Source organism: Mustela erminea, chromosome X (genome assembly GCF_009829155.1).
Source record: "Mustela erminea isolate mMusErm1 chromosome X, mMusErm1.Pri, whole genome shotgun sequence".
Lineage (NCBI taxonomy): Eukaryota > Metazoa > Chordata > Mammalia > Carnivora > Mustelidae > Mustela > Mustela erminea.
Window position 1 is genome coordinate 63,941,180 of NC_045635.1, and position 72,089 is coordinate 64,013,268.

Genomic DNA, 72,089 nt, shown 5'->3' on the forward strand with positions numbered 1-72,089 from the left:
AGCATCCGTTCCTGATGAAAACGCTTCAAGGTATAGGGATAGAGGGAACATTCCTGAACTTCATCAAATATATCTATGAAAGACCCACAGCAAATATCAACCTCAATGGGAAAAAGCTTGCAGCCTTCCCGTTGAAATCAGGAACACGACAAGGATGCCCACTCTCACCACTCTTGTTCAACATAGTATTAGAAGTCCTAGCAACAGCAATCAGACAACAAAGGGAAATAAAAGGTATCCAAATTGGTAATGAAGAAGTCAAACTCTCTCTCTTCACAGATGACATGATTCTTTATATGGAAAACCCAAAAGACTCCACCCCCAAACTACTAGAACTCATACAGCAATTCATCAATGTGGAAGGATACAAAGTCAATGTACAGAAATCAGTGGCTTTCTTATACACTAACAATGAAAATACAGAAAGGGAAATTAGAGAATCGATCCCATTCACTATAGCACCAAGAACCATAAGATACCTGGGAATAAACCTAATCAAAGAGGTAAAGGATCTGTACTCAAGGAACTACAGAACACTTATGAAAAAAATTGAAGAAGACACAAAAAGATGGAAGAGCATTCCATGCTCTTGGATCAGAAGAATTAACATTGTTAAAATGTCTATATTGCCTAGAGCAATATATACTTTTAATGCTATTCCGATCAAAATTCCACTGGTATTCTTCAAAGAGCTGGAGCAAATAATCCTAAAATTTGTATGGAATCAGAAGAGACCCTGAATTGCTAAGGAAATGTTGAAAAACAAAAATAAAACGGGGGGCATCACGTTACCTGATTTCAAGCTTTACTACAAAGCTGTGATCACCAAGACAGCATGGTACTGGCATAAAAACAGACACGTAGACGAGTGGAACAGAGTAGAGAATCCACATATGGACCCTCAACTCTATGGTCAAATAATCTTCGACAAACAGGAAAAAATATACAGTGGAAAAAAGACAGTCTCTTCAATAAATGGTGCTGGGGAAACTGGGCAGCTATATGTAGAAGAATGAAACTCGACCATTCTCTTACACCGTACACAAAGATAAACTCAAAATGGATAAAAGACCTCAATGTGAGTCAGGAATCCATCAGAACCCTAGAGGAGAACACAGGCAGTAATCTCCTCGATATCAGCCACAGCAACTTCTTTCAAGATATGTCTCCAAAGGCAAAGGAAACAAAAGCGAAAATGAACTTTTGGGACTTCATCAAAATCAAAAGCTTTTGCACAGCAAAGTAAACAGTCAAGAAAACAAAGAGGCAACCCACGGAATGGGAGAAGATATTTGCAAATGACAGTACAGACAAAAGGTTGATATCCAGGATCTATAATGAACTCCTCAAACTCAACACACACAAAACAGACAATCATATCAAAAAATGGGCAGAAGATATGGACAGACACTTCTCCAATGAAGACATACAAATGGCTATCAGACACATGAAAAAATGTTCATCATCACTAGCCATCAGAGAGATTCAAATTAAAATCTTACACCAGTTAGAATGGCCAAAATTAGCAAGACAGGAAACAACATGTGTTGGAGGGGATGTGGAGAAAGGGGAACCCTCTTCCACTGTTGGTGTGAATGCAAGTTGGTGCAGTCTCTTTGGAGAACAGTGTGGAGATTCCTCAAGAAATTAAAAATAGAGCTTCCCTATGACCCTGCCATTGCATCCCCTCACTTTCAATATGCAGATGTCTATGGCTCTAAATTGAGCCTCACGTAGGCAGCATATAGATAAGTTGTGTTTTTTAATCCCTCCTGACACCCTATGTCTTTTGATTGGAGCATATTGTCCATTTACATTCAGAGTAATTATTGATAGATATTAATTTAGTGCCATTTTATTACTTGTTTTGTTTTTGTTTCCTGAGATTTTCTCTGTTCCTTTCCAGTCTTTGTTGCTTTTGGTCTTTCTTTCCCATTCAAGGAGCCCCTTTTAATATTTCTTGCAAGGCTGGTTTAGTGGTCAGGAACTCCTTTACATTTTGTTTCTCTGGGAAACTCTGTATCTCTCCTTCTATTCTTAGTGATAACCTTGATGGATAGAGCATTTTTGGTTGCATATTTTCCCCATTCACCATGTTGGGCTTATCACGCCATTTCTTTCTGGCCTGCCATGTTTCTGTGTAGAGATCTGCTGCTTACCTTATTTGTCTTCCCTTGTAAATAAGGACTTCTCTCATCTTCTTCTTTTTAGGAGCTTTTCTTTATATCTGTATTTTGCCAATTTAACTATGATTTGTCTTGTTCTTTGCCTGCCTTTGTTGATTTGAAGGGGGTTCTCTGTGCCTCCTGGATTTGGATGTCTGTTTCCTTCCCCAGATTAGGGAACTTTTCAGCTACAATTTCCTCAAATAAACCTTCTGTTCCCTTTTCCCTCTTCTTCTTCTGGTACTTCTATGCTATGAATATTATTACACTTTATGGAGTCGCTGAGTTCCCTACCTCTACATTTGTGATCTAAAAATTTTTCTTTCCCTCTTCTTTTGGACTTCATTATTTTTCCCAATTTTGTCTTCTACATCACTTCTTTCCTCTGCTTCTTTATCTCTGTGGTCATTACATCCACTTGATTTTGAATCTTGGCTAATACATATTTCATTTTAGTCTGACTAGTTTTTTAGGTCTTTTATCTCTGGGGTAAGGGACTCCCTGGTGTCTTCTATGCTTTTCTCAGGGCCAGGTTTTTTGTTTTTTTTTTTTTTTTACGTGACTGTTGCTTTGAATTCCGAATCAGCCATATTACTTTTATCTCTTTTGATGAGATCCCTGGCCTTGACCTCTTCCTGTTCTTTATTTTGGGATCAATTCCTCCGTCTTAGCATATTGTGCACATCTTGGTCTTCTGTGTGTTAGGAGAACCTGTTATACTTCCTGCTCCTCAGAATAATGACTTTATAAAGAAGAGGACATACACTGTCCAGGGCCTGGCACTTCAGTAAGTATCTCTGGTGTATGCTGTGTGCATTCTGCCACTGTGTTTTGGCTGCTCTTTCACCCAGGTCAGTCTTCTGCAGAGTTTCTGCTTGCCTCCAGTGAGGAGTGCTTTGACCCTGGCCAGACTGCAGTGAGTTTTAACTAGGTGTGCTCTGGTCCCCTTGTTAAAGGAGACCTGGTGTTATTTCCACTAGATGCTATTTGCAGAACTCTATAATCAGTAGATGTGCTGCATGTGGGGGTTTTGTGTTGGTTTTCTGGGGTAAGGGCCTGCTGCTCTGGTTCTTAGGCACACTTGCCTGAGAAAAGCAAGTCCTGCAGAATGCAGCAGAGTGGGACTTGGTTTAAGCAGTTTAGGCCACCCATGTTGGCACTGTACTGTTTACTGAAGTTATTTTATTTTGAGGTATGGAAGAGGGAAATGGTATCAGCCAGCTCCCTTTTCCCTGGAGAAGGGATGCACTCTGCTATCTGGGAAGCCTTCGCAGAAGAGTGGACCAACTCCTCTCATGTGTTCCAGGAATTCTTCAGGTCACTGCTTTCACACTGCTTGTGTCTGGGTTGCGTGCCTGCCCGGGCAGTGCAGGGCACTATCTTGGCACCCTGGGCCCTATCTCAGGCAGGTCCTTTGAGTTTTAAAACTCCAAACGTTAGGGACCTGGCATGACCAGAACCCATGCTGGTCTTCTTGGGGAGGGTCTCATTACACTGGCACTGATGTAGGTTTGATCGAGAAGGGCAGTCACACCAAAGCACAGGAGCATGGGATTTGGAGTAAAGTTCAGCAAAGAGCCTGTGTCCCAGTTACCCTACCTCAACAAGTGTTTTTGCACCTATGCAAAAAACGGGTGGGGGAAGGAAAGTTCTGCCCACCAGTTCCTTTGTCCCTGGAAAGGCAATGTCATTTCTCCCAGATGTGCTCAAAGAAAGGGGAAAGGGTCTCTCCCAGTGTGTCCCAGGGTATCCTCAAATTGCACTGTCTGTTCCCAGGTTGTCTGTCCCCCTTCTCCACAGGAGCACTGTGATGACTTTAAGGCCTCACACTGGCCATGCTGTAGACCTCTAGAGCTCCAGTCTTTGAGCCCCATTGGCTGTAAAAACTCAGAAAATTCAGCCTCTCTTGTTTTCCCAGTCAGTGGCTTTGGGGAAATGTTTTTCTTGTGCAGTCCTCTGTGCACTTCCCTCCTCTCTCTGTGTGTCATCAGGGCTTCCTCCCCTCTACAGCACCTACAGTCTGTTTCTCCTCCAAATTGCATCTCTGTACCTCCTGCCTTCCATGATGCAGCCTCTTCTCTCTTCTATTTGTGCAGTTTGTTCTGTCAGTCCTCAGATTGATTTCTTGGATATTCAGAATGATTTGATATTTATCTAGATGTGTTTGAAGGATGAGGCAGGCCTAGGGTCCTCCTACTACTCTGACATCTTAGCTACTCCCTTGGACTTCAGTAGTGTTGATGAGAGATGGTGGAGGGCATAACCAGCACAGTCAGTCTAAGGATGGAAAAAAGTGGAAAAATAACCTGAGGGGTAGATTTCTATGCAGAGGGCATGGTATGTTTGAATGCCCAGTGGTGTGAGTGACCATGGCAACTTCATGAAACTGAAGGAGTTTTAGTGTGGTGGAAATACTGAATGTGAAGGGCAAGAGGCAAAAGATGAATCCTTGTAGGCCACGGTAGGGAGCATGAAGTTGATTCTGTAAGTGGTGGAAAGCCATTAGGGTGTCTCAAGCATGGAATGCTGTGATCAGAGTATGTTTTAGTAATATTACTCTGGCTGTGGCAGCAACTAGGAAGTCCAGTTGAGAGGCTGGTACAGAAACCTGTGCCACAAACAAAAATAGGACTTTAAGTCAGGAGGGTCTTCTTGGTACCACTATAAAATGTCAGAAGGACAGATTCTACTCCATTGCTTTGCCTCTCCTCTTGGTAGAGGTAGGAAGTATCTTTCCTGGCCCCTAGAATTAATAACACTAATCTCAAAAACTAGCCACTCCTCCCCCAGACTCTCTATATCTGTGAGCCAGGAATGTAAAGGCTTCTGGGGATGAAGGCAGAGAGGATAGAGAAATAGGGCTTGTGTGCCTTTTGTCTTATCTTAGAAATGTTACTTCTGCTACCCATTAATGTTTGGGGCTACCCAGACAACAGAACTGGAGAGCTGGAGCTCTGGCAGCCTTGGCAGCTGTGATAGATTCCAACAGGAGTGGAGGGAGGCAAAGCCATCCAGACTTGAGGATTTAGAGAGGGAAGGGAAGGAGGAGACTCAAAGGGAAGGTCTCTGAGAATATGAGTGACACAATGACAGCTCCCATGCTGTCTTTACTTGTACCTCACAGAGGCCTTCAGAACTAGCACCCTTGTTTTCCTTTCTTGTTCCTTTCATCTCTTCACTCCTTCCTTGAGAACACTATCTTTGTTATAAATTGTCAGTCAGTGCAATGCAGCCTTGGCCATTGTTTCTCTTCTATTCTTTCCCTTTCACAGAACCAGACAATCTCAGGACAAAAAGGTCATCACACACATAGGTCCAACTTCTCCACCTGATGTGCCAGAATCTCCCCTATAAACTGTGCCTGACAAAAAGTTATCCAGAAGGTGTTTTAAGACCTCTTATGATGGTGAACTCCGTGTAACCCCTTCTGTCTCTGCCTATTTCTGGCCAATCTTATTTGTAAGATTCATTACTTGTAATTCATTCTTCTGTAACTTTTATTTCTTAGTTGTACTACTTGGGGCTGCACAGGATAATGTTTCATTTATAGAATTTTTTTTTTATAATTTGTTAAGTATGGCCATTCCATGTAATGGGTTAAGGTATTTTTGATCCTGATTCTACCTTTTCCCTCTTTTTTCCTTCTCCTTTCTTTTTCTTTCCTTTTTTAGACCAGGCAGTCTCACTTAGAGAGGCACCTAAGAATTGTATCAGCTTATAGAAAGGAGAGTTCATTAGGATTATCAGGGAGGGCTTCTGGGAGGAGAGATATGACCTAATTTGTGAAGAAATATTTGTTCAGTAGGTAACGAAATGGGAAGCTATTCTAGACAGGGATAACAACTTGAGCTTCCATTGACATGGTAATGAAGAGGTCAGGGATGACCCATGGGATAACCATTTTAGTTGAGTATTTGGGGCAAAAGCCAGACTCAAACAAAAAACACAAAACCCAACATATATTTGGGACGGGCTCATTGACTCTCAGGCTCTGTGCTAGGTGTTGAAGATGCCAAGATGAATAAGAAAGTATGAGTTCTCAAAGAGTCTAGTTTGTAGAAACAAAGAAGCAAGCAAATAATTAGAATTTAGGGTTATTGTAGAGATAAGAACAAAATGATATGGATTCCTTGTGGGCAAAATGATTAATTCCTACCTTGGGGAGAGGGAGGGAGACTCTAACTTTTATAGAGGGCCCATTATGTGTCCGGCACTATGCCAATCAACTTAAGTATATTATCTCATCTAACTTTCACAACAACCCTATGAGGTAGATATTATTATCTCCATTGTAGAGATGAGGAAATTGAAGTTCATGGTGGTTAATAACTTGCTCAAGTTCACACAGCTAGGGAATGGTAGTCAGGATATGTACCCTGGTCATGATTTTTTCAATTACACTATGTTGCTCATAGTGATCTTCTTTGGAGGTGACAGTTGATTTGAGATATGAAGGGCAACTTCCCCCAGGAAAGCGAGCAAAGGGTATTGCAGGAAACTGAAGGGGTATATACAAAGGCATAGAGTTGGTAGTGAGAATGGTTGGTATGTTTGGGGGAATGGTGAGTTTTTGGGTGTGATTAGAGTGAGGAATGTTTGGTGAGGAGTGAACAAAGATGATACTGAAAAGGGAAACAAGGTCCAGGGCATGCTGAATCTTACAACTCTTTAAAAGCGTTTCTATTTGGGGGTGCCTTGGTGGTTCAGTCATTAAGCACTGGATTGTTGGTTTCGCTCAGGTCCTGATCTCAGGGTTGTGAGATTGATCTTCACATTGGGCTCTGAGCTTAGGGGCGAGTCTGCTTGGGATTCTCAATCTCTCTCTTCCACTGCCCCTCCCCCGTTCATGTGCTATCTCTCTCTCTCAAAATAAATGGATAAAACCTTTTTAAATTAGCATATAATGTATTATTTGTTTCAGAGGTACAGGTCTGTGATTCATCAATCTTACGCAATCCACAGCACTCACTATAGCACATACCCTCCCCAATGTCCATCAACCAGTCACCCTATCCCTCCCACCCTCATCCCTTCCAGCAACCTTCAGTTTGTTTCCCGAGATTAAGAGTATCTTATGGTTTATCTCCCTCCCCGGTCCCATCTTGTTTCATTTTTCCCTCCCTTCCTCTATGATCCTCTGTCTTGTTTCTCAAATTCCTCATATCAGTGAGATAATATGATAATTGTCTTTCTCCGATTGACTTATGTTGCTTACCATAATACCCTCTAGTTCCACCCATGTTGTTGCAAATGGCAAGAATTCCTTTTTTGATGAATGCATAGTATTCCTCTGTGTGTGTGTGTGTGTGTGTGTGTGTGTGTGTGTGTACCATGTTCTTTATCTATTCATCTGTTGATGGACATCTGGGCTCTTCCCATAGTTTGTCTACTGTGGACATTGGTGCTCTAAACATTGGGGTGCACATGCCCCTTCAGATCACTACATTTGTATCTTTAGGGTAGATACCCAGTAGTGCAATTTCTTGATCAAAGGGTGGCTTTGCTTTCAACTTTTTGGGGAACCTCCATACAGTTTTCCAGAGTGGCTGCAGCAGCTTGCATTCCCACCTACAGCGCAGGAGGGTTTGCCTTCCTCCACATCCTCGCCAACATCTGTCATTTCCTGCCGTGTTAATTTTAGCCATTCTGACTGGTGTGAGGTGGTATCTCACTGTGCTTTTGGTTTGAGTTTCCCTGGTGCTGAGTGATGTTCAGCACTTTTTCATGTGCCCGTTGGCCATTTGGATGTCTTCTTTGCAGAAATGTTTGTTCATTTCTTCTTCCCATTTCTTGATTGGATTATTTGTTCTTTGGGTGTTGAGTTTGGTACGTTTTTTATAGATTTTGGATACAGGCCCTTTATCTCATATGTCATTTGCAAATATCTTTTCCCATTCTGTCAGTTGTCTTTTGGTTTACTTGACTGTTTCCTTTGCTGTGCTAAAGCCTTTTATCTTGATGAAGTCCCCAAAGTTCATTTTTGCCCTTGCTTCCCTTGCCCTTGGCAATGTTTCTAGGAAGAAGTTGCTGTGGCTGAGGTAGAAGAGGTTGCTGTCTGTGTTCTCCTCAAGGATTTTGATGGATTCTTGTCTCATATGGAGGTCTTTCATCCATTTTGAGCCTATTTTTGTGTGTGGTATAAGGAAATGGTACAGTTTCATTCTTCTGCATGTAGTTGTCCAATTTTCCCAAAACAATTTGTTGAAGAGACTCTCTTTTTTCCATTGAACATTCTTGCCTGGTTTTGTCGAAGATCAGTTGACCATAGAGTTGAGGGTCCATTTCTGGGATCTCTATTCTGTTCCATGGATCTATGTGTCTGTTTTTGTGCCAGTAGCATACTGTCTTGATGATGACAACTTTGTAATAGAGCCTGAAGTCTGGAATTGTGATGTAGCCAACATGGGTTTTCTTTTTCAACATACCTCTGGCTATTTGGGGTGTTTTCTGGTTCCATATAAATTTCAGGATTATTTGTTCCATTACTTTGAAAAAAAATGATGGTATTTTGATAGGGATTGCATTAAATGTGTAGATTGCTCTAGGCAGCATAGACATTTTCACAATATTTGTTCTTCCAATCCAGGAGCATGGAACATTTTTCCATTTCTTTGTGTCTTCCTCAATTTCTTTCATGAGTATGTAGTAGTTTTCTGAGTACAGATTCTTTGCCTCTTTGGTTAGGTTTATTCCCAGGTATCACGGTTTTGGGTGCAATTGTAAATGGGATTGACTCCTTAATTTCTCTTTCTTCTGTCTTGCTGTTGGTGTATAGAAATGCAACAGACTTCTGTGCATTGATTTTATATCCTGACACTTTACTGAATTCCTGTGTGAGCTCTAGCAGTTTTGGAGTGGAATCTTTTGGATTTTCTACGTAAAGTATCATATCACCTGCAAAGAGTGAGAGTTTGACTTCTTCTTTGCTGATTTGGATGCATGTTATTTCTTTTTGTTGTCCAATTGCTGAGGCTAAGACTTCTAGTACTATGTTGAATAGCAGTGGTGAGAGTGGACATCCCTGCTGTGTTCCTGACCTTAGGGGAAAAGCTCTTAGTTTTTTCCCCATTGAGAATGATATTCACTGTTAGTATTTCATAGATGCCTTTGATGATATTGAGGTGTGTACCCCCCATCCCTACGCTTTGAAGAGTTTTGATCAAGAAAGGATGCTGTACTTTGTCAAATGCTTTTTTCAGCATCTATTGAGATTATTATATGGTTCTTGTTCTTTTATTAATGCATCACTTTGATTGATCTGCAGATGTCGAACCAACCTTGCAGCCCCAGAATAAATCCCACTTGGTCGTGGTGAATAACCCTCTGTTCCATTCTGGTCTGTTACTTTTAGGCTCTCTCTCTGCTTAGAGGATCCCTTTCAATATTTCCTGTAGGGCTGGTTTGGTGTTTGCAAATTATTTTAATTTTTATTTGTCCTGGAAGCTTTCATATCTCCTTCTATTTTCAATACCAACCTAGCTGGATATAGTATTCTTGTCTGCATATTTTCTCCTTTAGTTCTCTGAATATGTCATACCAGTTCTTTCTGGCCTGATGGGTCTCTGCAGATAAGTCTGCCATTGTATATTATGGACTTCTTGTCCTGGGCTGCTTTCTGGATTTTCTCTTTGTCACTAAGACTTGTAAGTTTTACTATTAGATGACAGGCTGTGGACCTATTTTTATTGATTTTGGGATGGGTTTTCTGTGTCGTCTGGATTTTGATGCTTGTTCCCTTTGTCATATTAGGGAAATTCTCTACTATAATTTGTTCCAATACACCTTCTGCCCCCCTCTCTCTTTCTTCTTCTGGAATCCCAATTTTTCTAATATTGTTCTGTCTTATGGTATCACTTTTCTCTCAAATTCTCCCCTTGTTGTCCCGTAGTTGTTTGTGTCTCTAGTGCTCAGCTACTTTACTCTCCATCATTTGGTCTTCTATATCACAAATTCTCTCTTCTGCCTCATTTATCCCAGAAGTAAGAGCCTCCCTTTTTTTTTTTAAGATTTATTTATTTATTTGACCGAGAGAGATCACAAGTAGACAGAGAGGCAGGCAGAGAGAGAGAGAGAGAGGGAGGGAGGGAGAGAAGCAGGTTCCCTGCTGAGCAGAGAGCCCGATGCAGGACTCGATCCCAGGACCCTGAGATCATGACCTGAGCCGAAGGCAGTGGCTTAACCCACTGAGCCACCCAGGCGCCCCAAGCCTTCCTTTTTTTTTTTTTATTGCACCTCATTAATAGCTCTTTTTTATTTCAACTGGGTTAGATTTTAGTTCTTTTATTTCTCCAGAAAAGGTTTCTCTAATGTCTTCCGTGCCTTTTTGAGCCCAACTAGCACCTTGAGAACTGTCATTCTGAACTCTAGATCTGACATATTACCAATATCCATATTGATTAGGTCCCTAGCCATCGGTATTGTCTCTGGTTTTTGTTTGTTTGTTTGTTTCTTATTGTTGTTTTTGCTTTTTTTTTTTTGTTTTTGTTTTGTGGTGAGTTTTTCTACCTTGTCATTTTATCTAGATAAGAATATATGAATGAGAGAATAAAATACTGAAAGGGTGGCAAAGACCCCGGAAAAGCATATGCTAACCAAATCAGAAGAGATCCAAAACCAAGGGGAGAAGAAAGGGGTAAAAAGTAAATAAAAATTAAAAAACTAAAAATAAAAATTATATATATGGTGGAGAGATCAAAGTGACCCACCTGATTTTGGATGTGTTTTGGACTCTTAGAAGAAACTCTCTCCCAAAATTTTAAAGAAGGAAAAATTCATATGTATACAAAAATAAGGGTAAACATGATGAAGGGATGGAATATGACTGTAAAGATGAAAATTTTTAAAAATTCTAAAAAAAGAATTGATAGGACAAGTTGGTTGGAATAAAAAAGAAAATGCAGGGTATGTGTTCAGGCTAGAGACTAGAACAAAGCCATGTGCCAGATTAGAGTATATTTTGATCTATTAGAAGAAATTGTATCCCAATTTTTTTTTTTTAGGAAAAAAAGACTCTATATGTATACAAAAAATAAGATTAAATATAATGAAGGGATAAAATATGACTATAACAGTGAAGGTTTAAAAAGAATTTTTAAGAAAGGTTTTGTTGAGATAAAGTAGTTAAAAACGTTAAAAGAGGAAAAGTTTAAAAAACAGAATAAGAAAAAAATAAAATTAAAAAAATTTAACTTTGCAAGACTAAAGGATCACGGGGGGAAAGAGCCATGAATTCTATGTGTTGCTTTCCCTTCGTCTTGGCTGGATGTTCTTGCTGATCTTCTGTGGGAGGGACCTGTTGCAGTGATTCTCAAATGTCTTTGCCCGAGGCAGAATTGCACCACCCTTACTATCCACCAAGATGATCTAACAATTGTAAACATCTATGCTCCCAATATGGGAGCAGCCAATTACTTAAGAAAACTGTTAATCAAGATAAAGAGTCATATTGATATGAATACACTAATCGTAGGAGATCTTAACATGCCTCTCTCAGAATTAGACAGATCATCGAAGCAGAAAATCAATAAAGAAACAAGAGCATTGAATGACACAGATGGACCTCATAGATATATACAGAACATTCCACCCTAAAACAACAGAACACTCATTCTTCTCAAGTGAACATGGAACTGTCTCCAGAATAGACCACATACTGGGTCACAAATCAGGACTCAACCAATACCAAAAGACTGAGATTATTCCCTGCATATTCTCAGATCACAATGCTTTGAAACTGGAGCTCAATCACAAGGAAAAGTTCAGAAGGAACTCAAACACCTGGAAGCTAAAGACCACCTTGCTTAAGAATGCTTGGATCAACCAGGAGATCAAAGAAGAACTGAAACAATTCATGGAAACCAATGAGAATGAAGACACTTCGGTCCAAAACCTATGGAATACAGCAAAGGCGGCCCTAAGCAGAAAATACATAGCCATCCAAGCCTCCCTCAAAAATTTGAAAAATCCAGAACACACCAGCTGTCTCTACACCTTAAAGAACTGGAGAATCAACAACAAATCAAACCAACTCCACACATAAGAAGGGAAATCATCAAGATTAGAGCTGAGATCAATGAGGTAGAAACCAGAGATACAGTAGAACGTATCAATGAAACTAGAAGCTGGTTTTTAGAAAGAATCAATAAGATCGATAAACCATTGGCCACACTAATCCAAAAGAAAAGAGAGAAAGCCCAGATTCATAAAATTATGAATGAAAAGGGAGAGATCACAACGAACACCAAGGAAGTAGAAACAATCATCAGAAGTTATTATCAACAGTTATATGCCAATGAGCTTAGCAACCTAGGTGAAATGGATGCATTCCTGGAAAAATGTAAACTACCAGAATTGAACCAGGGAGAAATCGACGACCTGAATAGACCAATATCTAATAACGAGATTGAAGCAGTGATCAAAAACCTCCCAAAAAACAAGAGCGCAGGACCTGACGGATTCCCTCGGGAATTCTACCAAACCTTCAAAGAAGAAATAACACCTATTCTCCTGAAGCTGTTTCAAAAAACTGAAGCAGAAGGAAAACTTCCAGACTCTTTCTATGAAGCCAGCATTACCCTGATCCCCAAACCAGGCAAAGACCCTACCAAAAAGGAGAATTTCAGACCAATATCACTGATGAATATGGATGCTAAGATTCTCAACAAGATCCTAGCCAACAGGATCCAACAGCACATTAAAAAGATCATCCACCATGATCAGGTGGGATTCATCCCTGGGCTACAAGGATGGTTCAACATTTGCAAATCAATCAATGTGATAGAACAAATTAATAAGAGAAGAGAGAAGAACCACATGGTCCTCTCAATTGATGCAGAAAAAGCACTTGACAAAATCCAGCATCCGTTCGTGATGAAAACGCGGGATACAGGGAACATTCCTGAACCTCATCAAATCTATCTATGAAAGACCGACAGCAAATATCATCCTCAATAGGAGAAAGCTTGTAGCCTTCCTGTTGAGATCAGGAACAAGACAAGGATGCCCACTTTCACCACTCTTGTTCAACATAGTATTAGAAATCCTAGCAACAGCAGTCAGACAACAAAGGGAAATAAAAGGTATCCAAATTGGTGAGGGAGGAGTCAAGATGTCAGAGAAGTAGCAGGCTGAGACTACTTCAGCTAGCAGGAGATCAGCTAGATAGCTTATCTCAAGATTGCAAACACCTACAAATCCATCGGCAGATCGAAGAGAAGAAGAACAGCAATTCTGAAAACAGAAAAACAACCACTTTCTGAAAGGTAGGACCAGCGGAGAAATGAATCCAAAGCGACGGGAAGATAGACCCCGGGGGAGGGGCCGGCTCCCGGCAAGCGGCGGAGCAACGGAGCACAAAATCGGGACTTTTAAAAGTCTGTTCCGCTGAGGGACATTGCTCCAGAGGCTAAACCGGGGCGAAGCCCTCGCAGGGTCAGCGTGGCCTCAGGTCCCGCAGGGTCACAGAAGGATCGGGGGTGTCTGAGTGTCACAGAGCTTGCGGGTATTGGAACGGGAAAGCCGGCTACAGAGACAGAGCCAACAGTAAGCTCCCAGCTCGGGGGTTACCTTGAACCGGTCCCAGGCTCGGTGAGCTCGGAGCGGGGCCGGAGGTCAGGCAGACGGGAGTAACTGGGCGCTGTTCTCTGAGGGCGCTCTGAGGAGTGGGGCCCGGGCTCTCGGCTCCTCCAGGCTGGAGACCAGAAGGCCCCCATTTGTATTCCTGTCCTCCGGAACTCTATGGAAATCGCTCAGGGAACAAAAGCTCCTGAAAGCAAACCCGAGCTGATTACCCAGGCCGGACCCTGGTAAGGGCGGTACAATTCCGCCTGGGCAAAGACACTTGAGAATCACTACACCAGGCCCCTCCCCCAGAAGATCAACAAGAAATCCAGCCAAGACCAAGTTCACCTACCAAGGAGTGCGGTTTCAATACCAAGGAGAGCAGCAGAATTCCAGAGGAGGAGAAAGCAAAGCACGGAACTCATGGCTTTCTCCCTGTAATTTTTTTAGTCTTGCAGTTAATTTAATTTTTTTCTTTTTCATTTTTTTCTCTTCTTCTGCTAAAATTTTTTTTAACTTTTACCCTTTTCTTTTTTAACGTTTTTAACTAGTTTATCTAATATATATATTTTTTCTTTTTTATACATTTCTTTATTCATTTTCTTTTTTTAATTCTTTTCTTTTTTTTTTCTTTCTTTCTTTTTGAACCTCTTTTTATCCCCTTTCTCCCCCCTCACGATTTGGGATCTCTTCTGATTTGGTTAAAGCATATTTTCCTGGGGTTGTTGCCACCCTTTTAGTATTTTACTTGCTCCTTCATATACTCTTATCTGGACAAAATGACAAGGTGGAAAAATTCACCACAAAAAAAAGAACAAGAGGCAGTACCGAAGGCTAGGGACCTAATCAATACAGACAATGGTAATATGTCAGATCTAGAGTTCAGAATGACAATTCTCAAGGTTCTAGCCGGGCTCGAAAAGGGCATGGAAGATATTAGAGAAAGCCTCTCGCGAGATATAAAAGCCCTTTCTGGAGAAATAAAAGAACTAAAATCTAACCATGTTGAAATAAAAAAAGCTATTAATGAGGTGCAATCAAAAATGGAGGCTCTCACTGCTAGGATAAATGAGGCAGAAGAAAGAATTCGTGATATGGAAGACCAAATGACAGAGAATAAAGAAGCTGAGCAAAAGAGGGACAAACAGCTACTGGACCAGGAGGGGAGAATTCGAGAGATAAGTGACACCATAAGACGAAACAACATTAGAATAATTGGGATTCCAGAAGAAGAAGAAAGAGAGAGGGGAGCAGAAGGTATACTGGAGAGAATTATTGGGGAGAATTTCCCCAATATGGCAAAGGGAACGAGCATCAAAATTCAGGAGGTTCAGAGAACGCCCCTCAAAGTCAATAAGAATAGGCCCACACCCCGTCACCTAATAGTAAAATTTTCAAGTCTTAGGGACAAAGAGAAAATCCTGAAAGCAGCCCGGGAAAAGAAGTCTGTAACATACAATGGTAAAAATATTAGATTGGCAGCTGACTTATCCACAGAGACCTGGCAGGCCAGAAAGAGCTGGCATGATATTTTCAAAGCACTAAACGAGAAAAACATGCAGCCAAGAATACTATATCCAGCTAGGCTATCATTGAAAATAGAAGGAGAGATTAAAAGCTTCCAGGACAAACAAAAACTGAAAGAATTTGCAAACACCAAACCAGCTCTACAGGAAATATTGAAAGGGTCCTCTAAGCAAAGAGAGAGCCTACAAGTGGTAGATCAGAAAGGAACAGAGACCATATACAGTAACAGTCACCTTACAGGCAATACAATGGCACTAAATTCAAATCTCTCAATAGTTACCCTGAATGTTAATGGGCTAAATGCCCCAGTCAAAAGACACAGGGTATCAGAATGGATAAAAAAACAAAACCCATCTCTATGTTGCCTCCAAGAAACACATTTTAAGCCAGAAGACACCTCCAGATTTAAAGTGAGGGGGTGGAAATGAATTTACCATGCTAATGGACATCAGAAGAAAGCAGGAGTGGCAATCATTATATCAGATCAATTAGATTTTAAGCCAAAGACTATAATAAGAGATGAGGAAGGACACCATATTATACTCAAAGGGTCTGTCCAACAAGAAGATTTAACAATTTTAAATATCTATGCCCCCAACGTGGGAGCAGACAACTATATAAACCAATTAATAACAAAATCAAAGAAACACATCAACAATAATACAATAATAGTAGGGGGCTTTAACACTCCCCTCACTGAAATGGACGGATCATCCAAGCAAAAGATCAGCAAGGAAATAAAGGCCTTAAACGACACACTGGACCAGATGGACATCACAGATATATTCAGAACATTTCATCCCAAAGCAACAGAATACACATTCTTCTCTAGTGCACATGGAGCATTCTCCAGAATAGATCACATCCTCGGTCCTAAATCAGGACTCAACAGGTATCAAAAGATTAGGATCATTCCCTGCATATTTTCAGACCACAATGCTCTGAAGCTAGAACTCAACCACAAGAGGAAGTTTGGAAAGAACCCAAATACATGGAGACTAAACAGCATCCTTCTAAAGAATGAATGGGTCAACCGGGAAATTAAAGAAGAATTGAAAAAAATCATGGAAACAAATGATAAGGAAAATACAACGGTTCAAAATCTGTGGGACACAACAAAGGCAGTCCTGAGAGGAAAATATATAGCGGTACAAGCCTTTCTCAAGAAACAAGAAAGGTCTCAGGTACACAACCTAACCCTACACCTAAAGGAACTGCAGAAAGAACAAAAAAGAAACCCTAAGGCCAGCAGGAGAAGAGAAATCATAAAGATCAGAGCATAAATCAATGAAATAGAAACCAAAAAAACAATAGAGCAAATCAACAAAACTAGGAGCTGGTTCTTTGAAAGAATTAAAAAAATTGATAAGCCCCTGGCCAGACTTATCAAAAAGAAAAGAGAAAGGACCCAAATAAATAAAATCATGAATGAAAGAGGAGAGATCACAACTAACACCAAAGAAATACAAACTATTATAAGAACATACTATGAGCAACTCTACGCCAACAAATTTGACAATCTGGAAGAAACGGATGCATTCCTAGAAACATATAAACGACCTCAACTGAACCAGGAAGAAATAGAAAGCCTGAACAGACCCATAACCAGTAAGGAGATTGAAACAGTCATTAAAAATCTCCAAACAAACAAAAGCCCAGGGCCAGACGGCTTCCCGGGGGAATTCTACCAAACATTTAAAGAAGAACTAATTCCTATTCTCCTGAAACTGTTCCAAAAAATAGAAATGGAAGGAAAACCTCCTAACTCATTTTATGAGGCCAGCATCACCTTGATCCCCAAACCAGACAAGGATCCCATCAAAAAAGAGAGCTATAGACCAATATCCTTGATGAACACAGATGCGAAAATTCTCACCAAAATACTAGCCAATAGGATTCAACAGTACATTACAAGGATTATTCACCACGACCAAGTGGGATTTATCCCAGGGCTGCAAGGTTGGTTCAACATCTGCAAATCAGTCAATGTGATACAACACATCAATAAAAGAAAGAACAAGAACCATATGATACTCTCCATAGATGCTGAAAAAGCATTGACAAAGTACAGCATCCCTTCCTGATCAAAACTCTTCAAAGTGTAGGGATAGAGGGCACATACCTCAATATCATCAAAGCCATCTATGAAAAGCCCACCACAAATATCATTCTCAATGGAGAAAAACTGAAAGCTTCTTCGCTAAGGTCAGGAACACGGCATGGATGTCCATTATCACCACTGCTATTAAACATAGTACTAGAGGTCCTAGCCTCAGCAATCAGACAACAAAAGGAAATTAAAGGCATCCAAATCGGCAAAGAAGAAGTCAAATTATCACTCTTCGCAGATGATATGATACTATATGTGGAAAACCCAAAAGACTCCACTCCAAAACTGCTAGAACTTGTCCAGGAATTCAGTAAAGTGTCAGGATATAAAATAAATGCACAGAAATCAGTTGCATTTCTCTACACCAACAACAAGACAGAAGAAAGAGAAATTAACGAGTCAATCCCATTTACAATTGCATCCCAAACCATAAGATACCTAGGAATAAAGCTAACCAAAGAGGCTAAGAATCTATACTCAGAAAACTATAAAGTACTCATGAAAGAAATTGAGGAAGACCCAAAGAAATGGAAAAATGTTCCATGCTCCTGGATTGGAAGAATAAATATTGTGAAAATGTCTATGCTACCTAAAGCAATCTACACATTTAATGCAATTCCTATCAAAGTACCATCCATCATTTTCAAAGAAATGGAACAAATAATTCTAAAATTTATATGGAACCAGAAAAGACCTCGAATCGCCAAAGGGATATTGAAAAAGAAAGCCAATGTTGGTGGCATCACAATTCCGGACTTCAAGCTCTATTACAAAGCTGTCATCATCAAGACAGCATGGTACTGGCACAAAAACAGACACATAGATCAATGGAACAGAATAGAGAGCCCAGAAATAGACCCTCAACTCTACAGTCAACTAATCTTCGACAAAGCAGGAAAGAATGTCCAATGGAAAAAAGACAGCCTCTTCAATAAATGGTGCTGTGAAAACTGGACAGCCACATGCAGAAAAATGAAATTGGACCATTTCCTTACACCACACACAAAAATAGACTCAAAATGGATGAAGGACCTCAATGTGCGAAAGGATCCATCAAAATCCTTGAGGAGAACACAGGCAGCAACCTCTTCGACCTCAGCCGCAGCAACATCTTCCTAGGAACAACGCCAAAGGCAAGGGAAGCAAGGGCAAAAATGAACTATTGGGATTTCATCAAGATCAAAAGCTTTTGCACAGCAAAGGAAACAGTTAACAAAATCAAAAGACAACTGACAGAATGGGAGAAGATATTTGCAAACGACATATCAGATAAAGGACTAGTGTCCAGAATCTATAAAGAACTTAGCAAACTCAACACCCAAAGAACAAATAATCCAATCAAGAAATGGGCAGAGGACATGAACAGACATTTCTGCAAAGAAGACATCCAGATGGCCAACAGACACATGAAAAAGTGCTCCATATCACTCGGCATCAGGGAGATACAAATGAAAACCACAATGGGATATCACCCCACACCAGTCAGACTGGATAAAATCAACAAGTCAGGAAATGACAGATGCTGGCGAGGATGCGGAGAAAGGGGAACCCTCCTACACTGTTGGTGGGAATGCAAGCTGGTGCAACCACTCTGGAAAACAGCATGGAGGTTCCTCAAAATGTTGAAAATAGAACTGCCCTATGACCCAGCAATTGCACTATTGGGTATTTACCCTAAAGATACAAACGTAGTGATCCAAAGGGGCACGTGCACCCGAATGTTTATAGCAGCAATGTCCACAATAGCCAAACTATGGAAAGAACCTAGATGTCCATCAACAGATGAATGGATCAAGAAGATGTGGTATATATACTCAATGGAATACTATGCATCCATCAAAAGAAATGAAATCTTGCCATTTGCAACAACATGGATGGAACTAGAGCGTATCATGCTTAGCGAAATAAGTCAAGCGGAGAAAGGCAATTATCATATGATCTCCCTGATATGAGGAAGTGGTGTTGCAACATGGGGGCTTAAGTGGGTAGGAGAAGAATCAATGAAACAGGAAGGGATTGGGAGGGAGACAAACCATAAGTGACTCTTAATCTCACAAAACAAACTGAGGGTTGCTGGGGGGAGGGGGGTTGGGAGAAGGGTGGTGGGGTTATGGACATTGGGGAGGGTATGTGTTTTGGTGAGTGCTGTGAAGTGTGTACACCTGGCGATTCACAGATCTGTACTCCTGGGGATAAAAATATATGTTTATAAAAAAGAAAAAATTAAAAAAAAATTAATGAATGTTTGGAAAAAAAGAAAAAACAAAGGTATCCAAATTGGTAATGAAGAAGTCAAACTCTCTTCGCAAATGACATGATTCTTTATATGGAAAACCCAAAAGACTCCACCCCCACACTACTAGAACTCATACAACAATTCAGCAACGTGGCAGGATACAAAGTCAATGTGCAGAAATCAGTGGCTTTCTTACACACTAATAATGAACATACAGAAAATACAGGAAATTAGAGAATCGATTCCATTTACTATAGCACCAAGAACCATAAGATACCTGGGAATAAACCTAACCAAAGCGGTAAAGGATCTGTACTCGAGGAACTACAGAACACTCATGAAAGAAATTGAAGAAGACACAAATAGATGGAAGACCATTCCATGCTCTTGGATTGGAAGAATAAACATTGTTAAAATGTCTATATTGCCTAGAGCAATATATACTTTTAATGCCATTCCGATCAAAATTCCACCGGTATTCTTCAAAGAGCTGGAGCAAATAATCCTAAAATTTGTATGGAATCAGAAGAGACCCCGAATCGCTAAGGAAATGTTGAAAAACAAAAATAAAGCTGGGGGCATCATGTTACCTGATTTCAAGCTTTATTACAAAGCTGTGATCACCACGACAGCATGGTACTGGCATAAAAACAGACACATAGACCAGTGGAACAGAGTAGAGAGCCCAGATATGGACCCTCAACCCTATGGTCAATTAATCCTCGACAAAACAGGAGAAAATATGCAGTGGAAGAAAAAAGACAGTCTCTTCAATAAATGGTGCCGGGAAAACTGGGCAGCTATATGTAGAAGAATGAAACTCGACCATTCTCTTACACCGTACACAAAGATAAACTCAAAATGGATAAAAGACCTCAACGTGAGACAGGAATCCATCAGAATCCTAGAGGAGAACATAGGCAGTAATCTCTTCGATATCAGCCACAGCAACTTTTTTCAAGATATGTCTCCAAAGGCAAAGGAAACAAAAGTGAACATGAACTTTTGGGACTTCATCAAAATCAAAAGCTTCTGCACAGCAAAGGAAACAGTCAAAAAAAACAAAGAGGCAACCCACGGAATGGGAGAAGATATTTGCAAATGACAACACAGACAAAAGGTTGATATCCAGGATCTATAATGAACTCCTCAAACTCAACACACACGAAACAGGCAAACATATAAAAAAAAATGGGCAGAAGATATGAACAGACACTTCTCCAATGAAGACATACGAATGGCTATGAGACACATGAAAAAATGTTCATCATCATTAGCCCTCAGGGAGATTCAAATTAAAACCACATTGAGATATCACCTTACACCAGTTAGAATGGCCAAAATTAACAAAACAGGAAACAACATGTGTTGGAGGGGATGTGGAGAAAGGGGAACCCTCTTCCACTGTTGGTGGGAATGCAAGTTGGTGCAGCCTCTTTGGAGAACAGTGTGGAGATTCCTCAAGAAATTAAAAATAAAGCTTCCCTATGACCCAACAATTGCACTCCTGGGTATTTACCCCAAGGATACAGATGTCGTGAAAAGATGGGCCATCTGAACCCCAATGTTTATAGCAGCAATGGCCACGATCGCCAAACTATGGAAAGAACCAAGATGCCCTTCAACGGACGAATGGGTAAGGAAGATGTGGTCCATATACACTATGGAGTATGATGCCTTCATCAGAAAGGATGAATACCCAACTTTTGTAGCAACATGGACAGGACTGGAAGAGATTATGCTGACTGAAATAAGTCAAGCTGAGAGAGTCAATTATCATATGGTTTCACTTATTTGTGGAGCATAACAAATACCATGGAGGACAAGGGGTGTTAGGGAAGAGAAGGGAGTTGGGGTAAATTGGAAGGGGAGGTGAATCAGGAGAGACTATGGACTCTGAAAAACAATCTGAGGCTTTTGAAGTGGCGGGGGTTGGGATGTTGGGGTACCAGGTGGTGGGTATTATAGAGGGCACGGATTGCATGGAGCACTGGGTGTGGTGAAAATATAACGAATACTGTTTTCTGAAAATAAATAAATTGAAAAAATTTAAAAAAAAAAAAGATTTGCACCACCCTTGCCAGGGACCTGGCTAAGTAATCTGCTCTGGTTGGCTCTCGGAGCTTTTGTTCCCTGAACACTTTCCACAGAGATTTGGAGGATGGGAATGAAAGTAACAGCCTCCCAATCTCTGGTCTGGAGGAGCCGGGATCTTGGGGCCCCACTCCTCAGTGTGTGCTCAGAGAAAAGCAGTCAATCCCTCCCGTCTCCCTGGTCTCCGGCCACGCTCCAAGCTCCTCCAGCCTGTGACCGACCATTTCTATCTCTGGCACATGGCCCTGTTTGGAGTCTCCAAACCCAGCAGATTCCTGCCATGAACTCCTGTGCTGCTCCTCCCAGAGGAGGAAGGAAGGGGTCTTTCCAGATCTGCCACTTGTGGGGTCTCTGCTTGAAGAGCAGTGGCCCAGCTATGCCTTGGATCATGGTTTAAGGTCCCCCCAAGCTGAGAGCTCAGTCTTTGGCTCCGTCTCTGTAGCTGGCTTCCCCACTCCGATACAGGGAATCTCTGCCACACTCAGATACCTGCGGTCTTTCTGTGGCCCTGTGGGTCCTGAGACCACATTGTCCCTACGAGGGCTCCACCCCCACTTAGCCTCTGGAGCGAAGTCCCTCAGTGGAGCAGACTTCTAAAAGTTCTGTTTTTGTGCTCTGCTGCTCCACTGCTTGCTGGGAGCTGGCCCTTCCCACTGTGATCTATCATCCCATCGCTTTGGATTCACTTCTCTGCATGTCCTACTTTTCAGAAAGTGGTCGATTTTCTGTTCTTAGAGTTGCTGCTCATCTTCTCTTCTACCTCCTGTTGAGTTTGTTGTTGTTCAGAATGGCTTGATAACTAGCAGAACTCCTGGGACCTAATGGTATTTCCGTCTCCTACTCACCCATCATCTTGCTTCTTGCTAGTTGCTTTTTTAAATCGTGGCTTTCTCCCTGTGTCCAAGGACAGAGGAATTTGTTTATGGCCCCTCAATACTATCTGTCCCTCTTACACTTTGCAGCACCAGGAGTGGGGGTTCCCTTTGTTACCATGTCTTCGTCTTTTGCAGTTCTGTTTATTCTTTTGCAGTTCTATCTGGTTTTGTGCAGAGTCAGCCCTCAGTTCTTCAGGAGAAATTGTTCTATAAATTGGAGTAATTTGGTGGGTTTTGGGGAGGGGGTGAGTTCAGGGTCTTCCTAATTGCCATCTTAGATCAGAACCTCTCTTTTTTTCTTAATGTAGGCATTTATCACTATAAACTTCCCTCTTAGAACTGCATCTCATTAATTTTGATTCATTGCGTTTTTATATTCCTTTGCTTCAAGGTATATTTGATTTCCCTTTCAATTTCTTCTTTGAAGAAATTGGACCCATTGGTTGTCCAGGAGTATGTTGTTTAACCTCCACATATTTGTGAATTTCCCTTTTTCTTCTTGTAACTGATTTCTAATTTCTTACCATTGTGGTTAGAAAAGATGCTTGATATTTACAAATGACACCACAGATAAAGGGCTGATATCCAAGATCAATAAAGAATTTCTCAAACTCAACACCCAAAAAACAAATAATCAAGTCAAAAAAGTGGGCAGAAGACACGAATGGACACTTCTCCAAAGAAGACATACAAATGGCTAACAGATACATGAAAAAACGTTCCACGTCATTTGGCATCAGGGAAATTGAATCAAAACAACAATGACATACAACCTTACACTAGTCAGAATGGCAAAAATTACCAAGGCAAGAAACAAGAAATGTTGGAGAGGGTGCAGAGAAAGGGGAACCCTCTTATACTGTTGGTGGGAATGCCAAGTTGGTGCAGCCACTTTGGAAAACAGTGTGGAGGTTCCTCAAAAAATTAAAAATAGTGCTACCCTATGACCCAGCAATTGCACTGCTGGGTATGTATTCCAAAGAAACAGATGCAGTGAAGAGAATATGCACCCCAGTGTTCACAGCAGCAATGTCCACAATAGCCAAACTGTGGAAAGAGCTGAGATGCCCTTCAATAGATGAATGAATAAAGAAGATGTGGTCCATATATACAATGGAATATTACTCAACCATCAGAAAGGATCACTACCCAACTTTTGTATCAACATGGGCAGGACTCATGGAGATTATGCTGAGTCAAATAAGCCAAGCAGAGAACGTCAATTATCATATGGTTTCACTTACTTGTGGAACACAAGGAATAGCATGGAGGACATTAAGAAAGGGAAGGAAAAATGAAGGGATGGATCAGAATCGTGAGACACTGTGGAATCTGAGAAACAAACTGAGGGTTTAGAGGGGAGGGGTGTGTGGGGATGGGTTGGCCCGGTGATGGGTATTAAGGAAGGCATGTATTGCATGGAGCAGTGGGTGTTATATGTAAACAACGAATCGTGGAACACTACATCAAAAACTAATGACATACTGTATGGTGACTAAAATAATAATAACAATAATAATAATAATAATAATAATAATAAAAGAAAAGATCCTTGATGTCATTTCAGTCTCCTTATATTTATTAAGTCTTGTGTTATGGGCTAACTTATGACCTTGGAGAATATTCCATGTGCATTTGGGAAGAATGTGCATTCTGCTGCTATTTAATGGAATGTTATGTACATGTCTGTTGGATCCATCTGGTCTAATAGTAGTTTACGTCCAACATTTTCTTATTAATTTTCTGTCTGTATTATCTACCCATTGTTGAAGGTGAGGTTTGAAGTTCCCCAATGTTAGTGTACTGCTGTCTATTTCTCCCTTCAGGTTTGTTAATATTTTCTTTATCTATCTAGGTGCTCCTATGTGGATGCATAAATATTTACAATTGTTCTATCTTCTTGGTGTATGATCCTTTTGTCATTTTTTAAATTTAAATTCAATTAGCCAACTGATAGTACATCATTAGTTTCAGGTTTAGTGTTCAATAAAGTATTAGTTGTGTATAACACCCAGTGTTTATCACGTCACGTCACCTGCCCTCCTTAACACCCATCACTCAGTTACTCCATCCCTCCACCCACCTCCTCTCAGTTTGTTTCCTATAGTTAAGTCTCTCTTGTTTCTTTTTCCCCTCTCTGATGACTTTCCATGCTGTTTTTCCTCCCATCTCCTATGGTCCTCTGCCCTGATTCTTATATTCTACATATGAGCGAAACCATAGGATAATTGTCTTTCTCTGTTTGACTTATTTTGATCAGCATAATACCTTCCAGTTCTATACACATCAATGTAAATGGTAATTATTCATCCTTTTGGATGGCTGAGTAATATTCTATTGTGTATATATATATACCACATCTTCTTTATCCATTCATCTGTCAATGGTCATCTGGACCCCTCTTTCCACAGTTTGGCTTTTGTGGACATTGCTGCTATGAACATTGGGGTGCAGGTGTCCCTTCAGATCATTACATTTGTATCTTTTGTGTAAATACCTAAGAGTGCAATTGCTGGGTTGTAGGGTAGCCCTATCTCTAACTTCTTGAGGAACCTCCATACTGTTTTCCAGAATGGCTGTTCCACCTTGGATTCCCACCACCAGTGTAAGATGCCACACCCTTGCCAACATTTGTTGTTTCCTGTCTTGTTAATTTTAGCCATTCTCACTGGTGTGAGGTCGTATCTCATTGTGGTTTTGATTTCTATTTCCCTGATGCCAAGTGACGTGGAGCATTTTTTCTTGTCCCTGTTGGCCATTTGTTTATATTCTGGGGATAAATGTCTGTTCATGTCTTCTGCCCATTTTGTTATTAGATTTTTAGTTTTTGGGGTGTTGAATTTGATAAGTTCTTTATAGATTTTAGATGATAGCCCTTTACCTGATAAGACATTTGCAAATACCTTCTCCCATTCTGTATGTTGCCTTTTAATTTTGTTGACTATTTCCTCTGCTGTGCAAAGGCTTTTTGTCTTGATGAAGTCCAAATAGTTCATTTTTGCTTTTGTTTCCCTTGCCTGTGGAGACATATCTAGCAAGACATTGCTGTGGCCATGGTCAAAGAGATTGCTACCTATGCTCTCTCTAGGGCTTTTATGGAATCCTGTCTCACATTTAGGTCTTTCATTCATTTTGAGTTTGTTTTTGTGTATGGTGTGAGAGAATGGTCCAGTTTCATTCTTCTGGTTGTGGCTGTCCAATTTTCCTGATACCATTTATTGAAGAGACTGTCTTTTTTTCCATTGGATATTCTTTCTTGCTTTGTCAAAGATTAGTTGACCATACAGTTTAGAGTCCATTTCTGGGTTCCATAGCCCCTTTATCATGATGTAATCACCTTCTTTGTGTCTTGCTACAGTCTTTTCCTAAAGTCTATTTTGTCATATATAACTATAGCTACCCTTATGTTCTTTTGGCTTCCATTTGCATGAAATATCTTTTTCCATCCCTTCACTTTTAGTTTCCATATTTCCCTAAAGCTGAAGGGAGTCGCTTGTAGGCTTGATTTTTTTAAAGACTTTATTTTTATTTGAGGGAGAGAGAGAGAGAGACAGTATGAATGGGGTGGGGGATGGATAGAGGGAGGAGAAGCAGACTCACTGCTGAGCAGGGAACATGACAACCTGTGCTTGATCCCAGAACCCTGGGATCATGACCTGAGCCTAAGACAGCCACTTAAACAATTAAGCCACACAGGTGCTCCTGGGTTTGTTTGTGTGTGTGTGTTGTTGTTGTTGTTTTAATCTATCCAATTAATTACTCTATGTCTTTTGAGTGCAGAATTTAGTTTTTTTACATTTAAAGTCATTATTGATAGGTATGGACTTACTATTGACATTGCATAAATTGTCTTTTGGTTATCTTATAATTCTTTTCTTTAAAAACACTTTTGCACTATTCCTTTTGATTTGATGATTTTCTGCAGTGGTAGGCCTTGATTTTTTTCTCTTTATTTTTTGTGTATCTACTGTAGGCTTTTCCTTTGTGGTTCCATGTGAGTTATAGAATACATCATACATTTATAACAATCTATTGTAAACTATAAGAATTTAACCATGAACGCATACAAAAGTGCCCCCTCCCAGTTTATATTTTTGATGTCACAGTTAACATTTTATTATATTGTATATTCATTAGAAATTATTATATTTATAGTTATTTTTAATATTTTGTTTTTAACCTTTATATTTGAGTTAAAAATGATTTACCCTCTACCATTACAGCATTTAATTATTCTGAATTTAACTATATATTTACCTTGCCTAGTAATTTTTGTATTTTCATATGTTTTTTGTTTCGAATTAGCACCCTTTCATTTCAGTTCATGAATGCAAGCTCTGTTAGCTATCAGAGCTGTGTGATCTAGGGACTTAACCCTCAAGTGGAAGTTGGAGAATGTGAGGCACTAGATGTGTGTACAAGATCTTTCCAGGGAGAGATATAGAAAGATATAGATATATGGTCCAAACCTTTGCTCCTCAACAAGAAGTTGGGAATTGGGGGGTTATCTCCTTATTGTATGGCATTGTGATGGGAGTGGGGATTATGAGAATGTAGCTCAGCTTCTGTTACACATTTTAGTGTAGGTATTTTCTCAGAGTCATTCTGCTGGTTTCTGGATCTTTTTCAGTGGAAATTGTTCTATGTATCAGTACATTTGGAGTGACTGTGGGGAGAGGGTACCCCAGAAACATCCTATGTCATCATTGGTTGACCTTCCTCCAAAATTACTTTCTTAATTAATTTCTTTCATGATTTTTCAAAAATACTTGAAAAATATTAGCACATTAAATAGACATTATTTACCTACAGCTTCATAACAATATATACCAAATTTTAGTGGCTTAAACAACAATAAACATTTGTTATCTCATACAGTTTCTTCTGGTCAGGAATTTAGGAGTGACTTAGACAAATGATTCTGTTTTGGAGTTTCTCATGATGTTGTAATTAAGATGTTGGCTAGGGCTACAGTCATTTAGCTTTTTTCCATGCCAGTTCAATTAAGATACAATTGACACCTCACATTATATAAGTTTAAGTTGCACAGTGTGATGATTTTATACACATATATATTTTAATAGATTTACCAAAATAAGATTAGTTAATACACTCTTTCTCTTACATAATTATAATTTTCTTACTGTTGTTATGGTGATAAAATTAAAACTGTACTTTCTAATCACTTTCAAATATATAATATGATATTTGTTTTATTTTATTTAAATTTAATTAACCAACATGTACATCATTGGCTTTTTATATAATGTTCAGTGATTCATTAATTGCAAAAACACCTAATATTCACCACATCATGTGCTGTCTTTAATGGTCATCACCCAGTTATCCCATCCCCCCACCCACCTCCCTTTCTGCAACTCTAGGTTGGTTTGTTTGCTTCTGTAGTCAAGAGTCTTATTATAGTTTGTCTTCCTCCCTGATTTTTCCCCTTCAGTTTTCTCTCCCTTCCTCCATGATCCTCAGTGCTATTTTTTATGTTCCACATATGAGTGAAACTATATGATAATTGTCTTCCTCTGCTCGATTTATTTCACTTAGCATAGTCTGCTCCAATTCCAACCATGTCTATGCAAACAGTTGGTATTCATCCTTTCTGATGGCTTAGTAATATTCCATTGTATATATATGGACCATATCTTCTCTATCCATTCATCTGTTGAAGGACATCTCAGCTCCTTCCAATTAGTTTGGCTATTGTGGACATTGTTGCTATGAACACTGGGGTGCAGGTACCCTTTCTTTTGTTAACTGTAGTCATCATACTGTGCATTACATTACTGGAACTTATTCATGTCATAACTGAAAGTTTGACCCTTTAACCAACATCTTTTTATTTCCCACACCAAGATCCCTTGGCAACTACCATTCTACTTTCTGTGTCTATGAATAGGATGATTTTAAACTCCACATATAAGTGAACTCATACAATATTTATTTTTTTCTGTATGACTTATTTTACTTAGCATAATGCCCTCAAAGTCCATTCATCTTCTCAGAAATTGCAGTATTTCCTTATTTTTTTAATAATTTAAAAAAAGATTTTATTAATTTATTTGACAGAGAGATCATGAGTAGGCAGAGAGGCAGGTAGAGAGAGAGGGGGAAGCAGGCTCCCCACTGAGCAGAGAGCCTGATGCAGGGCTCGATCCCAGGATGCTGAGATCATGACCTGAGATGAAGGCAAAGGCTTAGCCCACTAAGCCATCCAGGTGCCCAGTATTTCCTTATTTTTATGACTGAGTAATATCCCACTGTATAAATATCTACCACATTTTCTTTATTCACCCATCTGTCATTGGTCACTTAGGTTATTTCTATGTCTTTATTACTGTGAATAATGTTGCAATGAACATGGGAGTGCAAACTTATTTTTAAATAATTAGAGACTTACAAGAAGCTGTAAAGATAATAAAGGAGTCCAATGTACTGTTCACTCAGTTTCCTATAATGGTTATATCTTAATGCTAGTACAATATCAAAATCAGGAAAATGCCATTTGTACACAATGTATATGTATTTTTCTATGTCATTTTATCACATGTATAGATGTGTGCAGCAACTGCTATAATCAAGATACAAAATAGTTCAATCACAAATATCCCTCATATCACCTTTCCAATAGCCATAGCTTTGTCTCATTTTCCCCATCTCTAACATCTGGGAACTACTAACCTGTTCTGTATCTCTATAGTTTTGTTATTTCATACAGTATGTGATGTTTGCGATTGGCGCTTTTTTTTCACTCAGCATAATGTCCTTGAGATCTAAGTTTTTATGGGTATCAATAGTTTGTTCCTTTTTTACTGTTGAGAAGTATTCCATGATATGTTTGCACCACAGTTGAACAACTTACCCATTGAAGGGCATTTTGGTTGTTTCTGATTTTCTGGCTATTACAAATAAAGTGGCTATGATGTATCATATTAGGTATTTATGTAGATATAAATTTCTATTTCTCTGGGATGAATGCTCAGGAGTGACCCTCCCTTGTTTATATCCTCTACACACTGAGAAACATCAGATTCAACCATTCAGCCATCAAACTTAAATTTGAAAACTCCTGAAGAAGAATATTTATTTTCTTGATTTTTGTTTCTTCCCAATGCTCTAAACTTTCTGTATTTCTTCAAAATTCTGTTTAGAGAACTTCCTTTCACCATTCTTTTAGAGAAGGTGTGCTACTGACAGATTCTTAGTTTTTGTTCATCTGAGAATACTTTCATTTCCACTTCATTCATGAAGATTATTTTTACTAGATAGAGAATTCAACCCTCCTGAGGCTAGGTTATAAATTTCCATAGCATCCTTCCTTTCTCAAAACACTTATTTCACTCTCAATCACTTGATTCATGCCTATTTTTACCATAAGACCAGCAATTCACAGCTTAACCTGAACATTAAAAATTCTACTGCCATGCTGTATATTAGATAAACTAAGTCATAGTCTTTGGGCTGGGAGACCAAGACATCAGTATTTTTAAAAAATTTCCCCAAGTGATTCTATCCTGAAGCCAAGATTGAGAACCAGTGCCCACATCAGACTTAGGGTTTTTTGTGTATTTTATTCTGTCATTTTTTTTTCTTGAAATTAATTGAACTAATTGGAACTGACATAATGAACTTTTATAACTCCACATTTGTTTAATAAGTTTCCAACTTACTGAAGAGATATTTGATTTCACAGTCCAATTCTCTAAAGCCTGTTGAGACTTACTGCATACTAAGTGTTGGGCATATTAAATTTAATAAGATACAATCCTTAACCTTGACTACCCCATAGTCTAGTGGGAGAGACAAAATATAAGTGGCTAGTGGAAGCCATAGTATTTTATATAAGGTACAAAGAGATGGTAAAAATGAACTTTGTCTGGGAGATGAGGCAGAAGAAGTATAAGCACATGTTCACAGATAAACTTTTCAAAAATTTCATTTTATTAAAAAACACTATTTTGGGGTATGATTAGCATAGAAAACTGTATATATTTAATATAAAATTAATAATTTAATGTAAATATTAATATACTTAGTATATATTTAATAATCTGATGAGTTTGGAGATAAATATGCATCTGTGAAACCATCACTACAATCTAGGCCATATTACTTCTAAAAGTTTTCTTTTGCCCTTTTTATTTATTATTATTACTTTTGTAATAATAACACTTAACATAAGGTCTACCCTATTAGCAAATTTTCAAGTATAGAATACAGAATTGTTAACTATAGACACTAAACTATACAATAGACCACTAGAACTTATTCATCTTGATAATTAAAGTTTCATATTCTTTGACTAATACCTTCCCATTTTCCACCCTCCCCTCAGTCTCTGGCAACCACCATTATGCTTTCTGCTTCTATGAGTTTGCGTATTTTGGATTCCTTATATAGTGGTGTCATATAGTGTTTGTCCTTCTGGGTCTGGTATATTTCACTTAATGTAATGTCCTTCAGGCTCATCCATGTTACAATTGGCAGATTTTCCTCTTTTTAAAGGCTGAATAACATTTCTTTATATGTGTATTTCCTTTTGCTTTTTCCCTTTTCTTTCCACTTTGCCATTGATAGACACTTAGGTGTATTTTCCTTTTCTTTTTCCTTTCCAATTGTCCATTGATAGAAACTTAGGTTGCTTTCTTATTTTGGCTATTGGGACTAATGTTGCAGTAAGCATGGGAGTGAAGATATCTTTTCAAGATACTGTTTCAACTCCTTTGCATATCTACCCAGAAATAGAATTTCTGGGTCATATGGTAGTTCTATTTTACATTTTTGAGGCACCTTCATACTGTTTCATACAGTGGTTACACCAATTTACATTCCCACCAAGAATGTACAAGGGTTCTTGTAGAACATCTTTAGTGAAGATTCAGAGAGGCTCAAATGATAAAATGATTGGTTCCAGATTGATTTGTTCTTTCTTTTTCTTTTCTTTTCTTTTTTGTTTTGGTGTCTATGTGTGTACTAAAACCCACAATTTAATGAATTCTCTCTTAAGTAGAAAAGATTTGAGATTGATAACCCTCAAGTATGAAAATGCTATAGTCCTGTATGGCAGACATGGTCCTTGAAACCTGTTGGGACTTCCTAGGTGCTTTTGTATCTGTTGCACTCCTCACAAAAAGCCCATGATGTCATTGGCATGGGGATTATTTTCCTTATTTGACAGAGGAAGAAACTAAGGCTCAGAGAGATTAAGTTATTTTCTTCTCAAAGCTGCATAGCCAGTTAATAGGAATGTGGAGATTTGAACCTAGGTCTCCTGACTGCCAGTCCAATGTCATTTTTGAAGGGGCCATAAATAGATTCATCTTATATCATGGATCAGGATCACAGTCATGGAGAAAGTTGGAAAGCAGGTTTGGGCCAGCTTACTGAGGGCCGTACATTCAACACAAAGAAGTTTGGACTTTTCCTGGTTAATAGTGGGAAGCCATAGAAAGATTTTGAACACTAAGAGTGACTATGCCTGTTGACTGGTCTTCCTTGTCACTTCAGTACTCACTGTTTGGCGCTTAAAACCAAGCTGACAAATTAGTTTTACACCCCTATCAGCAAGTAAGAATGTAGTAGTTTGTGGTAAAACTTTATGTACTTTCTTTTAACAGTTTTTCTCTCAGTGGCTTTCTGCTTTATTTAAGGGCATTCCCATCATTTCCATCTGTCCTCTATTAGTGGCCAACCTTAAAGGAGACCTTGTCTGTCCTTCCACCCCCAACTTCATCCTGCCTTAATGAGAAATCTGGTTTCTTTAATTCTGAAATCAGATCTAGCCATATTAGTAGACACAATCACTTTGGACATGGAACTCTGAAATATGGTGATTAATCTTCTTCCTGAACATTCTTGTCAAATGCTAACTTCACCTCACGCTTTCTTAATTTCTCAAAAAACATCTGGCATGCAGCTTTTTTCCCTCCTCCTTTCTACATATTGCCTAATCCTCTCCCCCTTTGCCTTCTATTTTTGCTACTTGGTGAAGAAAATGCTAAAAGCAAAATGAGGGTGTTAATGAGCCAGAAACCTAATGTTGCTACCCTAGATCCCCTCTACAGCTTTGTGGAAGGCAAGTTAGAGATTATCTCCATTTTATTAAAAGAGGAAGAAATATTTCAAAAACTACCTAGAAATTAATGGGAGTAAATAATTTGAGGCAGGGATCAGGGTTCTTGATGCCCTTGACAGTGCTCTGCACTGTATTCCATGCTTATTAAAAGATGTAGACACTGAGGCTCAGAAAGCTTAGGTACACTGGTGAAGGTTGCAGAGCTAGTAAGCTGTGAAGCCAAGATCTAACCTGTTTTGTTTGCCCTGTGGTACGGAAAGAGTCAAGATAAGAACTCCTGCACACTGCAGGACTTCATAGAATACTGTTTTTTTCATGTTTTTTAAACTTTTCATTTTGAAATAATTTTAAACTCATAAAATATTGCAAATATAATATAGAGTTCTTGTGTATTCTTCACCCAGCTTCCCCCAATGATGTCATCTTACATCACCATGGTACATTTTCAAAACCAAAATCAGTATTGGTACAATTCTATGACCTAAATTATATACCTTTGTTATGGGTTGAATTGTGTTCCCCCACCCCAATTCGTACGTTGAAGCCTTAACTCCCAAAGGGGTTATATTTGGAGATAGAGCTTTTAGGGAAATAATGAAAATTAAATGAGGTTTTAAGGGTGGGGCCCTAATCTGATAGACCTGGTGTCCTTATAAGAAGAGGAAGAAACATCAGAGATCTCACTCCATGTGTATGCAGAGGAAAGGCCACATGAGGAAAGAGAGAGAAGGTGGCCATCTACAAGCCAGGAAGAATTCTCAGAAGAAACCAAAAGTGTCCTGACATTTTGATCTTGGACTTTCAGCCTTCAGAAATGGGAGAAGATTATGGCACACCAAACAGGGTAATATAACCATATTCTGTTCCACCAGTTTTTATAAGCATTAATTTCATTTTTGGTATATGGTGCTGTATTAGTTTGCTAGGGTGGCCATAATGAAAATACCACAGACTGGGAGGCTTGAATCACAATTCATTTCTCACAGTTCTGGAGGCCATCCATATAAAATCAAGGTGTTTGTAGGGTTGATTTAAATATGAGGTCTCTTTCGTTGGCTTTCAGATAGCTACCCTCTTGCTGACTGTTAGCATGTTCAGCCCTCTGTGCATATGTGCTCCTAGTATTATTCAGTATGTTCTAATCTCATCTTCTTATAGAAACACCAGTCAGATTGGATTGGGGTACACCTCAAATGTCTCATTTAACTTAATCACCTCTTTAAAGTCCCTACTTACAAATATAGTCACATTCTGTGGTACTGAGGGTTAGGACTTCAATATGAGATTTGAGGGGGCATAATTAAGCCCATAACAAGTGAATGACATTTTATCATATGCATAAATTTGTTAAGAAATACCCTAAGATAAAGAACTATTCTGCCAGCACAAAGAAATTTTTCAGTGCTACCACTTTATGGTTACACCCTCCTTTGTCCCTAATCCTTAATACCACTGATGTCATCATGATCACGGTAATTTTGATATTTTAAGAATGTTATACAGGGGCGCTGGGTGGCTCAGTTGGTTAATTGTCTGCCTTCAGCTCAGGTCATGATCCCAGGGTCCTGGGATTGAGCCCTGCATTGGGCTCCCTGCTCAGCTGGGAGCCTGCTTCTCCCTCTCCCTCTGCCTGCTGCTCTACCTACTTGTGATCTCTCTCTGTCAAATAAATAAATAAAATTTTTAAAAAGGCCATGCAAATACAATCATACATTATGTGACCTCTTGGGTTTTTTTCCCCACTCAGCATAGTGCCCTTGAGATCCATGCAAGTTATTGCACATGTTAATAGTTCGTTATTTTTTACTGCTAAATTGTATTCTGTAATATCTGGTGTATCATGGTTTGTTTATCTATTTATCCATTTAACAATATTGGAGTTGTTTCTAGGTTTTGGTTATTACAAATAAAGCTGTTATGAACAATCATATACAGATTTTTGTGTAAGTATAGCTTTATTAATCTCCAGAATAAATACCCATAAGTGTGATTGTTGTATGGTAGTTGCATTTTTAGTTTTTAAGAAGGTGCCAAAATATTTTCCAGGGCAACTACACAATTTTACATGTGTAAACTGATGTATGAGAAGCCTAGTTTCCCCACACCTTCAACAAGATTTGATGCTGTCACAGTTTTGTATTTTATCCACTCTGACAGGTGTGAAGTGATACCTCATTGTGGTTTTAACTTGTATTTTCTTACTAGCTAGTGATATTGACCAAGTATCTTTTCATGTTTTTTATCCACTTTCTAATCAAAAATTTTGGTGTATATTTTATTGTTGGGTTTGAGAGTTCTTTATTTATTCTATATACAATCCCTTTCTCAGATATGTGGCTTGCAAATATTGTCTCTTGTGTGTGCTCTGTATTCATTTTCTTAAGAGGTGAAAAATTTTTGTTTTTTGAAGTAGTTTATCAAAGTTTTTATAGCTCATGCTTTGAGCGTCATATCTAACACCAAACCTTAGGTCTTGAATATTTTCTCTTATGTTATCTTCTAAAAGTTGTATAGTTTTGTGTTTTATAGTTAAGGTTATGATACATTTAAGTTGATTTTCATGTAAGATATGAAGTTTAAGTTGAGGTTCATCCTATACTCAAAAACTCAAGAAAAAAAAAGTAATATGCCTGTTTCAGCTTCTGGGGAATATGGCAAAGTAGAAGGACCCTAGGCTCACTTCAATCCATGGATACAACTAGATAATACTTTCATCAAAGTAAACAATACAGAAAATGACCCTAAAATGACATAATAAACTCCATAACTAAATGCACAGAAGAAGCCACATTGAAGCAGGCAGGAAGGGTGGAGACATAGTTGGAAAGTAAACAGACTTGCAGGACTATTTGCAGTAGGGAGGGATGCCTTGGGCATGGAGAGAGGAGAGAAAGAGACACCACACCAGGAAGCCCAAATGGGGAAGAGTAATCTCCAATAATAATGTTTGGTTTTGAAAACCAGAGAGGCCAACTTCCATGAGCTCTAACAACCAATGGGAATTAAGACCTGGACTTGAAAGAAAATCAGCAGACTTGGCTCCAGGACAGCTAGTGGGTGAGAGGCAACTGAGTCTCTGCCCTTAAAGAGACAACACAGCAAGCAGCCTGGGGAGATACAGCATAGAAACAGCAGTTTTAAAGCCACGTGTCGCGTATGTGAGGGAGAATCATTTACTAGTCTCAAAGCACATCAAGAAAGGATAGAAATCTCTGGGGAACCCCTCTAGGAACAAAGGAACTGGCAGGCACAATTTCCCTGTCCTATCCCCCACTGTAAACACATGGCCACCTGAGAGACTTGCTATATAAATTGCTAGCATTCCTGCCCTGCCCCACCATGTTCTGCTTCCACCAACTGACCCCTCCTGACAACCTGGCTCAATCCAGCTGCTTCAGGACATCTCCCACAGAGGAACTGCTGTGTGAAAAGTTTGATAACATTGTCTTCTGTCCTCTGCAGACACAGGGCCTGGCCTGCAGAAGAGAATGGGGTGCAAAGCTTCCTAGCACCACTGTATTGATGCCCTGCACCCCAATGGAATGTGCTTCAACAGATCTTCTCTCTCAAACATGCTCTTGGTCAGATCCCATACAGGGAAGTGCTACATGTTTGGTAGTTTGCATTCAGTCCCTACAATGGCCAGCACAACTCCAAAGTGACTCCTGCCCAGAGAGAGTGAAACATAACCACACACAAGAGTCAGATGGGTGCCCCAGCAGTGGTTTGGAGGAAAACAACTGGTCTGACTGCAGGCACTGCCTAATAACAAAGGATATTCAAAGGACAATACAGGGAAAGTGTCCTGTATTATTAGCACCCAGTTTGGTGCACTGCATCTATGGTAAACACCTGGTCTGATTAAACTCAAGCCCAAGATATCCCCAGACTGGCCCACAAGCACCGCAGGGACCAAACAATCCACACAAGAAGCAAAGGAAGCCATTGCAGATGACAAGACTGAAGGAAAAATTAGCTCAGCCACAATAACAAGGTGGATGCATCACACACAGGAGACACACATAAAGTGCCAGGTTCTGGTGAACAGGGAGCTGCATCACAGGGCACTATAGGACCTCTTCTTCATAAGACCATTACTTTCAAATGCAGGATATGTAGCTGCCTTTCCTAACACAGAGTAACAGACATATATCATTAGACAAAATGAGGAGAAAGAGGATTATGTTCCAGATGAAAGAACAGGATAAAATCACAGCAAGAGACATAAGAAAAACAGAGACAAGTAATATGCCTAATAGATAATTAAAGTAATGATCATAAAGATACTCACTGGACTTGAGAGGAGAGTGGAGGACATCAGTGAGAGCCTTACAAATGAGATTTTAAAGAAATTGAATGAATATTCAGTCATTAACTTATTCATTAATTTTTCAATAGCATTTTAAGCAGGAGGAATTTTTGTGTTCAAAGGAATCCTGTGATGATTTTCCTCTAATCTGTGAATCATTTTATATAAAGTGAAATCCTTGTCACCTTTTCTTAAAATGAGAGTATAACTGATATTTTTATGAATGATGTGCTAATTGAACATAAAATCTGTATGAAGTTGAGGCATTTTTTCAGTGCCAAAAATAAATTATAGAACCAAATCCTAATTCATTAAAAAAATCAGCCATTTATTTATTACTTATTATTTATTATATTTATAATTTATTATTATGAAGAACATAATAAATTTAATTAAAAATGCACTAGATGCTATAGATGGAGGAGAAAAGCAGAAGACGGAATCAGTGACCTGGAGGACAGAATAATGGAAAGAAACCAAGTGGAGCAGGTGAGAGAAAAAAAATGGAAAATGAGAATAGACTTAGGGAAATCAAGAACACCATCAAGTGTAATAACATAAACATGATAGGTATCCCAGAAGAAAAAGAGAAAAAAATGGGGCAGATAATTTATCTGAAGAAATAATAGCTGAAAACTTCCTGAGCCTGGGAGAGGAAACAGAATTCCAGATCCAGGAGACGCAGAAATCCCCTAACAAAACTAACCCAAGGAAGTCTGGACTAGGAGACATAGTAATTAGGATGATAAAAAGTAGAGATAAAGAGAAAATTTTAAAAGCAGCAAGAGAAAAGAAATAGCTGTATACAAGGGAAACCCCATTGTATTATGAGCTGATTTTTCAACATAGTCTGTGGACCAAAATGTAGTGACGTATACTCAAAGTGATGAAAAGGAAAAGTCTGTAGCCTAGAATACTCTGTCCAGCAAGGTTGTCATTCAGAATAGGAGAGATAAAGAGTTTCCCAGAAAAATAAATGTTAAAAGAATTCATGGCCACTAAATAATTACTACAAAATATCTTACAAGGGACACTGAGTGGGAAAGAAAGACCATAAGAAAGACTAATCAAAGCACAAACCCAGTAAAAATAGGTATATCAGAAAAATCTGTCAAGGGACTCCCAAAATAAAAGAATGTAAGTATGACACCATATACCTGGAATATGGGGAGAAGAAGAGTAAAGAATGGTTCAAATTTAAGCAACCATTAACTTAATATAAACTACTATATAGAGAAGATGTCACATACAAATTGAATGGTAGCCAAGAGGCATGCAAAAAATAAATTGAAAAGATTATTTTGAATAATCTTTTATTCAAATAGAATAAAGAATCCAAGTATATCACTAAGAAAAGCCAACTATTTTTTAAAATTAAATTTAATTTTTTCAGTGTTCCAAGATTCATTGTTTATGTACCACACCCAGTGCTCCATGTAATACATGCCCTCCTTAATACCCACCACCAGGCTCACCTAACCCTCAGCCCCGCTACCCTCTCAAACCCTCAGTCTGCTTCTCAGAGTACACAGTCTCTCATGCACAGTCTATCATGCTTTTTCTCCCCCTCCGATTTCCCCCAATTCACTTCTCCTCTCCGTCTCCCAATGTCCTCCATGTTATTCCTTATGCTCCACAAGTAAGTGAAACCATATGATAATTGACTCTTTATGCTTGACTTATTTCACTTAGCATAATCTCCTCCAGTCCCATCCATGTTGATACAAAAGTTGGGTATTCATCCTTTCTGGTGGAGGCATAATATTCCATTGAATATTTGGACCATATCTTCTTTATCCATTTGTCCGTTGAAGGGCACTTTGGCTCTTTCCCCAGATTGGCAACTGTGGCCCTTGCTGCTATGAACATTGAGGTACATATGGCCCTTCTTTTCATTAAATCTGTATCTTTGGGGTAAATAGTAGTGCAATTGTAGGGTCAGAGTAGAGGTAGAGGAAACCCACAGAACAGGAGAAGATATTTGCAAATGACATTACAGACAAAGGGCTGATATCCAAGATCTATGAAGATCTCCTCAAACTCAACACTCAAAAAACAGATAATCACATTAAAAAATGGACAGAAGACATGAACAGACACTTCTCCAATGAAGACATAAAAATGGCTAACAGACACAAGAAAAAATGTTCATCATCATTAGTCATCAGGGAGATTCAAATCAAAACCCCATTGAGATACCACCTTACACCAGTTAGAATGGCCAAAATTAACAAGACAGCAAACAACAAGTGTTGGAGAGGATGTGGAGAAAGGGGAATCCTCTTACACTGTTGGTGGGAATGAAAGTTGGTATAGTCACTTTGGAAAACAGTGTGGAGATTCCTTAAGAAATTTTAAAAAGCCAACTAGTTCCATGAGAAGAAAAAAAAAAAAAACTACAGAAGCAACCATAAAACAAGTACCAAAATGGCAATAAATACATACCTATCAATAATTACCATGAATTTAAATAGATTAAACATTCTGATCAAAAGATATAGGGTGATGTTATGAATAAAAAAACCCACAAGAGCCATCTGTATGCTGGCTACAAAAGACTCATTTCAGACCTAACGTCAGATGCAGATCAAAAATGAAGGGATGGAGGAACATTTCTTATGCAAATAGATTTGAAAAGAAAGCCAAAATAGTAACATTTATATCAGACAAAATAGCTTTATTTTTTTCTGTTTTACTTTATATTTTTTAAAAATTTTTATTCAAATTCCAGTTACTTAAATTATAGTGTTATTATTGGTTTCAGGTGTACAATATAGTAATTTAACACTTCCATACAATACCCAGTGCTCATCATGACAAGTACACTCCTTAATCCCCATCACCTATTTAACCCATCCCTCCCCCCACCTCCCTTCTGGTAAATGCCGGTTTGTTCTTTAGAGTTAAGAGTCTGTTCCTTGTTTTGCTTCCCTCTCTCTGTTTTCTTCCCTTGGCTTCTTTGTTTTGTTTCTTAAATTCCACATATGAGTGATATCATATATAATTTGTCTTTCTAACTGAATAGTCTTTATTTTTTTAATTTTTAATTTTTATTTTTATTTTACTTGTTTTGATTTTGAACAAAATAGACTTTAAAAAAAGACTGTAACAAGAGACAAAGAAAAACACTATATAATCCTTAAGGGGAAAATCCAACAAAAAGACATAACAATTATAAATATTTATGTACCTAGCATGGGAGGACCCAAATATATCAAGTAGTAGTAACAAACGAAAGGAAGTAATTGATTATAAAACAGTAATAGTAGGAGACTGTAACATCCCTCTTACATCAATGGACATATCATCAAAACAGAAAATAAACAAGGAAAGAGTGGCTATGAATGACACAGGACCAGACAAATTTAACAAATATGGTAAGAACAGTCCATCCAGAAACAGCAGAATTCACATAATTTTCAAGTGTAAATGGGACATTCCACAGAATAGATCACATATTAGGCCACAAAACAAATAACAACAAATTCAAAAAAGGGAAGTCATTCCATGCATCTTTTATGACAATAATACTAGGAAACTAGAAAAAAAAACCACAAGGAAAAATATGGAGTGAGTACCAATACATGGAAGTTAAATAACATGCTGTCAAACAATGAGGGTGTCAAACAACAAATCAAAGAAGAAATAAAAATATACATGGAGACAAATGAAAATAAAAATCAACAGCCCAAAGTCTTTGAGATACAGCAACTAATTCTAATCCCACAAAGAGTGAAATCATGCTGAGGGAGGGTCACAGTGGGGTTGTGCTGCACTGAGGAGCTGGGTGAGAGAGCTCCATGGCACATTCAAATAGAGATCAGTGACAAGTGAGTGTGGAATTTGATGTGGACATTCTGGCTTTAGCATTGTCTGTAATTACCAGCACATCTACAGTGGCTGCAGGGAGGAGTGTCATCCTTCGGCATCAGAAAACTCTGTAGTGAGAAATTCTTCACACAAGTACACAGCATATTCTAGTTGGCAGGCCCTCCCCTGCGGTTGCAACAGATGTGGGATTCCCCAAGCAGGCCAGGCCAGGCTGAAGTTCAATCACTCACACAGAATCAGAGTTTGTCCATTTAATCAATATTATTGCGCAGCAAAGACCAAATTTTTACTTAAGAACTAAGCATCCCTTTCCATGGCTGCTTTTTTTTTTCTTTTTTGGTGTTGAGAGGGTTTTAAGAGGGAAGTTTCTAGCCATGTTGGCCTACCTCAAGAAGCAAGACAAATATCAAATAAACAACATAACCTTACATATAAAGGAACTAGAAAAAATAAGGACATAACCTTATTTCCAAAACCAGGAAAAGTAAGAAAATAATGAAAATTAGGGCAGAAATAAATGAAATTGAATCAATGTGTCTTTGTTCTCATTGATTTCCATGAATTTATTGAGTTCTTTGACTTCCTGATTGACCCAAACATTCTTAGGCAGGATGGTCTTTAGCTTCCAAGGGTTTGAATTTCTTCCAAAATTTTTCTTGTGACTGAGTTCCAGGTTCAAACCATTGTGGCCTGAGAATATGCAGGGAATAATCTCAGTCTTTTAGTATTGGTTGAGGCTTGATTTGTGACCCAGTATGTGGTCTATTCTGGAGAAAGTTCCATGTGTGCTTGAGAAGAATGAGTATTGTGTTGTTTTAGGGTGGAATGCTCTCTATATATCTATGTGGTCCATCTTGTCCAGTGTGTCATTCAAAGCTCTTGTTTGTTTATTGATTTTCTGCTTAGTTGGTCTGTCTGTTGCTCAGAGTGGAGTGTTAAGGTCTCCCACAACTAATGTATTTTTATCAATATGTCTCTTTATTTGGTTAAGAGTTGGCTTCTGTAGTGGGCTCTTCCCATGTTGGGGGCATAGATATTTACAATTGTTAGATCTTCTTGTTGGATAGACCCATTAAGAATAATATAGTGTTTTTCTGTATCTCTAACTACAGTCTTTAACTTAAAATCTAATTTATCTGATGTGAGAATTGCTGCCCCAGGTTTCTTTTGTGGCCCATAGTATGAAAGACAGTTCTCCATCCCTTCACTTTCAGTCTGGATGTATATTTAGGTTCAATATGCATCTATTGTAGACAGCATATGGATGAGTCCTGTCTTTTTATCCAATCTGTAACCCTGTGCCATTTTATGGGAGCATTTAGGCCATTCACGTTGAGAGTGATTATTGACAGATAAGATTTTATTGTAATCATGTTGCCTATGAGGTCCTTGTTTCTATAGATTGTCTCTGTATATTTCTGTTCTATATCACTCTTGGGGTCTTTCTGCTTTTATAGACCCCCCCCCTTAATATTTCTTGCAGGGCTGGCTTAGTAGTCACATATTCTTTCAGTCTCTGCTGGTACTGGAAACTCTTTATCTCTCCATCCATTCTGAATGACAGCCTTGCCAGATAAAGAAATCTTGGTTGCCTATGGTTCTGACTTAGTACCCTGAATATGTCTTGCCAGTCCTTTCTGGCATGCCAGGTCTCTGTGGACAGGTCTAACATTATCCTGATGTTCTTCCATTTGTACACAAGAAATCTCTTACCTTAACTTCTCTTAAAATGGTATCCTTGGTTCTAAGATTTGCAAGTTTTAATATTACATGCCTGGGCATTGGTTTGCTCTCATTGGTCTTGAGGGGTGGGTGTCCTCTCTGCCTCTAGGACATGATTGTTTCATTCCCCAGATTAGCGACATTCTTGGCTATGATTTGGTCAAATATATCTTCTGGTCCTCTCTCTCTGCCCCCTCAGAGATCCCAGTAATTCTGACATTGGAACATTTCATGGCATCATTTATTTCTCTAATACTGTTTCCATGGATTCTAAGCTGTTTGTTCCAGGCATCCTCCTTTTCCTTCCTTTCTATCAGTTTGTCTTCAAGATCATTAGTTTGATCTTCTGTCTCATTTATCCTAACTGATTGAGTATCTAGATTATATTGTATCTCATTGATAGCATTTTTAAATTGTGCCAGATTATGTCTCACTTCTGCCCTTAGAGAAACTATGTTGCCATTAATAGTTTCCTCCAACCTGACTATTGTCTTCATAACTGGTACCTTACAGTCTATTTGTGACATCTTTCTTAGATCCGTATCCATTAGATATGTGGGAGAGGCCACTGTCTCTTTGTCTTTTCTTTGTTGGGAGTTCCTCCTCCTACTCATTCTGCTGAGTTGTGATTGAGGGGATGCACAGTTGAAAATAGCAGCCACAATCCAGGTAAGGTGCACCTAAGAAGGTTCAGAGCTGCAGGAAGTCACCACAAAAAAGAAAATAATCCAGCCAAAATTAGCCTTAAGAGAAAGATTTATAAAGTACAAAAACAACAAGACCAACAACAACAAAAAAGGAGGTGACGGGAAGGTGGTTATAATCCCTCAATGTGGGTGGGGAAGTGGATTTTGCTTCTTCATGGATATATTTTACCTTTATTAGGGAGCTCTACTTCCCAGAGATACAGGGATAATAAAACTGGTATATATATATATATATATATATATATATATATATATATATATATATATAAAGGTAGTATCAAATAGGGAAAAAAGGACAACATTGAAGCTTATATATATATATATATATATATATATATACAGAAAAAAGTATATATATGAAAAATATCAAGTTAAAAAGTTATTATGGGGAGGAGTGAGGCAAGAAGGCAGAGGAGTAGCAGACTGAAATGACATCAGATCCCAGGAATTCAGTGAGATAGGTATCAAACCATGCTGAACACCTACAAACTAAACAGGAAATAGAAGAGAAGAAGAGCACCAATTCAAGTAAAAGAAAAACAACTACTTTCTGAAAGGTAGGATGTGCGAAGTAAATCTGAAGTGACAGGATGATAGACCATTGGGGGAGGGGCTGGCTTCCAGCAAGCTGCGGACCACTGGAGCACAAAATCAGAATTTTAGCAGTCTTCTCCACTAAAGGACATTGCTCCAGACATTGTGCAACTTAAACTTATATAATGTGAGGTGTCAATTGTATCTTAATTGAACTGGCATGGAAAAAAGCTTAATGACTGTAGCCCTAGCCAACATCTTAATTACAACATCATGAGAAACTCCAAAACAGAATCATTTGTCTAAGTCACTCCTAAATTCCTGACCAGAAGAAACTGTATGAGATAACAAATGTTTATTGTTGTTTAAGCCACTAAAATTTGGTATATATTGTTATGAAGCTGTAGGTAAATAATGTCTATTTAATGTGCTAATATTTTTCAAGTATTTTTGAAAAATCATGAAAGAAATTAATTAAGAAAGTAATTTTGGAGGAAGGTCAACCAATGATGACATAGGATGTTTCTGGGGTACCCTCTCCCCACAGTCACTCCAAATGTACTGATACCTAGAACAATTTCCACTGAAAAAGATCCAGAAACCAGCAGAATGACTCTGAGAAAATACCTACACTAAAATGTGTAACAGAAGCTGAGCTACATTCTCATAATCCCCACTCCCATCACAATGCCATACAATAAGGAGATAACCCCCCAATTCCCAACTTCTTGTTGAGGAGCAAAGGTTTGGACCATATATCTATATCTTTCTATATCTCTCCCTGGAAAGATCTTGTACACACATCTAGTGCCTCACATTCTCCAACTTCCACTTGAGGGTTAAGTCCCTAGATCACACAGCTCTGATAGCTAACAGAGCTTGCATTCATGAACTGAAATGAAGGGGTGCTAATTCGAAACAAAAAACATATGAAAATACAAAAATTACTAGGCAAGGTAAATATATAGTTAAATTCAGAATAATTAAATGCTGTAATGGTAGAGGGTAAATCATTTTTAACTCAAATATAAAGGTTAAAAACAAAATATTAAAAATAACTATAAATATAATAATTTCTAATGAATATACAATATAATAAAATGTTAACTGTGACATCAAAAATATAAACTGGGAGGGGGCACTTTTGTATGCGTTCATGGTTAAATTCTTATAGTTTACAATAGATTGTTATAAATGTATGATGTATTCTATAACTCACATGGAACCACAAAGGAAAAGCCTACAGTAGATACACAAAAAATAAAGAGAAAAAAATCAAGGCCTACCACTGCAGAAAATCATCAAATCAAAAGGAATAGTGCAAAAGTGTTTTTAAAGAAAAGAATTATAAGATAACCAAAAGACAATTTATGCAATGTCAATAGTAAGTCCATACCTATCAATAATGACTTTAAATGTAAAAAAACTAAATTCTGCACTCAAAAGACATAGAGTAATTAATTGGATAGATTAAAACAACAACAACAACACACACACACAAACAAACCCAGGAGCACCTGTGTGGCTTAATTGTTTAAGTGGCTGTCTTAGGCTCAGGTCATGATCCCAGGGTTCTGGGATCAAGCACAGGTTGTCATGTTCCCTGCTCAGCAGTGAGTCTGCTTCTCCTCCCTCTATCCATCCCCCACCCCATTCATACTGTCTCTCTCTCTCTCTCCCTCAAATAAAAATAAAGTCTTTAAAAAAATCAAGCCTACAAGCGACTCCCTTCAGCTTTAGGGAAATATGGAAACTAAAAGTGAAGGGATGGAAAAAGATATTTCATGCAAATGGAAGCCAAAAGAACATAAGGGTAGCTATAGTTATATATGACAAAATAGACTTTAGGAAAAGACTGTAGCAAGACACAAAGAAGGTGATTACATCATGATAAAGGGGCTATGGAACCCAGAAATGGACTCTAAACTGTATGGTCAACTAATCTTTGACAAAGCAAGAAAGAATATCCAATGGAAAAAAAGACAGTCTCTTCAATAAATGGTATCAGGAAAATTGGACAGCCACAACCAGAAGAATGAAACTGGACCATTCTCTCACACCATACACAAAAACAAACTCAAAATGAATGAAAGACCTAAATGTGAGACAGGATTCCATAAAAGCCCTAGAGAGAGCATAGGTAGCAATCTCTTTGACCATGGCCACAGCAATGTCTTGCTAGATATGTCTCCACAGGCAAGGGAAACAAAAGCAAAAATGAACTATTTGGACTTCATCAAGACAAAAAGCCTTTGCACAGCAGAGGAAATAGTCAACAAAATTAAAAGGCAACATACAGAATGGGAGAAGGTATTTGCAAATGTCTTATCAGGTAAAGGGCTATCATCTAAAATCTATAAAGAACTTATCAAATTCAACACCCCAAAAACTAAAAATCTAATAACAAAATGGGCAGAAGACATGAACAGACATTTATCCCCAGAATATAAACAAATGGCCAACAGGGACAAGAAAAAATGCTCCACGTCACTTGGCATCAGGGAAATAGAAATCAAAACCACAATGAGATACGACCTCACACCAGTGAGAATGGCTAAAATTAACAAGACAGGAAACAACAAATGTTGGCAAGGGTGTGGCATCTTACACTGGTGGTGGGAATCCAAGGTGGAACAGCCATTCTGGAAAACAGTATGGAGGTTCCTCAAGAAGTTAGAGATAGGGCTACCCTACAACCCAGCAATTGCACTCTTAGGTATTTACACAAAAGATACAAATGTAATGATCTGAAGGGACACCTGCACCCCAATGTTCATAGCAGCAATGTCCACAAAAGCCAAACTGTGGAAAGAGGGGTCCAGATGACCATTGACAGATGAATGGATAAAGAAGATGTGGTATATATATATACACAATAGAATATTACTCAGCCATCCAAAAGGATGAATAATTACCATTTACATTGATGTGTATAGAACTGGAAGGTATTATGCTGATCAAAATAAGTCAAACAGAGAAAGACAATTATCCTATGGTTTCGCTCATATGTAGAATATAAGAATCAGGGCAGAGGACCATAGGAGATGGGAGGAAAAACAGCATGGGAAGTCATCAGAGAGGGGAAAAAGAAACAAGAGAGACTTAACTATAGGAAACAAACTGAGAGGAGGTGGGTGGAGGGATGGAGTAACTGAGTGATGGGTGTTAAGGAGGGCAGGTGACGTGACGTGATAAACACTGGGTGTTATACACAACTAATACTTTATTGAACACTAAACCTGAAACTAATGATGTACTATCAGTTGGCTAATTGAATTTAAATTTAAAAAATGACAAAAGGATCATACACCAAGAAGATAGAACAATTGTAAATATTTATGCATCCACATAGGAGCACCTAGATAGATAAAGAAAATATTAACAAACCTGAAGGGAGAAATAGACAGCAGTACACTAACATTGGGGAACTTCAAACCTCACCTTCAACAATGGGTAGATAATACAGACAGAAAATTAATAAGAAAATGTTGGACGTAAACTACTATTAGACCAGATGGATCCAACAGACATGTACATAACATTCCATTAAATAGCAGCAGAATGCACATTCTTCCCAAATGCACATGGAATATTCTCCAAGGTCATAAGTTAGCCCATAACACAAGACTTAATAAATATAAGGAGACTGAAATGACATCAAGGATCTTTTCTTTTATTATTATTATTATTATTATTATTATTATTATTGTTATTATTATTTTAGTCACCATACAGTATGTCATTAGTTTTTGATGTAGTGTTCCACGATTCGTTGTTTACATATAACACCCACTGCTCCATGCAATACATGCCCTCCTTAATACCCATCACCGGGCCAACCCATCCCCACACACCCCTCCCCTCTAAACCCTCAGTTTGTTTCTCAGATTCCACAGTGTCTCACGATTCTGATCCATCCCTTCATTTTTCCTTCCCTTTCTTAATGTCCTCCATGCTATTCCTTGTGTTCCACAAGTAAGTGAAACCATATGATAATTGACGTTCTCTGCTTGGCTTATTTGACTCAGCATAATCTCCATGAGTCCTGCCCATGTTGATACAAAAGTTGGGTAGTGATCCTTTCTGATGGTTGAGTAATATTCCATTGTATATATGGACCACATCTTCTTTATTCATTCATCTATTGAAGGGCATCTCAGCTCTTTCCACAGTTTGGCTATTGTGGACATTGCTGCTGTGAACACTGGGGTGCATATTCTCTTCACTGCATCTGTTTCTTTGGAATACATACCCAGCAGTGCAATTGCTGGGTCATAGGGTAGCACTATTTTTAATTTTTTGAGGAACCTCCACACTGTTTTCCAAAGTGGCTGCACCAACTTGGCATTCCCACCAACAGTATAAGAGGGTTCCCCTTTCTCTGCACCCTCTCCAACATTTCTTGTTTCTTGCCTTGGTAATTTTTGCCATTCTGACTAGTGTAAGGTTGTATGTCATTGTTGTTTTGATTCAATTTCCCTGATGCCAAATGACGTGGAACGTTTTTTCATGTATCTGTTAGCCATTTGTATGTCTTCTTTGGAGAAGTGTCCATTCGTGTCTTCTGCCCACTTTTTTGACTTGATTATTTGTTTTTTGGGTGTTGAGTTTGAGAAATTCTTTATTGATCTTGGATATCAGCCCTTTATCTGTGGTGTCATTTGTAAATATCAAGCATCTTTTCTAACCACAATGGTAAGAAATTAGAAATCAGTTACAAGAAGAAAAAGGGAAATTCACAAATATGTGGAGGTTAAACAACATACTCCTGGACAACCAATGGGTCCAATTTCTTCAAAGAAGAAATTGAAAGGGAAATCAAATATACCTTGAAGCAAAGGAATATAAAAACGCAATGAATCAAAATTAATGAGATGCAGTTCTAAGAGGGAAGTTTATAGTGATAAATGCCTACATTAAGAAAAAAAGAGAGGTTCTGATCTAAGATGGCAATTAGGAAGACCCTGAACTCACCCCCTCCCCAAAACCCACCAAATTACTCCAATTTATAGAACAATTTCTCCTGAAGAACTGAGGGCTGACTCTGCACAAAACCAGATAGAACTGCAAAAGAATAAACAGAACTGCAAAAGACGAAGACATGGTAACAAAGGGAACCCCCACTCCTGGTGCTGCAAAGTGTAAGAGGGACAGATAGTATTGAGGGGCCATAAACAAATTCCTCTGTCCTTGGACACAGGGAGAAAGCCACGATTTAAAAAAGCAACTAGCAAGAAGCAAGATGATGGGTGAGTAGGAGACGGAAATACCATTAGGTCCCAGGAGTTCTGCTAGTTATCAAGCCATTCTGAACAACAACAAACTCAACAGGAGGTAGAAGAGAAGATGAGCAGCAACTCTAAGAACAGAAAATCGACCACTTTCTGAAAAGTAGGACATGCAGAGAAGTGAATCCAAAGCGATGGGATGATAGATCACAGTGGGAAGGGCCAGCTCCCAGCAAGCAGTGGAGCAGCAGAGCACAAAAACAGAACTTTTAGAAGTCTGCTCCACTGAGGGACTTCGCTCCAGAGGCTAAGTGGGGGTGGAGCCCTCGTAGGGACAATGTGGTCTCAGGACCCACAGGGCCACAGAAAGACCGCAGGTATCTGAGTGTGGCAGAGATTCCCTGTATCGGAGTGGGGAAGCCAGCTACAGAGACGGAGCCAAAGACTGAGCTCTCAGCTTGGGGGGACCTTAAACCATGATCCAAGGCATAGCTGGGCCACTGCTCTTCAAGCAGAGACCCCACAAGTGGCAGATCTGGAAAGACCCCTTCCTTCCTCCTCTGGGAGGAGCAGCACAGGAGTTCATGGCAGGAATCTGCTGGGTTTGGAGACTCCAAACAGGGCCATGTGCCAGAGATAGAAATGGTCGGTCACAGGCTGGAGGAGCTTGGAGCGTGGCCGGAGACCAGGGAGACGGGAGGGATTGACTGCTTTTCTCTGAGCACACACTGAGGAGTGGGGCCCCAAGATCCCGGCTCCTCCAGACCAGAGATTGGGAGGCTGTTACTTTCATTCCCATCCTCCAAATCTCTGTGGAAAGTGTTCAGGGAACAAAAGCTCCGAGAGCCAACCAGAGCAGATTACTTAGCCAGGTCCCTGGCAAGGGTGGTGCAAATCTTTTTTTTTTTTAAATTTTTTCAATTTATTTATTTTCAGAAAACAGTATTCGTTATATTTTCACCACACCCAGTGCTCCATGCAATCCGTGCCCTCTATAATACCCACCACCTGGTACCCCAACATCCCAACCCCCGCCACTTCAAAAGCCTCAGATTGTTTTTCAGAGTCCATAGTCTCTCCTGATTCACCTCCCCTTCCAATTTACCCCAACTCCCTTCTCTTCCCTAACACCCCTTGTCCTCCATGGTATTTGTTATGCTCCACAAATAAGTGAAACCATATGATAATTGACTCTCTCAGCTTGACTTATTTCAGTCAGCATAATCTCTTCCAGTCCTGTCCATGTTGCTACAAAAGTTGGGTATTCATCCTTTCTGATGAAGGCATCATACTCCATAGTGTATATGGACCACATCTTCCTTACCCATTCGTCCGTTGAAGGGCATCTTGGTTCTTTCCATAGTTTGGCGATCGTGGCCATTGCTGCTATAAACATTGGGGTTCAGATGGCCCATCTTTTCACGACATCTGTATCCTTGGGGTAAATACCCAGGAGTGCAATTGTTGGGTCATAGGGAAGCTTTATTTTTAATTTCTTGAGGAATCTCCACACTGTTCTCCAAAGAGGCTGCACCAACTTGCATTCCCACCAACAGTGGAAGAGGGTTCCCCTTTCTCCACATCCCCTCCAACACATGTTGTTTCCTGTTTTGTTAATTTTGGCCATTCTAACTGGTGTAAGGTGATATCTCAATGTGGTTTTAATTTGAATCTCCCTGAGGGCTAATGATGATGAACATTTTTTCATGTGTCTCATAGCCATTCGTATGTCTTCATTGGAGAAGTGTCTGTTCATATCTTCTGCCCATTTTTTTTTATATGTTTGCCTGTTTCGTGTGTGTTGAGTTTGAGGAGTTCATTATAGATCCTGGATATCAACCTTTTGTCTGTGTTGTCATTTGCAAATATCTTCTCCCATTCCGTGGGTTGCCTCTTTGTTTTTTTTGACTGTTTCCTTTGCTGTGCAGAAGCTTTTGATTTTGATGAAGTCCCAAAAGTTCATGTTCACTTTTGTTTCCTTTGCCTTTGGAGACATATCTTGAAAAAAGTTGCTGTGGCTGATATCGAAGAGATTACTGCCTATGTTCTCCTCTAGGATTCTGATGGATTCCTGTCAAACGTTGAGGTCTTTTATCCATTTTGAGTATATCTTTGTGTACGGTGTAAGAGAATGGTCGAGTTTCATTCTTCTACATATAGATGCCCAGTTTTCCCGGCACCATTTATTGAAGAGACTGTCTTTTTTCTTCCACTGCATATTTTCTCCTGTTTTGTCGAGGATTAATTGACCATAGGGTTGAGGGTCCATATCTGGGCTCTCTACTCTGTTCCACTGGTCTATGTGTCTGTTTTTATGCCAGTACCATGCTGTCGTGGTGATCACAGCTTTGTAATAAAGCTTGAAATCAGGTAACGTGTTGCCCCCAGCTTTATTTTGTTTTTCAACATTTCCTTAGCGATTCTGGGTCTCTTCAGAATCCCTACAAATTTATGATTGTTTGCTCCAGTTCTTTGAAGAATACCGCTGGAATTTTGATGGGAATGGCATTAAAAGTATATATTGCTCTAGGCAATATAGACATCTTCACAATGTTTATTCTTCCGATGCAAGAGCATGGAATGGTCTTCCATCTATTTGTGCCTTCTTCAATTTCTTTCATGAGTGTTCTGTAGTTCCTCGAGTACAGATCCTTTACCGCTTTGGTTAGGTTTATTCCCAGGTATCTTATGGTTCTTGGTGCTATAGTAAATGGAATCGATTCTCTAATTTCCTGTATTTTCTGTATGTTCATTATTAGTGTGTAAGAAAGCCACTGATTTCTGCACATTGACTTTGTATCCTGCCACGTTGCTGAATTGTTGTATGAGTTCTAGTAGTGTGGGGGTGGAGTCTTTTGGGTTTTCCATATAAAGAATCATGTCATTTGCGAAGAGAGTTTGACTTCTTCATTACCAATTTGGATACCTTTGTTTTTTCTTTTTTTCCAAACATTCATTAATTTTTTTTTAATTTTTTCTTTTTTATAAACATATATTTTTATCCCCAGGAGTACAGATCTGTGAATCGCCAGGTGTACACACTTCACAGCACTCACCAAAACACATACCCTCCCCAATGTCCATAACCCCACCACCCTTCTCCCAACCCCCTCCCCCCAGCAACCCTCAGTTTGTTTTGTGAGATTAAGAGTCACTTATGGTTTGTCTCCCTCCCAATCCCTTCCTGTTTCATTGATTCTTCTCCTACCCACTTAAGCCCCCATGTTGCAACACCACTTCCTCATATCAGGGAGATCATATGATAATTGTCTTTCTCCGCTTGACTTATTTCGCTAAGCATGATACGCTCTAGTTCCATCCATGTTGTTGCAAATGGCAAGATTTCATTTCTTTTGATGGATGCATAGTATTCCATTGAGTATATATACCACATCTTCTTGATCCATTCATCTGTTGATGGACATCTAGGTTCTTTCCATAGTTTGGCTATTGTGGACATTGCTGCTATAAACATTCGGGTGCACGTGCCCCTTTGGATCACTACGTTTGTATCTTTAGGGTAAATACCCAATAGTGCAATTGCTGGGTCATAGGGCAGTTCTATTTTCAACATTTTGAGGAACCTCCATGCTGTTTTCCAGAGTGGTTGCACCAGCTTGCATTCCCACCAACAGTGTAGGAGGGTTCCCCTTTCTCCGCATCCTCGCCAGCATCTGTCATTTCCTGACTTGTTGATTTTATCCAGTCTGACTGGTGTGGGGTGATATCCCATTGTGGTTTTCATTTGTATCTCCCTGATGCCGAGTGATATGGAGCACTTTTTCATGTGTCTGTTGGCCATCTGGATGTCTTCTTTGCAGAAATGTCTGTTCATGTCCTCTGCCCATTTCTTGATTGGATTATTTGTTCTTTGGGTGTTGAGTTTGCTAAGTTCTTTATAGATTCTGGACACTAGTCCTTTATCTGATATGTCGTTTGCAAATATCTTCTCCCATTCTGTCAGTTGTCTTTTGATTTTGTTAACTGTTTCCTTTGCTGTGCAAAAGCTTTTGATCTTGATGAAATCCCAATAGTTCATTTTTGCCCTTGCTTCCCTTGCCTTTGGCGTTGTTCCTAGGAAGATGTTGCTGCGGCTGAGGTCGAAGAGGTTGCTGCCTGTGTTCTCCTCAAGGATTTTGATGGATCCTTTCGCACATTGAGGTCCTTCATCCATTTTGAGTCTATTTTTGTGTGTGGTGTAAGGAAATGGTCCAATTTCATTTTTCTGCATGTGGCTGTCCAGTTTTCACAGCACCATTTATTGAAGAGGCTGTCTTTTTTCCATTGGACATTCTTTCCTGCTTTGTCGAAGATTAGTTGACTGTAGAGTTGAGGGTCTATTTCTGGGCTCTCTATTCTGTTCCATTGATCTATGTGTCTGTTTTTGTGCCAGTACCATGCTGTCTTGATGATGACAGCTTTGTAATAGAGCTTGAAGTCCGGAATTGTGATGCCACCAACATTGGCTTTCTTTTTCAATATCCCTTTGGCGATTCGAGGTCTTTTCTGGTTCCATATAAATTTTAGAATTATTTGTTCCATTTCTTTGAAAATGATGGATGGTACTTTGATAGGAATTGCATTAAATGTGTAGATTGCTTTAGGTAGCATAGACATTTTCACAATATTTATTCTTCCAATCCAGGAGCATGGAACATTTTTCCATTTCTTTGGGTCTTCCTCAATTTCTTTCATGAGTACTTTATAGTTTTCTGAGTATAGATTCTTAGCCTCTTTGGTTAGCTTTATTCCTAGGTATCTTATGGTTTGGGATGCAATTGTAAATGGGATTGACTCGTTAATTTCTCTTTCTTCTGTCTTGTTGTTGGTGTAGAGAAATGCAACTGATTTCTGTGCATTTATTTTATATCCTGACACTTTACTGAATTCCTGGACAAGTTCTAGCAGTTTTGGAGTGGAGTCTTTTGGGTTTTCCACATATAGTATCATATCATCTGCGAAGAGTGATAATTTGACTTCTTCTTTGCCGATTTGGATGCCTTTAATTTCCTTTTGTTGTCTGATTGCTGAGGCTAGGACCTCTAGTACTATGTTTAATAGCAGTGGTGATAATGGACATCCATGCCGTGTTCCTGACCTTAGCGAAGAAGCTTTCAGTTTTTCTCCATTGAGAATGATATTTGTGGTGGGCTTTTCATAGATGGCTTTGATGATATTGAGGTATGTGCCCTCTATCCCTACACTTTGAAGAGTTTTGATCAGGAAGGGATGCTGTACTTTGTCAATGCTTTTTCAGCATCTATGGAGAGTATCATATGGTTCTTGTTCTTTCTTTTATTGATGTGTTGTATCACATTGACTGATTTGCGGATGTTGAACCAACCTTGCAGCCCTGGGATAAATCCCACTTGGTCGTGGTGAATAATCCTTGTAATGTACTGTTGAATCCTATTGGCTAGTATTTTGGTGAGAATTTTCGCATCTGTGTTCATCAAGGATATTGGTCTATAGCTCTCTTTTTTGATGGGATCCTTGTCTGGTTTGGGGATCAAGGTGATGCTGGCCTCATAAAATGAGTTAGGAGGTTTTCCTTCCATTTCTATTTTTTGGAACAGTTTCAGGAGAATAGGAATTAGTTCTTCTTTAAATGTTTGGTAGAATTCCCCCGGGAAGCCGTCTGGCCCTGGGCTTTTGTTTGTTTGGAGATTTTTAATGACTGTTTCAATCTCCTTACTGGTTATGGGTCTGTTCAGGCTTTCTATTTCTTCCTGGTTCAGTTGAGGTCGTTTATATGTTTCTAGGAATGCATCCGTTTCTTCCAGATTGTCAAATTTGTTGGCGTAGAGTTGCTCATAGTATGTTCTTATAATAGTTTGTATTTCTTTGGTGTTAGTTGTGATCTCTCCTCTTTCATTCATGATTTTATTTATTTGGGTCCTTTCTCTTTTCTTTTTGATAAGTCTGGCCAGGGGCTTATCAATTTTTTTAATTCTTTCAAAGAACCAGCTCCTAGTTTTGTTGATTTGCTCTATTGTTTTTTTGGTTTCTATTTCATTGATTTATGCTCTGATCTTTATGATTTCTCTTCTCCTGCTGGCCTTAGGGTTTCTTTCTTGTTCTTTCTGCAGCTCCTTTAGGTGTAGGGTTAGGTTGTGTACCTGAGACCTTTCTTGTTTCTTGAGAAAGGCTTGTACCGCTATATATTTTCCTCTCAGGACTGCCTTTGTTGTGTCCCACAGATTTTGAACCGTTGTATTTTCCTTATCATTTGTTTCCATGATTTTTTTCAATTCTTCTTTAATTTCCCGGTTGACCCATTCATTCTTTAGAAGGATGCTGTTTAGTCTCCATGTATTTGGGTTCTTTCCAAACTTCCTCTTGTGGTTGAGTTCTAGCTTCAGAGCATTGTGGTCTGAAAATATGCAGGGAATGATCCTAATCTTTTGATACCTGTTGAGTCCTGATTTAGGACCGAGGATGTGATCTATTCTGGAGAATGCTCCATGTGCACTAGAGAAGAATGTGTATTCTGTTGCTTTGGGATGAAATGTTCTGAATATATCTGTGATGTCCATCTGGTCCAGTGTGTCGTTTAAGGCCTTTATTTCCTTGCTGATCTTTTGCTTGGATGATCCGTCCATTTCAGTGAGGGGAGTGTTAAAGCCCCCTACTATTATTGTATTATTGTTGATGTGTTTCTTTGATTTTGTTATTAATTGGTTTATATAGTTGTCTGCTCCCACGTTGGGGGCATAGATATTTAAAATTGTTAAATCTTCTTGTTGGACAGACCCTTTGAGTATAATATGGTGTCCTTCCTCATCTCTTATTATAGTCTTTGGCTTAAAATCTAATTGATCTGATATAATGATTGCCACTCCTGCTTTCTTCTGATGTCCATTAGCATGGTAAATTCATTTCCACCCCCTCACTTTAAATCTGGAGGTGTCTTCTGGCTTAAAATGTGTTTCTTGGAGGCAACATAGAGATGGGTTTTGTTTTTTTATCCATTCTGATACCCTGTGTCTTTTGACTGGGGCATTTAGCCCATTAACATTCAGGGTAACTATTGAGAGATTTGAATTTAGTGCCATTGTATTGCCTGTAAGGTGACTGTTACTGTATATGGTCTCTGTTCCTTTCTGATCTACCACTTGTAGGCTCTCTCTTTGCTTAGAGGACCCTTTCAATATTTCCTGTAGAGCTGGTTTGGTGTTTGCAAATTCTTTCAGTTTTTGTTTGTCCTGGAAGCTTTTAATCTCTCCTTCTATTTTCAATGATAGCCTAGCTGGATATAGTATTCTTGGCTGCATGTTTTTCTCGTTTAGTGCTTTGAAAATATCATGCCAGCTCTTTCTGGCCTGCCAGGTCTCTGTGGATAAGTCAGCTGCCAATCTAATATTTTTACCATTGTATGTTACAGACTTCTTTTCCCGGGCTGCTTTCAGGATTTTCTCTTTGTCCCTAAGACTTGAAAATTTTACTATTAGGTGACGGGGTGTGGGCCTATTCTTATTGACTTTGAGGGGCGTTCTCTGAACCTCCTGAATTTTGATGCTCGTTCCCTTTGCCATATTGGGGAAATTCTCCCCAATAATTCTCTCCAGTATACCTTCTGCTCCCCTCTCTCTTTCTTCTTCTTCTGGAATCCCAATTATTCTAATGTTGTTTCGTCTTATGGTGTCACTTATCTCTCGAATTCTCCCCTCCTGGTCCAGTAGCTGTTTGTCCCTCTTTTGCTCAGCTTCTTTATTCTCTGTCATTTGGTCTTCCATATCACGAATTCTTTCTTCTGCCTCATTTATCCTAGCAGTGAGAGCCTCCATTTTTGATTGCACCTCATTAATAGCTTTTTTTATTTCAACATGGTTAGATTTTAGTTCTTTTATTTCTCCAGAAAGGGCTTTTATATCTCGCGAGAGGCTTTCTCTAATATCTTCCATGCCCTTTTCGAGCCCGGCTAGAACCTTGAGAATTGTCATTCTGAACTCTAGATCTGACATATTACCATTGTCTGTATTGATTAGGTCCCTAGCCTTCGGTACTGCCTCTTGTTCTTTTTTTTGTGGTGAATTTTTCCACCTTGTCATTTTGTCCAGATAAGAGTATATGAAGGAGCAAGTAAAATACTAAAAGGGTGGCAACAACCCCAGGAAAATATGCTTTAACCAAATCAGAAGAGATCCCAAATCGTGAGGGGGGAGAAAGGGGATAAAAAGAGGTTCAAAAAGAAAGAAAGAAAAAAAAAAGAAAAGAATTAAAAAAAGAAAATGAATAAAGAAATGTATAAAAAAGAAAAAATATATATATTAGATAAACTAGTTAAAAACGTTAAAAAAGAAAAGGGTAAAAGTTAAAAAAAATTTTAGCAGAAGAAGAGAAAAAAATGAAAAAGAAAAAAATTAAATTAACTGCAAGACTAAAAAAATTACAGGGAGAAAGCCATGAGTTCCGTGCTTTGCTTTCTCCTCCTCTGGAATTCTGCTGCTCTCCTTGGTATTGAAACCGCACTCCTTGGTAGGTGAACTTGGTCTTGGCTGGATTTCTTGTTGATCTTCTGGGGGAGGGGCCTGGTGTAGTGATTCTCAAGTGTCTTTGCCCCAGGCGGAATTGTACCGCCCTTACCAGGGTCCGGCCTGGGTAATCAGCTCGGGTTTGCTTTCAGGAGCTTTTGTTCCCTGAGCGATTTCCATAGAGTTCCGGAGGACAGGAATACAAATGGGGGCCTTCTGGTCTCCAGCCTGGAGGAGCCGAGAGCCCGGGCCCCACTCCTCAGAGCGCCCTCAGAGAACAGCGCCCAGTTACTCCCGTCTGCCTGACCTCCGGCCCCGCTCCGAGCTCACCGAGCCTGGGACCGGTTCAAGGTAACCCCCGAGCTGGGAGCTTACTGTTGGCTCTGTCTCTGTAGCCGGCTTTCCCGTTCCAATACCCGCAAGCTCTGTGACACTCAGACACCCCCGATCCTTCTGTGACCCTGCGGGACCTGAGGCCACGCTGACCCTGCGAGGGCTTCGCCCCGGTTTAGCCTCTGGAGCAATGTCCCTCAGCGGAACAGACTTTTAAAAGTCCCGATTTTGTGCTCCGTTGCTCCGCCGCTTGCCGGGAGCCGGCCCCTCCCCCGGGGTCTATCTTCCCGTCGCTTTGGATTCATTTCTCCGCTGGTCCTACCTTTCAGAAAGTGGTTGTTTTTCTGTTTTCAGAATTGCTGTTCTTCTTCTCTTCGATCTGCCGATGGATTTGTAGGTGTTTGCAATCTTGAGATAAGCTATCTAGCTGATCTCCTGCTAGCTGAAGTAGTCTCAGCCTGCTACTTCTCTGACATCTTGACTCCTCCCTCACCAATTTGGATACCTTTTATTTCCCTTTGTTGTCTGACTGCTGTTGCTAGGATTTCTAATACTATGTTGAACAAGAGTGGTGAAAGTGGGCATCCTTGTCTTGTTCCTGATCTCAACAGGAAGGCTACAAGCTTTCTCCTATTGAGGATGATATTTGCTGTCGGTCTTTCATAGATAGATTTGATGAGGTTCAGGAATGTTCCCTGTATCCCGCGTTTTCATCACGAACGGATGCTGGATTTTGTCAAGTGCTTTTTCTGCATCAATTGAGAGGACCATGTGGTTCTTCTCTCTTCTCTTATTAATTTGTTCTATCACATTGATTGATTTGCAAATGTTGAACCATCCTTGTAGCCCAGGGATGAATCCCACCTGATCATGGTGGATGATCTTTTTAATGTGCTGTTGGATCCTGTTGGCTAGGATCTTGTTGAGAATCTTAGCATCCATATTCATCAGTGATATTGGTCTGAAATTCTCCTTTTTGGTAGGGTCTTTGCCTGGTTTGGGGATCAGGGTAATGCTGGCTTCATAGAAAGAGTCTGGAAGTTTTCCTTCTGCTTCAGTTTTTTGAAACAGCTTCAGGAGAATAGGTGTTATTTCTTCTTTGAAGGTTTGGTAGAATTCCCGAGGGAATCCGTCAGGTCCTGCGCTCTTGTTTTTTGGGAGGTTTTTGATCACTGCTTCAATCTCGTTATTAGATATTGGTCTATTCAGGTCGTCGATTTCTCCCTGGTTCAATTCTGGTAGTTTACATTTTTCCAGGAATGCATCCATTTCACCTAGGTTGCTAAGCTCATTGGCATATAACTGTTGATAATAACTTCTGATGATTGTTTCTACTTCCTTGGTGTTCGTTGTGATCTCTCCCTTTTCATTCATAATTTTATGAATCTGGGCTTTCTCTCTTTTCTTTTGGATTAGTGTGGCCAATGGTTTATCGATCTTATTGATTCTTTCTAAAAACCAGCTTCTAGTTTCATTGATACGTTCTACTGTATCTCTGGTTTCTACCTCATTGATCTCAGCTCTAATCTTGATGATTTCCCTTCTTATGTGTGGAGTTGGTTTGATTTGTTGTTGATTCTCCAGTTCTTTAAGGTGTAGAGACAGCTGGTGTGTTCTGGATTTTTCAAATTTTTGAGGGAGGCTTGGATGGCTATGTATTTTCTGCTTAGGGCCGCCTTTGCTGTATTCCATAGGTTTTGGACCGAAGTGTCTTCATTCTCATTGGTTTCCATGAATTGTTTCAGTTCTTCTTTGATCTCCTGGTTGATCCAAGCATTCTTAAGCAAGGTGGTCTTTAGCTTCCAGGTGTTTGAGTTCCTTCTGAACTTTTCCTTGTGATTGAGCTCCAGTTTCAAAGCATTGTGATCTGAGAATATGCAGGGAATAATCTCAGTCTTTTGGTATTGGTTGAGTCCTGATTTGTGACCCAGTATGTGGTCTATTCTGGAGACAGTTCCATGTTCACTTGAGAAGAATGAGTGTTCTGTTGTTTTAGGGTGGAATGTTCTGTATATATCTATGAGGTCCATCTGTGTCATTCAATGCTCTTGTTTCTTTATTGATTTTCTGCTTCGATGATCTGTCTAATTCTGAGAGAGGCATGTTAAGATCTCCTACGATTAGTGTATTCATATCAATATGACTCTTTATCTTGATTAACAGTTTTCTTAAGTAATTGGCTGCTCCCATATTGGGAGCATAGATGTTTACAATTGTTAGATCATCTTGGTGGATAGTAAGGGTGGTGCAATTCTGCCTCGGGCAAAGACATTTGAGAATCACTGCAACAGGTCCCTCCCACAGAAGATCAGCAAGAACATCCAGCCAAGACGAAGGGAAAGCAACACATAGAATTCATGGCTCTTTCCCCCCGTGATCCTTTAGTCTTGCAAAGTTAAATTTTTTTAATTTTATTTTTTTCTTATTCTGTTTTTTAAACTTTTCCTCTTTTAACGTTTTTAACTACTTTATCTCAACAAAACCTTTCTTAAAAATTCTTTTTAAACCTTCACTGTTATAGTCATATTTTATCCCTTCATTATATTTAATCTTATTTTTTGTATACATATAGAGTCTTTTTTTCCTAAAAAAAAAAACTGGGATACAATTTCTTCTAATAGATCAAAATATACTCTAATCTGGCACATGGCTTTGTTCTAGTCTCTAGCCTGAACACATACCCTGCATTTTCTTTTTTATTCCAACCAACTTGTCCTATCAATTCTTTTTTTAGAATTTTTAAAAATTTTCATCTTTACAGTCATATTCCATCCCTTCATCATGTTTACCCTTATTTTTGTATACATATAAATTTTTCCTTCTTTAAAATTTTGGGAGAGAGTTTCTTCTAAGAGTCCAAAACACATCCAAAATCAGGTGGGTCACTTTGATCTCTCCACCATATATATAATTTTTATTTTTAGTTTTTTAATTTTTATTTACTTTTTACCCCTTTCTTCTCCCCTTGGTTTTGGATCTCTTCTGATTTGGTTAGCATATGCTTTTCCGGGGTCTTTGCCACCCTTTCAGTATTTTATTCTCTCATTCATATATTCTTATCTAGATAAAATGACAAGGTAGAAAAACTCACCACAAAACAAAAACAAAAAAAAAAAAGCAAAAACAACAATAAGAAACAAACAAACAAACAAAAACCAGAGACAATACCGATGGCTAGGGACCTAATCAATATGGATATTGGTAATATGTCAGATCTAGAGTTCAGAATGACAGTTCTCAAGGTGCTAGTTGGGCTCAAAAAGGCACGGAAGACATTAGAGAAACCTTTTCTGGAGAAATAAAAGAACTAAAATCTAACCCAGTTGAAATAAAAAAGAGCTATTAATGAGGTGCAATAAAAAAAAAAAAAAGGAAGGCTTGGGGCGCCTGGGTGGCTCAGTGGGTTAAGCCGCTGCCTTCGGCTCAGGTCATGATCTCAGGGTCCTGGGATCGAGTCCTGCATCGGGCTCTCTGCTCAGCAGGGAGCCTGCTTCTCTCCCTCCCTCCCTCTCTCTCTCTCTCTCTGCCTGCCTCTCTGTCTACTTGTGATCTCTCTCGGTCAAATAAATAAATAAATCTTAAAAAAAAAAAAGGGAGGCTCTTACTTCTGGGATAAATGAGGCAGAAGAGAGAATTTGTGATATAGAAGACCAAATGATGGAGAGTAAAGTAGCTGAGCACTAGAGACACAAACAACTACGGGACAACAAGGGGAGAATTTGAGAGAAAAGTGATACCATAAGACAGAACAATATTAGAAAAATTGGGATTCCAGAAGAAGAAAGAGAGAGGGGGGCAGAAGGTGTATTGGAACAAATTATAGTAGAGAATTTCCCTAATATGACAAAGGGAACAAGCATCAAAATCCAGACGACACAGAAAACCCATCCCAAAATCAATAAAAATAGGTCCACAGCCTGTCATCTAATAGTAAAACTTACAAGTCTTAGTGACAAAGAGAAAATCCAGAAAGCAGCCCAGGACAAGAAGTCCATAATATACAATGGCAGACTTATCTGCAGAGACCCATCAGGCCAGAAAGAACTGGTATGACATATTCAGAGAACTAAAGGAGAAAATATGCAGACAAGAATACTATATCCAGCTAGGTTGGTATTGAAAATAGAAGGAGATATGAAAGCTTCCAGGACAAATAAAAATTAAAATAATTTGCAAACACCAAACCAGCCCTACAGGAAATATTGAAAGGGATCCTCTAAGCAGAGAGAGAGCCTAAAAGTAACAGACCAGAATGGAACAGAGGGTTATTCACCACGACCAAGTGGGATTTATTCTGGGGCTGCAAGGTTGGTTCGACATCTGCAGATCAATCAAAGTGATGCATTAATAAAAGAACAAGAACCATATAATAATCTCAATAGATGCTGAAAAAAGCATTTGACAAAGTACAGCATCCTTTCTTGATCAAAACTCTTCAAAGCGTAGGGATGGGGGTACACACCTCAATATCATCAAAGGCATCTATGAAATACTAACAGTGAATATCATTCTCAATGGGGAAAAAACTAAGAGCTTTTCCCCTAAGGTCAGGAACACAGCAGGGATGTCCACTCTCACCACTGCTATTCAACATAGTACTAGAAGTCTTAGCCTCAGCAATTGGACAACAAAAAGAAATAACATGCATCCAAATCAGCAAAGAAGAAGTCAAACTCTCACTCTTTGCAGGTGATATGATACTTTACGTAGAAAATCCAAAAGATTCCACTCCAAAACTGCTAGAGCTCACACAGGAATTCAGTAAAGTGTCAGGATATAAAATCAATGCACAGAAGTCTGTTGCATTTCTATACACCAACAGCAAGACAGAAGAAAGAGAAATTAAGGAGTCAATCCCATTTACAATTGCACCCAAAACCGTGATACCTGGGAATAAACCTAACCAAAGAGGCAAAGAATCTGTACTCAGAAAACTACTACATACTCATGAAAGAAATTGAGGAAGACACAAAGAAATGGAAAAATGTTCCATGCTCCTGGATTGGAAGAACAAATATTGTGAAAATGTCTATGCTGCCTAGAGCAATCTACACATTTAATGCAATCCCTATCAAAATACCATCATTTTTTTTCAAAGTAATGGAACAAATAATCCTGAAATTTATATGGAACCAGAAAACACCCCAAATAGCCAGAGGTATGTTGAAAAAGAAAACCCATGTTGGCTACATCACAATTCCAGACTTCAGGCTCTATTACAAAGTTGTCATCATCAAGACAGTATGCTACTGGCACAAAAACAGACACATAGATCCATGGAACAGAATAGAGATCCCAGAAATGGACCCTCAACTCTATGGTCAACTGATCTTCGACAAAACCAGGCAAGAATGTTCAATGGAAAAAAGAGAGTCTCTTCAACAAATTGTTTTGGGAAAATTGGACAACTACATGCAGAAGAATGAAACTGTACCATTTCCTTATACCACACACAAAAATAGGCTCAAAATGGATGAAAGACCTCCATATGAGACAAGAATCCATCAAAATCCTTGAGGAGAACACAGACAGCAACCTCTTCTACCTCAGCCACAGCAACTTCTTCCTAGAAACATTGCCAAGGGCAAGGGAAGCAAGGGCAAAAATGAACTTTGGGGACTTCATCAAGATAAAAGGCTTTAGCACAGCAAAGGAAACAGTCAAGTAAACCAAAAGACAACTGACAGAATGGGAAAAGATATTTGCAAATGACATATGAGATAAAGGGCCTGTATCCAAAATCTATAAAAAACGTACCAAACTCAACACCCAAAGAACAAATAATCCAATCAAGAAATGGGAAGAAGAAATGAACAAACATTTCTGCAAAGAAGACATCCAAATGGCCAACGGGCACATGAAAAAGTGCTGAACATCACTCAGCACCAGGGAAACACAAACCAAAAGCACAGTGAGATACCACCTCACACCAGTCAGAATGGCTAAAATTAACATGGCAGGAAATGACAGATGTTGGCGAGGATGTGGAGGAAGGCAAACCCTCCTGCGCTGTAGGTGGGAATGCAAGCTGCTGCAGCCACTCTGGAAAACTGTATGGAGGTTCCCCAAAAAGTTGAAAGCAAAGCCACCCTTTGATCAAGAAATTGCACTACTGGGTATCTACCCTAAAGATACAAATGTAGTGATCTGAAGGGGCATGTGCACCCCAATGTTTAGAGCACCAATGTCCACAGTAGACAAACTATGGGAAGAGCCCAGATGTCCATCAACAGATGAATAGATAAAGAACATGGTACACACACACACACACACACACACACACACAGAGGAATACTATGCATTCATCAAAAAAGGAATTCTTGCCATTTGCAACAACATGGGTGGAACTAGAGGGTATTATGGTAAGCAACATAAGTCAATCGGAGAAAGACAATTATCATATTATCTCACTGATATGAGGAATTTGAGAAACAAGACAGAGGATCATAGAGGAAGGGAGGGAAAAATGAAACAAGATGGGACCGGGGAGGGAGATAAACCATAAGATACTCTTAATCTCGGGAAACAAACTGAAGGTTGCTGGAAGGGATGAGGGTGGGAGGGATAGGGTGACTGGTTGATGGACATTGGGGAGGGTATGTGCTATAGTGAGTGCTGTGGATTGCGTAAGATTGATGAATCACAGACCTGTACCTCTGAAACAAATAATACATTATATGCTAATTTAAAAAGGTTTTATCCATTTATTTTGAGAGAGAGAGATAGCACATGAACGGGGGAGGGGCAGTGGAAGAGAGAGATTGAGAATCCCAAGCAGACTCGCCCCTAAGCTCAGAGCCCAATGTGAAGATCAATCTCACAACCCTGAGATCAGGACCTGAGCGAAACCAACAATCCAGTGCTTAATGACTGAACCACCAAGGCACCCCCAAATAGAAACGCTTTTAAAGAGTTGTAAGATTCAGCATGCCCTGGACCTTGTTTCCCTTTTCAGTATCATCTTTGTTCACTCCTCACCAAACATTCCTCACTCTAATCACACCCAAAAACTCACCATTCCCCCAAACATACCAACCATTCTCACTACCAACTCTATGCCTTTGTATATACCCCTTCAGTTTCCTGCAATACCCTTTGCTCGCTTTCCTGGGGGAAGTTGCCCTTCATATCTCAAATCAACTGTCACCTCCAAAGAAGATCACTATGAGCAACATAGTGTAATTGAAAAAATCATGACCAGGGTACATATCCTGACTACCATTCCCTAGCTGTGTGAACTTGAGCAAGTTATTAACCACCATGAACTTCAATTTCCTCATCTCTACAATGGAGATAATAATATCTACCTCATAGGGTTGTTGTGAAAGTTAGATGAGATAATATACTTAAGTTGATTGGCATAGTGCCGGACACATAATGGGCCCTCTATAAAAGTTAGAGTCTCCCTCCCTCTCCCCAAGGTAGGAATTAATCATTTTGCCCACAAGGAATCCATATCATTTTGTTCTTATCTCTACAATAACCCTAAATTCTAATTATTTGCTTGCTTCTTTGTTTCTACAAACTAGACTCTTTGAGAACTCATACTTTCTTATTCATCTTGGCATCTTCAACACCTAGCACAGAGCCTGAGAGTCAATGAGCCCGTCCCAAATATATGTTGGGTTTTGTGTTTTTTGTTTGAGTCTGGCTTTTGCCCCAAATACTCAACTAAAATGGTTATCCCATGGGTCATCCCTGACCTCTTCATTACCATGTCAATGGAAGCTCAAGTTGTTATCCCTGTCTAGAATAGCTTCCCATTTCGTTACCTACTGAACAAATATTTCTTCACAAATTAGGTCATATCTCTCCTCCCAGAAGCCCTCCCTGATAATCCTAATGAACTCTCCTTTCTATAAGCTGATACAATTCTTAGGTGCCTCTCTAAGTGAGACTGCCTGGTCTAAAAAAGGAAAGAAAAAGAAAGGAGAAGGAAAAAAGAGGGAAAAGGTAGAATCAGGATCAAAAATACCTTAACCCATTACATGGAATGGCCATACTTAACAAATTATAAAAAAAAAATTCTATAAATGAAACATTATCCTGTGCAGCCCCAAGTAGTACAACTAAGAAATAAAAGTTACAGAAGAATGAATTACAAGTAATGAATCTTACAAATAAGATTGGCCAGAAATAGGCAGAGACAGAAGGGGTTACACGGAGTTCACCATCATAAGAGGTCTTAAAACACCTTCTGGATAACTTTTTGTCAGGCACAGTTTATAGGGGAGATTCTGGCACATCAGGTGGAGAAGTTGGACCTATGTGTGTGATGACCTTTTTGTCCTGAGATTGTCTGGTTCTGTGAAAGGGAAAGAATAGAAGAGAAACAATGGCCAAGGCTGCATTGCACTGACTGACAATTTATAACAAAGATAGTGTTCTCAAGGAAGGAGTGAAGAGATGAAAGGAACAAGAAAGGAAAACAAGGGTGCTAGTTCTGAAGGCCTCTGTGAGGTACAAGTAAAGACAGCATGGGAGCTGTCATTGTGTCACTCATATTCTCAGAGACCTTCCCTTTGAGTCTCCTCCTTCCCTTCCCTCTCTAAATCCTCAAGTCTGGATGGCTTTGCCTCCCTCCACTCCTGTTGGAATCTATCACAGCTGCCAAGGCTGCCAGAGCTCCAGCTCTCCAGTTCTGTTGTCTGGGTAGCCCCAAACATTAATGGGTAGCAATAGCCAGCAGAAGTAACATTTCTAAGATAAGACAAAAGGCACACAAGCCCTATTTCTCTATCCTCTCTGCCTTCATCCCCAGAAGCCTTTACATTCCTGGCTCACAGATATAGAGAGTCTGGGGGAGGAGTGGCTAGTTTTTGAGATTAGTGTTATTAATTCTAGGGGCCAGGAAAGATACTTCCTACCTCTACCAAGAGGAGAGGCAAAGCAATGGAGTAGAATCTGTCCTTCTGACATTTTATAGTGGTACCAAGAAGACCCTCCTGACTTAAAGTCCTATTTTTGTTTGTGGCACAGGTTTCTGTACCAGCCTCTCAACTGGACTTCCTAGTTGCTGCCACAGCCAGAGTAATATTACTAAAACATACTCTGATCACAGCATTCCATGCTTGAGACACCCTAATGGCTTTCCACCACTTACAGAATCAACTTCATGCTCCCTACCGTGGCCTACAAGGATTCATCTTTTGCCTCTTGCCCTTCACATTCAGTATTTCCACCACACTAAAACTCCTTCAGTTTCATGAAGTTGCCATGGTCACTCACACCACTGGGCATTCAAACATACCATGCCCTCTGCATAGAAATCTACCCCTCAGGTTATTTTTCCACTTTTTTCCATCCTTAGACTGACTGTGCTGGTTATGCCCTCCACCATCTCTCATCAACACTACTGAAGTCCAAGGGAGTAGCTAAGATGTCAGAGTAGTAGGAGGACCCTAGGCCTGCCACATCCTTCAAACACATCTAGATAAATATCAAATCATTCTGAATATCCAAGAAATCAATCTGAGGACTGACAGAACAAACTGCACAAATAGAAGAGAGAAGAGGCTGCATCATGGAAGGCAGGAGGTACAGAGATGCAATTTGGAGGAGAAACAGACTGTAGGTGCTGTAGAGGGGAGGAAGCCCTGATGACACACAGAGAGAGGAGGGAAGTGCACAGAGGACTGCACAAGAAAAACATTTCCCCAAAGCCACTGACTGGGAAAACAAGAGAGGCTGAATTTTCTGAGTTTTTACAGCCAATGGGGCTCAAAGACTGGAGCTCTAGAGGTCTACAGCATGGCCAGTGTGAGGCCTTAAAGTCATCACAGTGCTCCTGTGGAGAAGGGGGACAGACAACCTGGGAACAGACAGTGCAATTTGAGGATACCCTGGGACACACTGGGAGAGACCCTTTCCCCTTTCTTTGAGCACATCTGGGAGAAATGACATTGCCTTTCCAGGGACAAAGGAACTGGTGGGCAGAACTTTCCTTCCCCCACCCGTTTTTTGCATAGGTGCAAAAACACTTGTTGAGGTAGGGTAACTGGGACACAGGCTCTTTGCTGAACTTTACTCCAAATCCCATGCTCCTGTGCTTTGGTGTGACTGCCCTTCTCGATCAAACCTACATCAGTGCCAGTGTAATGAGACCCTCCCCAAGAAGACCAGCATGGGTTCTGGTCATGCCAGGTCCCTAACGTTTGGAGTTTTAAAACTCAAAGGACCTGCCTGAGATAGGGCCCAGGGTGCCAAGATAGTGCCCTGCACTGCCCGGGCAGGCACGCAACCCAGACACAAGCAGTGTGAAAGCAGTGACCTGAAGAATTCCTGGAACACATGAGAGGAGTTGGTCCACTCTTCTGCGAAGGCTTCCCAGATAGCAGAGTGCATCCCTTCTCCAGGGAAAAGGGAGCTGGCTGATACCATTTCCCTCTTCCATACCTCAAAATAAAATAACTTCAGTAAACAGTACAGTGCCAACATGGGTGGCCTAAACTGCTTAAACCAAGTCCCACTCTGCTGCATTCTGCAGGACTTGCTTTTCTCAGGCAAGTGTGCCTAAGAACCAGAGCAGCAGGCCCTTACCCCAGAAAACCAACACAAAACCCCCACATGCACCACATCTACTGATTATAGAGTTCTGCAAATAGCATCTAGTGGAAATAACACCAGGTCTCCTTTAACAAGGGGACCAGAGCACACCTAGTTAAAACTCACTGCAGTCTGGCCAGGGTCAAAGCACTCCTCACTGGAGGCAAGCAGAAACTCTGCAGAAGACTGACCTGGGTGAAAGAGCAGCCAAAACACAGTGGCAGAATGCACACAGCATACACCAGAGATACTTACTGAAGTGCCAGGCCCTGGACAGTGTATGTCCTCTTCTTTATAAAGTCATTATTCTGAGGAGCAGGAAGTATAACAGGTTCTCCTAACACACAGAAGACCAAGATGTGCACAATATGCTAAGACGGAGGAATTGATCCCAAAATAAAGAACAGGAAGAGGTCAAGGCCAGGGATCTCATCAAAAGAGATAAAAGTAATATGGCTGATTCGGAATTCAAAGCAACAGTCACGTAAAAAAAAAAAAAAAAACAAAAAACCTGGCCCTGAGAAAAGCATAGAAGACACCAGGGAGTCCCTTACCCCAGAGATAAAAGACCTAAAAAACTAGTCAGACTAAAATGAAATATGTATTAGCCAAGATTCAAAATCAAGTGGATGTAATGACCACAGAGATAAAGAAGCAGAGGAAAGAAGTGATGTAGAAGACAAAATTGGGAAAAATAATGAAGTCCAAAAGAAGAGGGAAAGAAAAATTTTTAGATCACAAATGTAGAGGTAGGGAACTCAGCGACTCCATAAAGTGTAATAATATTCATAGCATAGAAGTACCAGAAGAAGAAGAGGGAAAAGGGAACAGAAGGTTTATTTGAGGAAATTGTAGCTGAAAAGTTCCCTAATCTGGGGAAGGAAACAGACATCCAAATCCAGGAGGCACAGAGAACCCCCTTCAAATCAACAAAGGCAGGCAAAGAACAAGACAAATCATAGTTAAATTGGCAAAATACAGATATAAAGAAAAGCTCCTAAAAAGAAGAAGATGAGAGAAGTCCTTATTTACAAGGGAAGACAAATAAGGTAAGCAGCAGATCTCTACACAGAAACATGGCAGGCCAGAAAGAAATGGCGTGATAAGCCCAACATGGTGAATGGGGAAAATATGCAACCAAAAATGCTCTATCCATCAAGGTTATCACTAAGAATAGAAGGAGAGATACAGAGTTTCCCAGAGAAACAAAATGTAAAGGAGTTCCTGACCACTAAACCAGCCTTGCAAGAAATATTAAAAGGGGCTCCTTGAATGGGAAAGAAAGACCAAAAGCAACAAAGACTGGAAAGGAACAGAGAAAATCTCAGGAAACAAAAACAAAACAAGTAATAAAATGGCACTAAATTAATATCTATCAATAATTACTCTGAATGTAAATGGACAATATGCTCCAATCAAAAGACATAGGGTGTCAGGAGGGATTAAAAAACACAACTTATCTATATGCTGCCTACGTGAGGCTCAATTTAGAGCCATAGACATCTGCATATTGAAAGTGAGGGGATGCAATGGCAGGGTCATAGGGAAGCTCTATTTTTAATTTCTTGAGGAATCTCCACACTGTTCTCCAAAGAGACTGCACCAACTTGCATTCACACCAACAGTGGAAGAGGGTTCCCCTTTCTCCACATCCCCTCCAACACATGTTGTTTCCTGTCTTGCTAATTTTGGCCATTCTAACTGGTGTAAGATTTTAATTTGAATCTCTCTGATGGCTAGTGATAATGAACATTTTTTCATGTGTCTGATAGCCATTTGTATGTCTTCATTGGAGAAGTGTCTGTCCTTATCTTCTGCCCATTTTTTGATATGATTGTCTGTTTTGTGTGTGTTGAGTTTGAGGAGTTCATTATAGATCCTGGATATCAACCTTTTGTCTGTACTGTCATTTGCAAATATCTTCTCCCATTCCGTGGGTTGCCTCTTTGTTTTCTTGACTGTTTACTTTGCTGTGCAAAAGCTTTTGATTTTGATGAAGTCCCAAAAGTTCATTTTCGCTTTTGTTTCCTTTGCCTTTGGAGACATATCTTGAAAGAAGTTGCTGTGGCTGATATCGAGGAGATTACTGCCTGTGTTCTCCTCTAGGGTTCTGATGGATTCCTGTCTCACATTGAGGTCTTTTATCCATTTTGAGTTTATCTTTGTGTACGGTGTAAGAGAATGGTCGAGTTTCATTCTTCTACATATAGCTGCCCAGTTTCCCCAGCACCATTTATTGAAGAGACTGTCTTTTTTCCACTGTATATTTTTTCCTATTTTGTCGAAGATTATTTGACCATAGAGTTGAGGGTCCATATCTGGATTCTCTACTCTGTTCCACTGGTCTATGTGTCTGTTTTTATGCCAGTACCATGCTGTCTTGGTGATCACAGCTTTGTAGTAAAGCTTGAAATCAGGTAACGTGATGCCCCCCGTTTTATTTTTGTTTTTCAACATTTCCTTAGCAATTCAGGGTCTCTTCTGATTCCAGACAATTTTAGGATTATTTTCTCCAGCTCTTTGAAGAATACCGGTGGAATTTTGATCGGAATAGCATTAAAAGTATATATTACTCTAGGCAATATAGACATTTTAACAATGTTAATTCTTCTGATCCAAGAGCATGGAATGCTCTTCCATCTTTTTGTGTCTTCTTCAATTTTTTTCATGAGTGTTCTGTAGTTCCTTGAGTACAGATCCTTTACCTCTTTGGTTAGGTTTATTCCCAGGTATCTTATGGTTCTTGGTGCTATAGTGAATGGGATCGATTCTCTAATTTCCCTTTCTGTATTTTCATTGTTAGTGTATAAGAAAGCCACTGATTTCTGTACATTGACTTTGTATCCTTCCACATTGATGAATTGCTGTATGAGTTCTAGTAGTTTGGGGGTGGAGTCTTTTGGGTTTTCCATAAAAAGAATCATGTCATCTGCGAAGAGAGAGTTTGACTTTTTCATTACCAATTTGGATACCTTTTATTTCCCTTTGTTGTCTGATTGCTGTTGCTAGGACTTCTAATACTATGTTGAACAAGAGTGGTGAGAGTGGGCATCCTTGTCGTGTTCCTGATCTCAACGGGAATGCTGCAAGCTTTTTCCCATTGAGGTTGATATTTGCTGTGGGTCTTTCATAGATCGATTTGATGAGGTTCAGGAATGTTCTCTCTATCCCTATACCTCGAAGCGTTTTCATCAGGAACGGATGCTGGATTTTGTCAAGTGCTTTTTCTGCATCAATTGAGAGGACCATGTGGTTCTTCTCTCTTCTCTTATTAATTTGTTCTATCACATTGATTGATTTGCGAATGTTGAACCATCCTTGTAGCCCAGGGATGAATCCCACCTGGTCATGGTGGATAATCTTTTTAATGTGCTGTTGGATCCTGTTTGCTAGGATCTTGTTGAGAATCTTAGCATCCATATTCATCAGTGATATTGGTCTGAAATTCTCCTTTTTGGTAGGGTCTTTCCCTGGTTTGGGGATCAGGGTAATGCTGGCTTCATAGAAATAGTCAGCAAGTTTTCCTTCTGCTTCAATTTTTTGAAACCGCTTCAGGAGAATAGGTGTTATTTCTTCTTTGAATGTTTGGTAGAATTCTCCGGGGAATCCATCAGGTTCCGGCCTCTTGTTTTTTGGGAGGTTTTTGATCACCGCTTCAATCTCGTTACTAGATATCTGTCTATTCAGGTTGTCAATTTCTTCCTGATTCAATTTTGGGAGTTTATAGTTTTCCAGGAATGCATCCATTTCCTC

The 72,089-nt window shown here is 39.4% G+C and overlaps 1 long non-coding RNA gene across 1 annotated transcript; it reads right to left on the reverse strand.

Annotated features, from left to right (window-relative positions):
- Positions 1 to 15,159: 15,159 nt before the first annotated feature.
- Positions 15,160 to 36,969, reverse strand: LOC116583133. The gene is made up of 3 exons (XR_004282623.1): positions 36,889 to 36,969; positions 15,353 to 15,361; positions 15,160 to 15,170 (listed from the first exon to the last, which is right to left on the reverse strand). It is a non-coding gene; the product is annotated as an uncharacterized LOC116583133 (long non-coding RNA).
- Positions 36,970 to 72,089: the final 35,120 nt, after the last annotated feature.